The sequence below is a fragment of the Chroicocephalus ridibundus genome, chromosome 5, assembly GCF_963924245.1.
Source record: "Chroicocephalus ridibundus chromosome 5, bChrRid1.1, whole genome shotgun sequence".
Classification (NCBI taxonomy): domain Eukaryota; kingdom Metazoa; phylum Chordata; class Aves; order Charadriiformes; family Laridae; genus Chroicocephalus; species Chroicocephalus ridibundus.
Genome location: NC_086288.1, coordinates 82,390,954 through 82,460,640, shown reverse-complemented (window position 1 = coordinate 82,460,640; position 69,687 = coordinate 82,390,954). Strand labels below are relative to the sequence as shown.

General features: G+C 50.0%; 2 protein-coding genes and 3 long non-coding RNA genes across 5 annotated transcripts; 1 reads left to right on the top strand and 4 right to left on the bottom strand.

Annotated features, from left to right (window-relative positions):
• Positions 1-22,476: 22,476 nt before the first annotated feature.
• On the bottom strand, positions 22,477-41,850 carry LOC134516238 (uncharacterized). Its single transcript, XR_010071260.1, has 2 exons — positions 41,354-41,850; positions 22,477-23,911 (listed from the first exon to the last, which is right to left on the bottom strand). It is a non-coding gene; the product is annotated as an uncharacterized LOC134516238 (long non-coding RNA).
• LOC134516103 (potassium/sodium hyperpolarization-activated cyclic nucleotide-gated channel 4-like) lies at positions 24,852-34,100 on the bottom strand. Its single transcript, XM_063336000.1, has 2 exons — positions 32,215-34,100; positions 24,852-29,145 (listed from the first exon to the last, which is right to left on the bottom strand). Exon 1 carries the CDS (start codon positions 33,543-33,545, stop codon positions 32,547-32,549), a length of 999 nt encoding a protein of 332 aa, XP_063192070.1. The 5' UTR covers positions 33,546-34,100; the 3' UTR covers positions 24,852-29,145; positions 32,215-32,546.
• Positions 41,851-45,926: 4,076 nt separating the features above from the next.
• HAND2 (heart and neural crest derivatives expressed 2) lies at positions 45,927-47,941 on the bottom strand. The gene is made up of 2 exons (XM_063337017.1): positions 47,317-47,941; positions 45,927-46,771 (listed from the first exon to the last, which is right to left on the bottom strand). The coding sequence occupies exons 1-2, from the start codon at positions 47,869-47,871 to the stop codon at positions 46,673-46,675; spliced, it is 654 nt and encodes a 217-aa protein (XP_063193087.1). The 5' UTR covers positions 47,872-47,941; the 3' UTR covers positions 45,927-46,672.
• A 708-nt stretch (positions 47,942-48,649) lies between these two features.
• Positions 48,650-54,683, top strand: LOC134516626 (uncharacterized). Its single transcript, XR_010071382.1, has 3 exons — positions 48,650-48,918; positions 49,323-49,416; positions 54,548-54,683. It is a non-coding gene; the product is annotated as an uncharacterized LOC134516626 (long non-coding RNA).
• LOC134516627 (uncharacterized) lies at positions 53,137-55,756 on the bottom strand. The gene is made up of 3 exons (XR_010071383.1): positions 55,608-55,756; positions 54,697-54,941; positions 53,137-53,758 (listed from the first exon to the last, which is right to left on the bottom strand). It is a non-coding gene; the product is annotated as an uncharacterized LOC134516627 (long non-coding RNA).
• Between the last annotated feature and the right edge of the window lie 13,931 nt (positions 55,757-69,687).

Genomic DNA, 69,687 nt, shown 5'->3' with positions numbered 1-69,687 from the left:
GTGCAGGTTCTTCAGAAATAGTCTCAATGTTGATTCGGAAATGTGGCCTAAAAATAACCTAGCCCCATGATTTATTGTTTTGGTGCTTGTCTCCAAACAGTACATCTAAAATGAAGGATGGGATACCATGTATACCCCAGATAAGGCAACGGAATGGAAACCATCCGTAAGAGGAGCTGGAGACCGAGGTCTAAAATGGAAAAGTTCCCAGGGTGAGCGAGCGAGACACATGATGGGAATCGACCTGCGTTGCTGGTGTTTGGGAACGCTGCAACTTACTTCATTGCTAGGCAAGGGAGCGCACGGTGCTGTGTAATGAGAAAGAGCAGCAGTCGTGACTGCTTGTAATGGAGTATAAATCAGGGCAATTTACTCTGTCATTCCGTTCAGGGCATCATAAAAGTAACGCCTGTCGTCTGGAAAAAATCTAAACTCCGAGAATAATATAATGCATTTCGCATACGCCCTATTGAACGGATGAAATCCTACAGCACCAGAAAATAAAACACTTAGAAAGCAAGGCTCTTTATGCTGAGGGGTGACATCTGCAAATATATTCTACAATCAATACTATGTGACTTGATTTATGTCTTAAACAATTCCATGAGAAAAAAAAAAAAGCAGTATAGATTCTATTATAGCTCTAAAAAATAACTTTTTAGGCCACGATACTAATCCCTTTGATCCACACCACTTAATGTATTGGATAGCAAAAGAACTTCCCTTATTTCTCCTTTGGCTGCAAAATGGAATAAAAATAGCCTTCAGGGAATTGTAGATTCAGTTACATCCTCAACCAGAGAACCTAACGGGCAGTGTTTAAAGACTGATTGATAGGCATCATCTCTTGATGATCATAGCAGAACTTCTCAGGCTGCTGATTGCAAGCACAGACATGCTGGAAAGCAAAATTTATGCCTGTCAGGCTTTCTGCCGTGCTTTGTCTCCTCTTTTCTTCCCTTCCCCTCCCCTCAAACCAGATTTCAGCAGCCTGACATGGAAATCCAGAACAATGGCCAAACAAACCTGAGCCAAAGACTAATATCAGACCCATAAGTTTCAAGTATTTTTCTTCTGTAAACAGTGTAAAAGAGAGAAATTCAAAATGAAATTGAGGGTAAGTTTGCCTTAATCCTCTAGAAAAATGATGGAACTTTAGCACGTCAGAAGCTGTAGGAGCCATAAGGACTTTAGAAGGTAGGTGTAGCATCATTTATTCATGATGATTCAATTCTTTCATCCATCACTGTCACAAAATTTCCATGTGCTCTGGGCAGGCACAACATGGAGAATGAACTGCTTTCAGGAGGTCATGAAATTTCTGTTACCTTGTTATGAAGGGCTGTGAAGCATGGATTTACTTCTTATCCAGCATCAGTGCTGGCAAGAGCTGATGAAATCGAAACGTCGGTGGGATTTCCCTTTTTTCTCCTTGCTTTTTGAGGAGGCAGCTTGGTGCTACCTGTGAGGGGGTGGTGGAGCCCTGCAGCCGCCCTACCCGTGGTGTCAGCGTAAGGGAGCTCAGAACAAGGTGCAAAATCCAGAGCACCTCGAGTTACGGAACCAGAGAATCATAGAACGTGTTGGGTTGGAAGGGACCTCCAAAGGCCACCTAGTCCAACCCCCCTGCAGTAGCGGGGACATCTGTAACTAGATCAGGTTGCTCAGAGCCTCATCCAGCCTGGCCTTGAATGTCTCCAGGGATGGGGCCTCCACCCCCTCTCTGTGCCAGTGTCTCACCACCCTCAGTGTAAAGAACTTCTTCCTAATGTCTCATCTAATCCTGCCCTGATCTAGTTTAAACCATTGCCCCTCATCCTGTCGCTACATGCCCTTGCAAACAGCCCCTCCCCAGCTTTCCTGTAGGCCCCCTTCAGGTACTGGAAGGCCACTATAAGGTCTCCCTGAAGCCTTCTCTTCTCCAGGCTGAACACCACCAGCTCTCTCAGCCTGTCTTCATAGGAGAGGTGCTCCAGCCCTCGGATCATCTTCATGGCCTCCTCTGGACCCGCTCCAACAGGCCCATGTCCTACTTGTGCTGAAGGCTCCAGAGCTGGACACAGCACTCCAGTCTTCTGCTTTAAATAAACTGAGCTAATATACTACCACTCACCGTTAAAGCAGAAAGCGGTACTATCAGCGATCTCTGTGAAGAACGTGTTGGACAACGTTGCCTTCTTGCCTTATACAACCTCAGCCCTCAATGCGGAAAAATAAGAAGGCGCAGGTACTAACGTTGGGTACACGTGGCATGCACTGCGGCAGCTGGGTCATGCGTTTATGAGGTGGTGGGCAGTATGCTGCAGAGATCACCCGGGCCATCTAATCTAACTCCCACTTTTATATGGGACTTCTTGGTCCTGTTCATCATTCCCACTGCGGTGGTACAAATCACGAGTCTGGTCTGTGCTGTTTTTCTACCTTCTACTTTGTTGCAATAACAGTTTTGAGGGTTTTTTAGGCACACGTTGTGCTTTGGAGAGTAGAGCTTTTGTTTAAGTCAATAAGGAGGGAAATTAATATTGATATAAATAACAGAAGACATAATTGCCTTGGTAGATTGATCTTCTGTTGCTAATTCTTGTACCTTTTAGTTGGACAATCATAGCATAAGACATTTTATTCAACACTTTTTTTTTTTTTTAGTGAACACGTTTTTATGTTGACATTGTCCTGAATTATTTCATTTTAATGTTAAAGTACAGAGGGAATTGTTGGGTGTGTTCTCTGTGCATCGCTTCACTGCTTCACAGGCCCAGCACAACGGGCACAACAATAATCGGTTTACCGAGGCTGCAGCTACAGCCCCCTGTCTTCCATTAGCTGATTAAATCTTTATGACTGATACAGAACGCAATATTTTTTAAGCAAACTTATCACTGGGCCAACATCACAGATCCTCCAAGGACGACATCTTCCTCTTCAAGAGCAAAAGTCATGTACCGCAGGCTGAGGAACTAGTCAAGAAACAAGTCCCAGAAACCACCTTTAAACCTGAACAGGACAAAGGTTTTGGTTTCTGGGATTCCAGGTTTACAGCATGGGCGGTACTGACACCCCGATAACCTGTTGGTAACCAAATAATGCCCTTATTTAGTAATAAACTTTCTACATTCTAGGAATTTAAAAATTCCTAGAATAAATATGTTATTTTGGTCTTTTAACTGCATTTTATAGTATCTGTGATAACAAGAGGAGGAAGAAATAAAAGTTTTAGGTAGGTCCTGCAGAACCACAGGAGGTTTCCATCTGGCACTATTGCAAACTGGGGTTAATTGTATCACATGGACAGGAGTCAGCCACAGCCGGTTTGTGTCCAAACACAAGTCACAATTAACAAGCGTTTGGAAGCCCCTTGGCCCCCACCACGGGGAGAGGGGTAGGTGTGAGGAGAGCAAGTTAAAAGACTGAATTTGATTTGAGGGTGGGACACTTGCCTGGGATGTTGTAGGACTCCTTCAGACACCCGAGGGTGGACACCCGAGGGTCTGATTGCACACCCAAGAGCATGGCGTTCGTGCGTGGCGTGAAAGGGGGGCCGTGTCCAGTCCTGCTCCTCCGCCTCTGTGTCCCGGTGTCTTTGTCTCCCCCTCCAGCCCAGGAGCGCCATCACAGCCCACCACGGGCCGGCCTGCGGTAAGGAGCAGGTATAGCCTAGAAAGTGCTGCAAAAGTCAATCCTGCAAAGGAACTCAGTCTTGGGTAGCCGTTCTTAAGCAAAATTTTTTGGAGACGAGCTAGTGATCTCTCTGCTTCAGTCTTCACAGAGACTGTCTTGCTGCTATTGAAGAGGGACACGCTTTTGACCGTGATTCCAAAGCTTGTCACATACTTGGCTTTGATTTCAACACCTTTCACCAATCTGAATGAACTGGATTAATTAAGGGGAATGTATGTCTTAACATGCTAAAATATTTTGAAAAATCTCCCTCTTCGGCCTTTCAAACTAAAAAAAATAAAAATCTATTGAATGCAAACCAGCACAACAAAAATGTTAATTCTTGTGCAGAAGTGAGAAAAATCAAATATTCATGGCTCGGGAGGGTGTTAATGTTATAATTCGTGCCAGAGCAGATTTCTGGCAATTTTCATTAGGAGGAATCTGAGGGTGCCGGAGGCAAATAGCAATATCCTGACCTTGAGAGAATTTGGAAAATGCAGCCATTGCTGGAGGGATGCTGCCGTGGCCACCCAGGGATGTCAGACACAGGTCAGTGGAGGCAGATGCTCGAATCCCGCCTGCCAACGGGATGTGTGATCTAGAAAGTGATGGAGAAAACCTCTAGGCCAGGTATCAGCTTCGGAAAGGCCATATCCTCAGATGTTAGGACTAGGAAAAAGCTGTATTTTTGGCAGTAAATATTGGTAGCCTTAAATTTTTTAAGATCAAATATTTTTAAGAAGGAAAGGACAAATATATGTAATCCCTGCTGGGCAGAGTATCACCTCCTCGACCCGGAGAAAACGCCTTTACCCTCTAACGGCTGGGTCACCAAGTACTTCTGAGTAAAGGTGTGCAACGTTTTTAATGAAGAAACATAAAACTGGGCAAAACCTCACCCGGGTTCAGCTTTTTTTTTTTTAATCAGCCTGAAATTCGGGTTCGGGTTTACCGACGATTGCCGATTACTGGAGAGAAATTTGCGGTTCAGGTTTGAAACATAATTCTCTGCTTGCCAAAACTCAACTGCATGACAGATATAAACGGAGTGTCACAGAAAAACCCTGCCACTGCTATTCAAGCAGGAAACTTGAAATGCTGTGGGATTTATTTTTCTAGGACAAATGCCTCCATAACCTAATTCTTCATTTTCTGTACAACTGTACAGAAATTGTACACGAAATTTCTATGGAATTACGGTAACTAGAAATAAACTAAACGACTCCCCTCCAAAAGTCCTCCCCCAAGTGTGTTCAAAAGGTCAGGTTAGAAGCTTCTCAGCTTTGCATGGTCCACATTAGTCCTGGAAAAGAACCCTACATTAATCAAAACGAATGAAAATTGTCCTTTAGCTCAAGTGGTAAGAGGCCTGTGGTTTGCGAGCAGAAGGTTGTGATTACTGCTCGTCAGGCTGTACCCAGACCAACTTCTGCTCTGTTACACTGGTGTAAATCAGCAATAACTCAGTGTGAGGTATTGGGATTCATGTCACAATGCATTGGAAGTCAGAAACTGATCCACCTCCAAAAGCACTCTCGGAAACACTCTCGAAAACTTTCACTGATCATTTTAACATCTGTATTATTATTGCAATTATTAACTAATTTAGACACCCAATTTGGTAGGCATACTGGACAAATATATGCTGGTCCATCCAAGGCACTCAAGTTTGGACCCTTCCATGCACTCTCCCAACTCCAGAAGAACAACCTCTGAAAGTCCCACTGTCCCTTCTCCTACTGCAGGCCTTTCCACCGTGCCTGTGACGCCACCCTTTTGGACCTGCTTCCCAGAATGGGAAGATAACTCACCCAGTAAGGCTTCCATGGGAAAACCTGTGATGCTGGCGCCGGGCTCCAGCACTGCAGCCCCAAAGCCATAGAAACCTTGATGGATTGGAGCTTGGTCGCACAGCTGCCACCACATGGTCCTGAGACACCGTCGATGAGTTATGACCTACTGAGTTGGGTAGCAATGTTGCATTACAAAATAATTTTGTTTATCAACACTGTGTTTAAGTTAATCAATAACTATCTTAAAAATTAAGGCTCTTTTTAACACCTGATGCTCAGCGGTTTTAGATGGATATGCTTGATCGCTGTCAGGGAGCATGAAAGCGGTCGTCTTGAACTACATTTTGGGAAAGAAAAGTCTTTGGAGAGCTGCTGTGTTGGGGTCAGTGGTGCAGTAAGGAGATGTGTCTGCACTGGAACATGCTTTGGTTCCTCAGAAGCACAGGCCTTCAGCCAGGGCAGATTTTGTTACAGTTGGCCAAAGCTTGAGACCGGTTATCATCAGAAAAGTTTGCACTTACTCATTTTGGTGTAAAGGTCAGCACTTCCCACCCCTTCTCCAACCCTCCTTTTGTTTCTCCCCAGGTTCTCCCTGCAGGAGAGAGCCAGCCACCAGCCACCACCTCGGTGGGGACTGGCCATGTCCTTCCCCAGCAGGGACTGGCGATGTCCTTCCCCAGCCCAGCTCCAGAGCACGTCCTGGCCTACGGACCTCCAGCTGGAACGTCGTTCTGCTGGAGAGCGGCGGTATCTAAAACAGGGACAGCAAAAGCAAATTTGGACAAATTCTGTTAGCTCATTTGTTAGTTTGCTGTGTCTTGAGTACCATACGTGTGAGCCAGAAAAGTACAGTGTGTTTTGCAGGGAGACATTCATGCGGGACTGACATAATTACTGAACGTGGCCTTTAATAACAATCAACAAATTGTATATGAGAAAGATGTTTAATGAATATAACATAACTCCTTTCTTAAATGTTGCTATAAAATATGTTGACTTAGCTACAGACAAATCATACATATATATAATTTATTAAGTTTATACATATATAAAAAATGAAGACAAACAAGATATAGTCATTCAGATAAATTTGAACTTTCCCTTTTCTATGTTTTTGCCCTCGTTAGACTCCACGAACCCAGACATTCCTTTCCCTTTATTTCTGTGAAAGCTTATAAAAATGGAGGTCAGTACTCCAGCAATCCTGGATTTAAATTCCTGCTTAAGCAGATTAATTCTTTATTCTTAAAACAAACAATAAAAAAAAATAGCCGAGATGTAAGAATTGCAAATAGTGGCAGTATTATTCGAGTATTGGCAGTTGCGCTTTTCCCGAGAGCCTTGTGATACCGAGTGCTTCTCAATGGGACTCCTGTAACCTGCTCAGGGGTTTCGTTCTGAGCCTGAGCTTCCCAGCTCTTTTGTCTCCGGAGTTAGGCTGGCAGGGATTGCTGATGGTAGTGCGAGGTGTGGGTCCCTTCCTAGGCTGCTCTGGGACTCGTGTGTGATGGTTGATGGAATAAAAAAATTCAGAATATTCTCTTCCTCTAGCGTCTTGTAGTTGCTGATGTTGGTTTTACACTGTTGACTGTAGAATCACAGAATCACAGACCGGTTTGGGTGGGAAGGGACCTTAAAGCCCCCCCAGTGCCACCCCCTGCCCTGGGCAGGGACACCTCCCACCAGCCCAGGTTGCTCCAAGCCCCGTCCAACCTGGCCTTGAACCCCTCCAGGGATGGGGCAGCCACAGCTTTGTTACGGTTGTTACAGAGGAGAGGAAAGGGTTTTGCAGGTGTGAGAAGGAAACATCTTGTGCCTCCTGCCCAAAGGCCTGGTCGCACATGGGTTAACCAGGATGGGTTAACCCAGGGTGACGCTGCTGTGGCTGTGGGGCTTCCTCTGTCCTCTGGCTAGCTGGCTTCCTTCTCCCACAACCCAGCAATCCTTTCCCCTTTTTTTTTTTTTATAGATAGCGCTAAACTTTGCTCTACGTTCCACGAAATAATCTCCATCTTCCGGACACGTCAACAACTTTCCACTCTCCATCCCTCTTACTTCGTTGTGGCCAAATGCCTTGCAAGAGATGAATAATGCGTTTATTCTTCCTTCGAGTATGTACCTTTATGTTATCTCTTGGAATATTTTTGCTTCGCAGGCTGGCACCAAAACAAAATGAAAAACATTAATGGAACTTCAAAACAAGCCACCTACCCTTGGAAACCTCACTAGTAACTTTGTCTGCTTTATTTTGATCATAATGTATTTTAAGATGTTTATCTTGGAAATGCGAACAGTGGCCGATTCCAGCTTTCGTGCCTCTCATTAGTTTATTGCATCTAAAAATGGCTGCGGAAACTCAAATCTATTTCTAAGTACAATATTATGGTTCTACATATCTGCTTGGAAGGAGGAGGGAGGCATGGCTTCCAAGCGAGCTGGCTCTTTGGTTTGGTCCATTACACGGGTGGAAACGCGGCGTGTCCTTGGGCAAGCTCAGGTTGCCGTTGGCTTTGGAGCAAGTGCCGGCCCAACCTGCCTCAGGGACATGAATAGTAGGAGCACAAATCTGAGCACGGACTTTCTCCCAGCAGCAAATCCCTCCATTAACCAGGGTTTGAGGGAGCCAGCCCACGTTATTTGTGCCCTTCCAGAAAGGGAGACCAAGTCACAGGGCTGTGTTTGGAGGTGGGGACAGAGCTGGGCACCGGCCACCACGTGTGCTCCACGTGCCACCATCTCTTGGCCACGAAAAGGTGCCTCATGGGCATCCATGTCCCGAGAGCCAAGGAGAAGGAAGCTGGATCCCCTCTGCGAGGTTTTATGTTGTTCCTGCTGTTACTATGATAATTTTCATATCTTGAACATATTCCAAGAACATTTTGCATCTTCCTTTTCACTGCAGATACGAACAGCTGTTTTAAAAGAAACTGATAAATAGATGAAATCCTGTGTGTCTTCCAAGTATTCGCTTAACTACAATGACTGCATTGGGAAAAAGCAGTTTCTGGACTGAGGCTTGACTTGTAAATAGCCAAATTATGCAAACACTTGATTTATGATCCAGTGGGTAGTAATTTATTCAGTACCATGGGACCAGACTGCTAGTCTCATATTCATTATTGATACACATAGTTAAATGAAAATTAAGAGAATTCTCTTCAGGAAATTCTCTGTTCAAAGAGAAATCTCAAGCTTGATTTCCACCACTGATAATTTAGAATTCCCCCTAGAAAGCGTAATTTTCACTTTGGATTAATTCTCAGCCCTTTGACGTTGGCAACCGGAATTCCCACTGATCTCTCCGGAGACAAAATTTCATCCGTGTATATAACCGAATTTGAGACCACAGGTATAGAAGAAATCTATTTAATTCCTTAATGAGAACTAAGAGCTCCTTTGCTCTTTGTTGCCAAAGAGGTTGTTTCTCCTTCGCTTTGCACAAAAACTAGTCCAGAATGATGTAGTCTTTAAATAAAGGTTCCAGCAGGGGTATTCAAGTCTGGAGTTATTTGTCAAATTAGTCATGATACTTATTTGTAAGGAATAACAACTGGAAAACTTCACGTTACATGCTAGGAGGAAAATTAGGCTAAATAATTCTTGAGCAATGTTCAGATGTCAGGCAGGAAATCCTGCTCACATGGGACCACATCACGTTGCACACCTTTTTGGGGCTCTTCACCGAGAAAGGATTTCTGTTTCCTTTTAAAGCAGTGGAAGGGGCGTAGTAGAGTGGTGAGGGGGTGCCTTAACCTGCCAAGGAAGATCTGGTGTCTGCTGAGGGCAAACTCAGGAGAGGCTCAGGTTCCCAAGTATGGCGCGACTTGGGAAGGCCTGACCTGAGCGAGTTTGGGGTGTACCACCACTGGAAGTGGACCACCCAAGCCTGATGGACCCCAAGGGACTTCTGGCCTGCCCTGCAGCCACGATAGCTGTGGCATGGGTGCACCAACCCGCCCACGAGCGTTGCCAGGAAGTTTTGCTCAGGACCGAGAGCAGGTTTTTGAAACCTACAATGCAGGTCAGGAGATGAGGAAGGGTGTGATACACAAGAGCAATCACAGTGTGTACTGTAGTGCCAGTAGAGCCAGTAGTGGCTGTATGTGCCACCACTGGCTCTCTACAACTCCCTGGAAGGAGGCTGTAGCGAGGAGGGGTTCAGTCTCTTCTCCCAAGGAACAGGCCATGGGACAAGGGGAAACGGCCTCAAGTTGCACCAGGGGAGGTTTAGGATGGATATTAGGAAAAGCTTCTTCTCGGAAAGGGTTGTCAAGCGTTGGAAGAGGCTGCCCAGGGCGGTGGTGGAGTCGCCATCCCTGGAGGGATTTCAAAGCCGGGCAGACGTGGTGCTGAGGGACACGGGGTAGTGGGGGTTTGAGCAGTGTTGGGTGGATGGTTGGACTTGATGGTCTTAAAGATCCCTTCCAACCTAGACGATTCTCTGATTCTGTGAAGACGGTGCTGGCTCTGGAAGCAGAAGTTGCCGGGGTGGGGATGGCTGGGTCCCTGGGGATGGCTGGGCACTTGCAAGTGTGGCCCCACAGGGCTGCTGCCTCCCTGGCCAGCGAAGGGCAGGTTGGGTGCTGGAGCTCTCTGCCCCTCCACAGCCCAAAGCCTGCAGGCGTGTCCCAAAATGCACGCCATGGGGATTATTTTTGTTTAAGCATATTTGAGCTTAATTTTGCAGTCCAGCTGTGGGTTGAGGAAGGCTGGGAACTTCCCCCTTCCCTCTGTGACAGCGGGTATGGATTCGTTTTACACTGGATAGGCACCTGATGGAGGAAGAGGGACCCCTCTGTTCCCCCTTGGCCACCACCAGGCGGCTGATGCCAGCACACTCCTGTCAATTTGGGGAAGCAGTTTTGTGTCCCCAAGTGCAGAACGGCTGAGCCTCGGCTGAGACATGGGTAGGAATGTCCCGTTAGCCTGGTGGTTTGGGTGTCCTTGTAAGAGGACCAGCCCCCTCAGGCTGCGGGAGGACCTGGCACTGCATTGCCCAGGTCCAGGCCAAGCGCTCTGATGGGGACCTTAGGAAAAAACAAGCCACGGTGACCATTCCCAGCAGTCTCTGAGCCGAGCTCACTGCTGTCAGTGGATGATTAACATGCTTAGGGCAAGCTTAAGGAGCCAGGACCTTCAAGACGCTAGCATCTCTTCAGCTTAGTGAAGAAAGAGTATTATCAGCCCAACCTTTGGTACCTATGTTTAAATTGTGATCCAGCTATAGACATCTATAATGTAAACTTCTACATGTGATATAGTTTTAGAGTCCCTTTAGAGCAACTGGAAAGAAATAAGCCCTTTTAAGGAGTGATTGATTTCACCCAAAAGCAGCCATACAAAACAGATCACATGGATTTGCACAAGGACCCTTAATTGCTTACCTCATATTTATATATGATTTTTTTCCTGGCTGACCGTGCTGAACATAAATGCTTGTGATAACTCTGAAAGGCACGGAGTCCTGGGGGAATCTGAACCCGAGATGGTTGCTCAGACTGACCAGGGCTGCCTCAGCTGAAGACTCTTTCCAATGCGTGCTCGCAAAACTCCAGGTGACCAGGTGCTGGTCCATCGAGCAGCGTGGTTATTCAGAGCAAGGCTGGATGCGGACTGAGAACGCAAGACTGAATGCCCAACCACAGCGGGACAGCCAGGTAGCCCAAAGGTGCTTTTCCCTAGCCTTCCCGTTTCAAACACAGCCTTCCTGGGGCCCGTTTCCGCAGGCGCGTGCGGGGAGCTGCGCACCCCCTCTGCCCGTGCTTGGAGATGCTGGACGAGGGTCAGCTCTGGAAGCCATTTAACACCGCAGCAAATTCACATTCCTCAGGCCTTTAGATCTCTGCTGCGGTGCCTAGAAAGCCGGGCCTTTGATCAGACTTAGGGGGTAACCTTTAACTACTCCCTCCTTCCCTCCCTCCCTCCCTTCTCCTTCCGTCCCCCTTCCCCTTTCCTCCCTTCCCACCTTCCTCCCTTCTTCTCTCCCACCTGCCTGCCTCTATGCAACCCCAATAATTTAAAACAGTATCTTGTTTTTTCATTACAAATAAATAAAGAATGGTTCCGGTTCTTCTCCCTGTGCTTCTATGTGTTATCTATGTGGTCCATCCCTTCCGTCTGACTTCTGGCTCTTTTTAGGTCAAGCAGGCCACCAAATGTCCATGCATTTATGCAGCAACCATTGCAACCACCACAACCATCTTTATAGGCAACTTCAGTGAAATGAAAACATTTTTAGTATAGTGGTTAATGAAACTACTTTAGAATAATAATTTATCGGGCGGAGGAGCAGGTGAATGTTCTCACTTCTAAACATCGGCACCATGAAAAGGAAAAGAGAAAGTACACACCTATTCCCCAGGAGGATGTTTAGATCCGCAGTATACTGGTAGGGACGTAAACAGAAATAACGTGCAGGAAGGAACGGAGACAAAGCAAAAAGTAATCGTTTGGTCGAGTCGCACACAGCATCGCTGCAGCGCTTTTTTTCTTGTTTGAGGAAATCCATATTGAGCTGGCATTTCTTCCACATTTCGTAAGATGCGTGGGCTAAAGAAATGGCTTTGTGAGGGATTTCAACTCCTTCCACGTTGTCAGCCAGCCTAAAAAGGTGTTGGGCACAGCAGCTTCGCTGGGTTTCCGTCGAAGCACTACTGTGCTGAGCCCCCAAAGCCGTAGGTGCCCTCCCTGCCTCGCCACCGCTCCGGAGCCTTCCCGCTCCAGCCTCGCCGGGCTGCCTTCTCCCCATCTACGGAATGGGGATGGCAAAATCGCCCGCTTTCTATAAAGGTAATAAAAATAAATAAATTTGGCAAAAAAACCCCCACTATGTATTATCTTTTGGAGTTTACCAAAAAAAAAAAAAAGAACAAGCTTTCAGATTATTACAGCTAATAGAAGCAAATCGTTTCCAGGAGCAAAATACACCTTGGTGAGGCTGAAGAGTCAACGTTTGTAGCTTTTTGGGGAGGCGCAAGTTCGCACGCGGACGGTGCTTGAACTTTGCCTTTTCACTTACAAAACACTTTGGCGTCATTCAGAAATTCAGGAAGTGAAGCAAGTACAAAGGTGTCAGAGAACAAATTTCACGGAGGAAGCGACACTAAGGTCCTAAAAATAACCAAGCCAAAATTCTTCAAACCAAGTTTTTTTTTCCATGGAGAAGATAATGTACGAGGACTGATTTCTTAGTCATGGGGGTTTTTTTGCAGGGGTGTGTTTGTTTTAGTTTCCTTCCCCAAATTTGCGCAGACATGGTGAAAAATTAAAATTGAGCCTTAATTTCCAGCTGTGAATTGCCAGCTACTGTCAAGTAGGCGTATACAAAAATAACCTGATTTGTTCTTGTAGCTCCATTTTGCAGCCTGATCCGGAACCCAACCCACAGCCACAAAGGAGAGGTTTCGCCCCTTCAGAAAACATGCCCAAGGATAATTAACACGACAACAGTTAGCAATTACTTCGCTCTTCATCTTCAAAGTGCTTATCGAACCTCCGCTGCTGGTACACTTAGATTTGTGACAGCTTTTTCTGCAGGCAAAATCGTTCCTTTGTAGTTCGTTCGTGTCACAAACTGGCCTCTGAGAGCTGGGTTTGCGCTGTTAGAAAATACAAAGCACTCGGAGCGTATGGGCAATTCTGGACCTTGCTCGGTACCTTAGGATGCTTTTATTTATTCAAACGACCCCTCTGCGAGGCTCACCTGAATTTAAATCCCCGAATAAACGCAGGGAGTTAAAGTGCTGCTTTGTAAATGGCCACAAACGACTTTATTCAGTGAGGTGCAGAGATTTCTGACCTCTGTTGGCTGGAGGGGGCGGTCAGAGCTGACAGCACCGAAGCAATCGTGGTCTTGGTTGATGGTGGTACTGGTCGCATCTGCCCTGGCGCTGAGGACTGACCTGGCCCGGCAAAGGGAGCTGGATCCAACTGGAAGTGGGTGGGGTGGAGTACCTTGGAAGCCGCTTCAAGAGAAAATGATTCTTTAATGGGAAAAGTGTGATTTTTCCAAGTAATTTGACCCGAGTGGAAACAAAGCTTGTCAGAGACTGTATTACGTGAAAATGTTTGCGGAATGATGTCAGTGTGTTCGCACTCTTAGCAGACAGTTGGGGCTTTATTCACAAAAAGGCCACATTTTCGCTGCCTGTAGCAGATTCATAAATGAGACTTTCTGTGAGCGAGTGAGCGCCGTGAAAGTACAGCCTTTCCGTTTGGAGGAAAAACATGGGGGCTTTTGCGTAGATGGGCCAACCTGGTTTCTGGCTCTCTCAACGCAGGTTATCAAAGGGGCTTCAAAGGTCTGTACGTGGCCGTGCGTCCCCCTAAGCAAAGGGAAGGAGACGGGGACACAGGGTCCGAGGGGCTTCCCAAGCATCAGGTGGCTCAGGTCAAAGATCCACCTACCTCTGCCTCCTCCCTCCCTGGCTCTTGTTTAGGGAAATGTGTTAAGAAGCAAGGAATGTATGAAGTGAGCCGTTCTCAGATATACTGCCGCGGCTCCGGCAGTCTCCACAGCAACGGCATCGCACAGCCCCGCTCCCTAAGACAATTGGAAAAAATACGGTTTGCTTGGGCGCTAACAGCCCTTCCAGCTGGGTGACGTTTTCTGCTGGAGATGATAAACCCGAGGACGGCGCGGACGAGCAGCGAACGCGGGGCGAGGGAGTCGGAGGGATGTTTTGCAGAACCTGGGAAGCCTGGAGCCGGTCCCGAGCCGGGAGGCAGGCAGCCAGGTCTCAGGAATATTTTGGGGATGCTCAGCCACCCGTTTCCACATGGACGGGAGTCTACGAGTGCTAACGAAAGGATGGGATTCACAGTGGCAGGGCAAGGGGCTACTTGGGCAGCTACCATACGGGTCACCTTTTTCCGTGCACCTTTTTCTGCCGTCCTTTGCCTGGAAACCGGCAGTGGAGGAATTCATCCAGCAAAGTCTTCAGTAAAGCCTTCTAATTTTCTGTAGCTGGCCCTTGCTCCCCTCTTTGGGAGCGAGGAATGAATATTGCCTGTATCATTTACAGCTTGCTGCCATCAGTTTCTGTGGAATAAAATAATCCCCTTTCCCCTCTGCGCCAGCTTTTCTGAAAAGAAATAATATATAATCTGCAGGTGGTCTGTGGGATGGTCCCTTGCCGGTGATTTCATTTTCGTTGCGGTGCAATATATTGCTATCGTTATTTGCACATCTTCAGTAGTAACATGCTGGGGGAAATGCAGACGCTTTGATGAGAACAGGCTGAAGCATCTCAGCATTTGGGAATGATTTGGCTTTACGGTGCCGCAGGTTCAGCGCACACTCGCGCAGGCGCATCCGTAAGGGGAGGTCAGACGTACTTGCCCGGCGTCACTTGCGATGCCCTCCCATCGGGGCTCCTGCCCCGCGCCAGGGATGTGACTAACATCTGTCACGCATTGCCCTCCGAAGGAAAGTGTGTGCAGCAGATTTAAACCCCTCCTTAGCCCCAATGCACATGTATTTCATTTAAAAGTCTGACACACACACACACACAAAAAAAAAAAAAGGGAAATAAATCAACATGGTCTTACCCTCACTGTTTAATTAGTTCGTATTGTATTCATAGCCCATTTTCACTTCATTATTCATAACTGTCAGTTCACTTTTTTCCCCCCCCTTGTTTAATTAAAATTATTTAAGAGAAATCAGAGCTAGGCGAGGGTGCCTGACTTCCAGGCTTGGGGACCAAATTCTTCCTTTCCGCATAGGTCAAGTGCAGTATCGGCAGCTGCAATGAAAGCTGATCTCTGCTAATCTGCCACAAGCCACGATTAAGGGAAAAGACGAGGTAAAACTGCCTCCCCATTAATTTCTCCAGCCTGGTTTCTTCTTCCGCCCTTGGTCTGCCTTGTGCCTGTTGATAGCTAACTCCAGAGCACCAAGGAGGTGGAGGTGAGCCTGGGCCCTCCAGCCATCCGCTCTCCCCAGCTCTTCCTGACCCGCAGCAGAAAGCGAGCCCGAGGTCAGAGAGAGACCTCCACAGCAAGCTGCTGGCAGAAATCATGAGCCGACAGGCTTCCAACAGAAGCCAAATCTCTGTATTTGTAGCTCTGCACTCGTTGACCTGTGGCACAGCAGTCACGAAGGCTGGAAGTCTTCCCTGGGAAGAGGACCCTGAAGATGGCGGTGATGACTGCTCATCAGCCCCAGGAGCGAGCTCGGCTTCACTTGTTTTCTTTGCTTGACAGGCGCTTTGGAGACCATGTCAACAACACCCAGATGAGACCTCTGCCTCCCTCATTAAAAGCAGCTGGTGCAGACGCTGGGCTTGTGCCATGCCACGGGGAGTGCAGGTGGCAATAGACATGGGGACCAAAGGGGACAGCCAGTGGCAGGGCTGTGGGAACAGCGATGGTGGCTCCTTGGGATGGGGCAGGTCACCCACCCTTCCTTCACATTGGAGCACTGGAAGGTGTTTCCAGGCAGGACAGCCTGCAAAGTGCTTTTGGTCATTGATGGCAAGGTGAGAAGCTGCAACCATGGCCAGTCGGGGACAGCCGAGCTCCTTGGGGTGGCCTCTGGAGAAGTGAGGCCCAAAGAGATCCCCACCATCTCCCTGCCTTCCATCTTGGCAGAGGAACAGCGACAACAGGGTCTGCTGAGGAGGAGTTAAGGGCAGGGAGAGACCGTATGTGGGTGCCGGGAGGGAGAGAGCAGGAGAAAATAAAGTGTGAAAACCCCCGTTGAGATGTACAGCCATTGCACGGTGTGAGGCTCCTCTGGTCCTCCCAGGGACCACCTCACCCAGGTCTACGGTGCATGCCCAGGCATGGCTGATGGACCCGCAAAATTGTCTATTCTGTACCTCCTTTCTCCGTGGCGTTGCAGCAGCCAAGGCAAACATCTGATCTCAACATCTGCTGGGAACCATCCTCAGAGAGGAATCCCTAGCCATTTTCTTTTTCTCCTCCCTAAAATCCGAATGTGCCCACTCAGGTAACGCTGTCTATTGAAGGCTAAGGGCTGCAGGGGTTTACCCACGGAGGAAGAGCTTGGAGGATTCGGGGCGACCAGGCTTCAGATATTTGCTTTTGGTTGTGATCGCCCTGATACTAACAAGACTCTAGAGTCAGCACATTGCTTTGACCTTAAAAATCAGCAAAACTGCGACCATTGTAAAGAGCTAAACCGGGGCATTACTCGGCCTGTGTATTTTACGGTGAACGCTCGTTTTTGTGCTTTCTGCACTGGCATAATTGGGCCACTGTTCAGGTGCGTATTGCTCTTCAGGAAGGACACATAAGCATGTGTTTAAGACCTATGAAATCACCAGCCTTTTTTGCCTTTCCTAAATCAACAGGACTTAAGCATGTGCTTAAAGTGCTTTTTCCGAACTGGGGCCTTAAAGAGCTGAGTTAGCTTATCCACCTTCCTCTTTAAAAGATGGATGTGGAAAATTTCCCAGATTATACATCTGCTCTTCCAATTTACATCGCGGAGGGCAAGGCTGAGTATGGAGGGAGCAGAAAAGGGGGAAGAAAAGTAAAAACAATCCTGAGCTGGCAGCCTGGCAAAAAAGAAAAAAAAGAAAGAAAGAAAAAAAAAAGAGAGAAGGCGAAGCAGCTGCCTGCCAGATTGGGAGGGCTACGAGCCCCACGGCCGGGCCATCTGCACGCCAGGCTCCCACCAGGTGCTGGGGAGGGGAAGGGGAGCCTGTTGAGAGACAGCAAAACGCGCGTACGGCCAAGAGGTGGCTTCTTTTGCGGTCTCCTCCGGCCCTTCCGTCCCCCACCTGATGCGCTCCCTGCTCTCGGGGCGGGTACCACCCGAGGAGGGGAGTGATGGGTTTGGGGAAGCCTCTGCCTTGGGTTTGAGTTTTCTCGCCATCGTTGTGTGTTCCTGGCGCAAGGAGACACAAAGACACCTACGGCCAGTTGAGATGTGGCATTTTGGGTGCCCCATGGACAAAGGAAGGATTATTCCCCTACAAAGCCAAGACACTATAGATACAACCTTTGATCCTCCAGCTTTGACCCTGGCGTACGTCTCACCCCAAGACCGTTCCAGCAAATGCCTTTTTGTTTGTTTGTTTTTGGTTTACTTTCACTGTATTTCTGCCCCCATCCCATTGCAGCGGGCCTTTGGTCCATCTGACGCTGAGCCTGTGATAAAATACGGCGGAGCGCTGGGCTCTCGGTGCTGCAATCGGCCTCAGTCTGTGGCAGGGCTGACCGGGGGGAATGTAGTGGCCCACCATAGGTGCGGGGTTGACCCTCTGACAACTCCTCTGCCCTCAAACCCGGGGAATTTATGAGTCTTATCTTGGCCGCTAGACCTTCCTTCTCTTCCTCTACTTGTTCTTTACTTCCTCTCTTATAGTTTTAAAACTTTATCTGGACCTAGGCTGTTCTTTACATCACATACTCTCTCTTTGATTTCAAAGGCGGAAGGGAAGTTATTTAAAAATAGGCTCCATCGTAGACAGCGTTCTGGTAATTAGGCACGGAGCTAGGCCTCGTAAGTACATCTGTGGCTCTGAGGGAGGTCAGCGTGCTCCAACTTTTGAGGAAGAGAAGAAAATCAAACTGTTTCCACCATTTGCCTGGTGAGAGCCATACAACCCCCTTTGTATGGATTTCTTCGTGTTCTTGCGTAGGTTTGGCTGTTTTATTCGGCTTTCCATTTGCCTTGACGAGGCAGCAGGTAAAGAATGAGCTCCAGTAAGAGCGCGGGGTGGCAGTGGGGCTGGGCTACCATCCCACGCTCGGTACATGGCTCCCAAAGAGGGGCCAGATTATCGCTCTGGAGACACTCGTGGGTTTGAAGCAGGGATGAAACTGCCGAGCTGATCTCTTCTTAAATACCCATGAAGTGATGATCTCTCACTGCTCTTTTTTAATCACGCCGATGATGCGCTGGGGCTGACTTTCTTCTCCATCAGGTATAAACCACTGAAGTCAGTGGGCAAAATTTGGATGAGATGTGAGGCAGAAATTCTTGGCTGTGAGTGCGGTGAGCCCCTGGCCCAGGGTGCCCAGAGAAGCTGTGGCTGCCCCATCCCTGGAGGGGTTCAAGGCCAGGTTGGACGGGGCTTGGAGCAACCTGGTCTGGTGGGAGGTGTCCCTGCCCAGGGCAGGGGGTGCCACTGGGGGGGCTTTGAGGTCCCTTCCCACCCAAACCGGTCTGTGATTCTGTGATTCTACGTCTTTCTCTGTTCTTTGAGTCCACTGTAGCAAAGGGCCGCAGAGGTGGCAGCAATTTCAGAAGCATCCTACACCCAGCGCGGGTCACTTGGGAGGGTGCTGCTTGGGGACAAGCTTTGCCACTAACCTGCAGTGTCACCCCAAGGGGCAAATCAAGCCATCTCCTCTGCCTCCCTTTCCCATCTGCAGCATAAACATCATCAAAGATTGAAAAAATCCATAAAAGAGACGCAGATTATGACTACTTTGCATACGGCACAAGCAGTGAAGAATCAGTCCCAGGGAAAACCGCGGAGGTGAGAGGAACATCTGGCTATCTGTATGTCATTAGCAATCCCCAGAGCCTCCTGTCCTCCCAAAGCTCATAAACGGTTAGATGAATGTTTTAAAAGTATCCTTTTTTTAAAAATGTAAGAGGCTACTTTAATTAAATGAACATATCTTCTCTCTTAGATCATAACCTTGGATCCCAACAGCTATGTTGGGAATTCAGGAGCATTTCAAATAATTAAAAAAGAAAAAAAAAAAAAAAGAAACAGTGATGTTCTTTTATAGTTGGCAATTTTTCAGGCTTCGTATATTAAACCAGCTTTTCCTTTTGTTAAAAGCAAGCTGAAAAGCTTTGTAATAAGATATTAAAAATTGTTTAGCGTCCTGGATCATTAATAGGAATGCTTGAATGTAGACTTTAAGACTTTAAAAGGGCGGTGCAAATCTATATATAAAATTGATTCCTTTATCTGCCCCTTTTTTGTTTGACAGAACAGGATCTTACAAAAATAAAAGTGTTGTGTGCCAAAGCGTGACTTTCATTCCGAGTAATAAATAGAACAAATAATCTTACTTTTTCATCGTTTAATCTGCTGCCATCCCCAGTGCAGAGGAGATGAGAGCTTGGCTTGTGGTTTGGGCTGCGTCTGAGAGGACACGGTGGTGTGCAGCGAGCCAGGGAGGGCAGAGTGGCTACTGCGGGCCATGGGGCAGTGGCCATGGGTTTGTAGAGCCAGCGGTGGTGACCTTCTGGGGCTGGGGCAGCACCGCCCGGCACACGGCAGGCCTTGTGTGGAAAATCCTCTTGGGAAACAGAGAAACTCCACTTTCTCACCACCCCAGAGCTCCTTTTCTCCCAGACCTAGAAGGTCTGATGCTGCCAGTCCCTTAAAAATAATGATGGACAGAAGGTATTTGTGTCTCTCTCTCCCAGTGGGACAATATGGTAGCCCTTTCTGTCCTTCAAGATCACAGGTCCCCATGTTGCAGAGAGAGGACTGTCATCCGCATTGGCATTCCTATTTTTTACTGGTTTTGAGCTATCAAACTGCATCATTTGTTGTGGAAACCTGTGGGGTATGTGTGGACGCTGAATACGACATTTCTATGTGCTTTCTAAACCCATCAGGCTTCTGGTCTTCACAACATACAGACAGGAATGTCAAATTAATAATATTAAAAATACTATTGATATTTCTCAGGTGTCCAGTAGAAATAAGAAACTTGTCAAGGTGGGTCCAATTTCCAGGTTACTTTTGGCTGAGCACTCTTCTCATGCGTTCGGGATGCTCTGAACTATGTGTGGAAGTTGAATTTATCATTGTTTTAATGCTTGTCGTGACCTGGCAAAATTTTCTGATTATGTAGCCCAATTTTAATGGCTTATTAAATACCTACAGCTAAGATGGCTACAGACACCAAGAAATTAAAATCAGTGTTGGACTATCGTGATGGGTCTTGTTCCCCAGGCCATTGCCCCACCAAGGCGTCTTCCCCATCTGGAACCTCCCATCCATCATCAAAAGGGGCTTACATGAAGCGTGACGCCTGGGACCACTTTGCACCTTGAGGATCAGTTTGGTGGGAATTGGCGCCTCTCTGCCGCTGGGAATCTGCTGCTCAGGGCTCAGAACTTTTTGGCCACCTTCAGCCGTCAACGCTTTTTGGTCGTTGCCCATCTCATCGCCGCAGCAGCGGCTCGGTTCAGTAGAGCAGTGACACTGCCGCGACGGAGATACATCTGCGTTACGTGTTGGCTGAGCGGCTCTGAAGGAACTCATTTGTAAAAGTCAGCATGTTGGTAAATGGTAGCTAGTTCATGAACAACAACAAAAAGAAGTTGGATCTACAAGTCACTACAAATTATTTGCTGTGTCCGGATTCATTTGCAACACTGGGCTTGGGTGCAAGAAAATCTTGAACTTCGGCCAGAAATCCCTTCTTTTGTTGTTAGCAGTTACATCTGCTGCTTCTTTCCTCTAGTGCTACGCAGATCTCTTTAATCCCTAGAATGTGTTCCCAATTTGATTGTATTTACATATATGTCTATAGCTTCACTGAAAATACCAGCCCTACTCTTCATCACATTTCCATGCTGCGTTAAGGTTTGGTTTGGATAATGTCACTTTTCTTGTGCCTGGAGAATTTGGCTTCCTGTGAGCTTTTGGAATTTGACTTCTTCCTTTAAATACCCGGAGGTTTTTTTTTCTTTCTCTCTTTTTCTTTTTTTTTTTCCCTTTTTTTTTTTTCCCCCCTTTGTAGTTCTCTTTGCAGTCTACTAAGGGAACCAAGGACGTGTACAGCATCCCCTCTGGCCTGCCACGTTTAATTTAGATGAAGCCTCAGTATGAAAAATATACAGGAGAATTTGCATTGTGTTTGAAGTGGGTGCTCGGCGGCTGAGGGTCCTGCCGGACCCGTGGTGGAGACGCAGGAAGTGGCAGTGAGTCATGTCTGAAGCAAATCCAATCGGACCAACCAAAATGAAACCAAAAAGAAACCAAAAATCGGAGTTAATAGATTTTAGTGCTCGACTCCTGTAATCAGAGCTAATATCACCTCGTGCGGAGACTCTTGGCCAGCGTAATCCCTAAAATAAGTGCCGCTGGTTGCGAGCTCGTGCTGGAGCGATGCGATGATTCACCGTCCCCCGAGGAGGGCCTGCGCCTCATTACAAGATAAACTCCAGAAGCCTAAAACTCGTGTCAAACACTGCGCCGTGCGCTGATAGCTGGCACGGTCAGAGCAACGAAATACCTCCCAGGGACCCCGCGCCCACAGCCTCCTTGAGTGCTGGCAGCCCCCCAAAGGGCAGAGATGCCCACCCCATGCTCCCCCCTGGGCTCTTGCCTGGAAAAGGAGGGGAGACAAGCTCAGAGGGTGGGCAGCAGAGCGGGATTCTCCGAATCCTGCCCCAAGGAGAGATGCTTGGGATGAGAAGAGGTGGGTTCCCATTGAATCCTGCCCCAAGGAGAGATGCTCGGGATGAGAAGAGGTGGGTTCCCATTGAATCCTGCCCCAAGGAGAGATGCTCGGGATGAGAAGAGGTGGGTTCTGATTGAATCCTGCCCCAAGGAGAGATGCTCAGGTTGAGAGGAGGTGGGTTCCCACCGAATCCCACCCTAAGGAGAGATGCTCGGGATGAGAAGAGGTGGGTTCCCACAGTCCCCATGGCTGCTCCCCCCCAGGAGTTCGCTCCTAGTTTTTCAGGGAGGGAGGGAGGGATAGATGGATGTATGGCAGGAAGGAAGGAAGGAAGGAAGGAAGGAAGGAAGGAAGGAAGGAAGGAAGGAAGGAAGGAAGGAAGGAAGGAAGGAAGGAAGGAAGGAAGGAAGGAAGGAAGGAAGGAAGGAAGGAAGGAAGGGAGGGAGGGAGGGAGGGAGGGAGGGAGGGAGGGAGGGAGGGAGGATGCTGAAGGTGCTGTGGTGGCCCACACCAAACCTTCTCGGCATGGCAGGGCTTTTTCCACACCATGAGCTGCACCACGGCACGCTTTTTCCACACCTGGGAGCAGCTTTTCTAAGGGTCCAAAGTCTTCACAGTCCACCTTTTTAGAAGTCAAATGTATATCATGACAATCACAAGCGCAGAATGTTTCTTAATATATATTTTTTCCTGTTGGTACAGAAAATGCGAAATATTTTTGTCTTTATATGCTTAAAATTGTACACTTAAAAGAACTCTGTTTCAGAAAAGATACCCCAAGATCACTCCAGGAAAACATTGACTAATCACGGCTGGTAGTGAAAAAAAGCCAAGCCAGTTGTGTGAAAAACTGCTAACTCAAGGTTCACACAGCAGATATATGTAACTTTAAAAAGTTTTTATGGGATTTTTTTTCCCGTGTTTTACCACTGAGCTTATAAGGGAAAGGTAGATTAATTTAAAAAGAGATATTATCAACATTTTTCACATTAAAACCAACATACTGTACTGCATCTCATTCCCTTGAAGTTTAAGTAGAAACTCCGAGCTTTCCCAACTCCAAAGAAGCCATCCCGCCTCTCTGGTTCAACAGATCTGTTGCATTAATTTACCAAGAACATCCACTTGATTTAGTTGAAATAACACTTATAAAGTAATAAATGTTTACTTTAAGAGGAGGTTAATGAGCAAAGTTTATTACTTACTGGAAAATCGTTGAAATTGAAAGCCACATATATTTACATAAAGTATGCGGCGTCTGAAATAAATCCAAAGAATTTAGTTATTAATTTCCTGTGTTGTTTACATGTGTTAGAGCTATGTTTATTCCAGAAGAATCACTCACCAGGAGTGATAGAAATCAAAGTGCAAACTGGTTTATTTTTCTCAGTAACTTATTAATAACAGCATCAGTTTTTAGTGTTAGGTAGATGATATGCAACAGACATTTTTCTTCAAATATATACACGATAAGTGAGAAAATAAAGCAAAGGACTGTGCAGGCAAGTGAGTTTTTTATTAAATGAAACGAAATAAAAATTAATACCATTTTTGCAATCTTGTCATTTTTTCTATTAATTCCAAAACATATTAATAAGTCGCAACAGACTTTACAGCGCAATATTTAGTGCATGTTTCAATAACCAAATACTTATACAATGAAGCGCTAATCGACATCATAAAAACATCAAGGGTTTCATTATGTTTTCTCACAAACTTATGAATTAAAAAAAGAAACATGAAGTTGCCTTAACAAATCAAAGACGGTAGAGTTTATAAAGTCTCCTTTTAAAGCTGGAAGGGAACACGTATCGCATTTTTATGGCGAGCTCCTATATGTTAAAGCAATTTCTCGTTTTTCACATTTGGTATGAAAATTATCCCACGTGTTTCTTAACCTCAGACCATCTCCTCTTAGTTTTGGCACGGCTGGAGAAAGCAGCTGGCTTTTTCTGAACCAGCTATGAAGGAAATTATTCACGTCCTCTCCTCAGCTCCCGGGCCTGACCCCGCAGCCCTTGGGGCTGCAGAATCCTCCTGGACGGGAGTTTTGCTGTAGAGTAAATCCGTCGGCGCAGGGCTCCTTCGATCCACTTGCAGGCCTGGGGAAAAAAAAAAAAAAAAAAAAAAAAAAGAGGGTAAGGAGTGTGTGGCTTTTCCAAGAGTGCGTATTGTAGCCCTGGAGCCAGCCCTGGCTTGTTTTAATAGAGACAGACACAGCCAGGACTGAGTCCTTCAAGAGACAAGGTGGTTATATTTGTGTTTTACTGTGCAATATGTGGAACCACTCCTTCCTTCATCATCCGCTGAATGTTCCTGGGTTTGGAGTTTGTCTTGCAACAGCCAGCCAAAATACACTAACAACTTAAGGATCGAGTCCTCACACCCCCAGTGTAGGTCCCTCTGCTACCAAGGGACTGGCCAAGTGCTCCAGGCTCATGCAAGTGAGGGATGGGGGGATGACGAGCCCACCTGCTCCAGAGGGATCCTGAGCGTGGCACTTTGCTCCCAGTGAGAATCATAGAATGGTTTGGGTGGGAAGGGACCTTAAAGCCCCCCCAGCGCCACCCCCTGCCCTGGGCAGGGACACCTCCCACCAGCCCAGGTTGCTCCAAGCCCCGTCCAACCTGGCCTTGAACCCCTCCAGGGATGGGGCAGCCACAGCTTCTCTGGGCACCCTGGGCCAGGGGCTCACCGCCCTCACAGCCAAGAATTTCTGCCTCAGATCTCATCTCAGTCTCCCCTCTGTCAGTGGAAAACCCTTCCCCCTCGTCCCACGGCTCCCCTCCCTGCTCCAGAGTCCCTCCCCAGCTTTCCTGGAGCCCCTTGAGGGACTGGAAGGGGCTGGAAGGTCTCCCTGGAGCCTTCTCTTCTCCAGGCTGAACCCCCCCAGCTCTCTCAGTGTGTCCTCACAGCAGAGGGGCTCCAGCCCTCCCGGCATCTCCAGGGCCCTCCTCGAAGGGAGGAGGAGGGATTCCAGCCCTGCCTGGGACACCCAGGTCAGAGGAACCTTCACCCCCGGGGCGGGGGGGCTGCGTGTGCCCCCCAGAGCGGTCTCTGCCATGCCCCTCTGCAGAGGGAACAGACGTCCCCTCTTCAGCCCCATCGCCCTCCGAACCCAACTCTGCTGTGGGAGGTTTAACACTTACTTAATGAGGACTATGTGTGTGCATACATATGGATGTGTGTATATCTGTCTACACATACACACAATATAAATTAACTAAATATGTTACTAGGATACATCAGGAAAACCACATCCAAACAAAGACTCCAATATGGAAAAAGCTATTAAAAGACCCCAGCGTTTGAGCTTGTTGTGTACAGGAATAAATATGATTACAGGATACCCATGTTACATTTTGTTCTGGTCCCGCTGGCATTTATAAGAGGTGCTGCCCTTCTGGGGGTAAAGGGAAGGCTGCAAACGATAAAGCAAATTTGGTCTTCACCAATAACCTAATGCTCATAATTAAATTGCCCAGCTTGGAAAAACTTGGGAGTGAGCTACATGGCTAAAATGAAGTGTATCAGCCCTTGTTTAATGTTACAGAAGATCCAAGAGGCCTCAACGGCCCCTGAGCTCTGCCCTTAGGGCTTTGAAGAGAAATGCAGGCAAGAAGGTCCTTTGTGCTGCAGGTGCCTGGAGGATAGAGTGCCCTCACATGAGCTCGGTACCGAAAGATGACGATAGGCTTGAACTTTACTATCTCCTTTTCATCACAACCTTCTTTTAGGCCGCCTCGTTAGCCTAAAGAGTTTTCCTCCTTCATCTCAAGAGCAAAGACGCCTGGTCAGAGGAGGCACCGGCCCGAGGCAGCGCTCAGGCTCCCGGGAGGAGGAGCGCCTGGAGATGCTCTTGCTTCCTCAGGTGACGATGGCCCCATTTTGCTTTAAGCAGCTCGCCTTGGACCAGGATGCGGCAAATCAGATGGCAAATACTCCTTTGCTGAGTCGAGGGATTGAGGCTGATAAGCTTTCCCTGTCACAGCTGCCTGTTTCTCAGAATCACAGAATTACACAGCCGTAGGGTTGGACGGGACCTCTGGAGATCATCTAGTCCAAACCCCCTGCCACAGCAGGGGAGCCTGGAGAAGGTCTTGTAATGCTCAACGTAGCCATGGGCTGGTTTTTGAACACCCTCCCTGCCTCCCCCCGAGCTCTGCGCCCTAGACACAACGCTGTAAAGGCAGAGAATCATCCAGGGTACCAGCGCTCAGCCCTGCCAGTCAGGTTTGGAGAGTGAGAACAGGGATCTGGGAGTAAAATTAACAATAAAAAGGTATCTCAAAGGTAGAGTCTTAGAGGGATATGCCACAGGCCTGCGGCTCCCCTGGGAGCGGCAGCTGGTCCACCTTCAGCTGACGTGATGGCGTAGGAGTTGGCATCTCCATCGCGTTCAAGCTGCTAATGTGCAACTCCTCTGGGCAAAGACAAACGTCCCGGCCCCAGACACTTTCCAAAGCGTCAGGGTGTGTAACGAAATGATCGTTTAAATGGCACTAGTCATGTGACTAAAAGGCCGAGATATTTTCCTAGTCATAATTTCCCAAACTGGAATTCCTCTTGGAATTGACTTTGAAGTCAATAACTGACCTCCCATAGGGTTTAATGCAAACACAATCAGCCCTCACTGGAGATTTTAGTAGAGCAGAGAAAAACGTTTTTCCTCTTAAAAGATTTTCCTATTAGTACAGACACATAAAAGCCTTCTCAAAGCTATAATGTTAAATATTTTAATGTCCTGCCAAACCTCATCAATTCTCATTGTTTAGCAAAAATGGCACAGACATTCTGAGTTGCCAGCTATGGCATTTTCTGCATATTAAGATCAATAATATGCTTTACAAGGAATAAAGAGTTGCCTAATGAGAAAAGTCTTTTAAAAGTCAAGGCAATTCCAACTGTTATGAATGATTACAAATTATGTGGTTAATTTTACGGGGGCGGGGTAAGGAGAGATTAAGGCCTTGGGCGCACGAACCATATTTCCACACTTCCCTTTTTTCACCAGGAATTGTACCTCCCCCAAACCCCCCTATTGATCAGCCGTGTCGATCCTAGGAAACGTCAGTTTGACTGCCGGCCTACGGAGCGAGTTGTCCCATTTCAGCACCGTCCCTGGGCTCTTAAAATATTTAGGGCACTAAATGTCTTTGACGCGTTGTATTGACATGTGCAGAGGGAAGACTTGGCTCGGATCTCTCAGAAGTTGGGCTTTTTTGGACCCTGTGCTCCACTCCTTGCTGAAGCAGCCTCAGCAACTCCTCAGTGCGTGGCTCCGGGTCTCTGGGTTCTTTTACACCGAGCAACGCAGATTAACGTGGGAAGGTCCCTCACCCGTGGTGGGTTCAGCCCGGCTCCCCAGAGGCTGTGCGTGAGGTCAGGTTGACTTCAAGGACTTTGTTTTCCAGGTGCTAAGGGCGAAGTGAGCTCTGAGGCGCAGTTAGCTCACGCCAGCGATGTCCCACGTGGGCGGCACCTTGTGCTGGTGCCTCTGAGGACACACACTCGGTGCTTTCCAGCACAGCCACTCACCGCCTGTACCCAGTGTCTAACGGCCCATCACCGCGTCACACATCCTCCACAGCGCAGTCTGGTTTGGAGCTTTCCCAAAGCCCCGTCTCTGACTGCTTCGGGACAGACATCCCTGTCAGAGGCTTAAAAAACCTCCCACCCTTTTTCCCAAGGGAACGAAATCTCCCGTCATTCCCCACAAGCAGCTCAGCACTTACTGAGGTCCGCCAGGGACCTGGCTGCCCAGCCCGACGGCTTCTAGTCCTTTCCTGCATTGCCGGGGTGGAGAATAAATATTTTCACTCAGAAACTGAAAAAAAACATTATTTTTTATAGAAAAATATATCACTGGCCTGACGGTTAATAGGATGTTCACCAAGGCTCTGGGGACCTCATTTCAGTTCCTCGGGGAGGTGAAACTTCTGCTTCCCACCCTCTAATAGGACGCTGGTGTCCGGGTAGGAACTGTTCCCGTGTCGGCACGGGCAAGGGAGGAGGGAAGAGGGACGGAATCGTTAATTGTGCCACGCAGATTAACGCAGCTTCAGAGGAAAGAGGGCAATTTCTTCCCCCTGTCCTGATATTCTGTAAGCGACGCGCTGCAGTGATGGGAGATAATTCCCTCATGTGGAGGAAGGAGCCGGACCTGGCTCACTTTGCCAAGGGGGGGGTGACAGCACTGTGTCACCGTCGTCCTTTCCCCGGTGCCACCGCAGAACCCGTCCGTGGGGTGCCAGAGCCGGCTCCTGCGGGCAGCAGGAATGAACGCCATGCCTGCGGATCCAGGTGGGATGAGGTGCGAGAGACGCACTCGGCCCTGTCCGGAGCAAAAGGACCCGGGGCATCAGCGTAGCAGAAAATTCAGGCATCTGCGAGGCTTCCCCGGCGCCCGGGCAGTCACTTGGCAAAGGCAGGACGGTATGAAAAAGCCACTCTGCGTTTAAACACCCGATTTCCAGCTCATCCCCAGCGCTGGGGTGTTTGCCAGCTGGATTCGGGTCCCAGTTAAGCAGTAGGAGCTTCCCAGGTGCGGTGTGTTCCTAGGTATGAGGCGTTGCGGCGACTCTTTCTATACGCTGTGTCTTGGAATCTCTGCAAAAACGTGAAGTTTTTCTCTACATTTGTTACAGCAATGAGAAGTTGTCCCTGCTGACTGCAGGGGGGCTGGACTAGGTGACCTTTAAAGGTCCCTTCCAACCCGACACATTCTGTGATTCTAAATGAGCACACACGTAAATACGCGGCATTTATTGTGGCGTACGGCAGTACATTGACTGATGCACGCGCACGGATTGCTCTTTTTTTTAGCCTCCCAAAACATCACGGTGTGAATGAATGGAAAAAAAAAAACTCTAAAAAACTATAGAAGCAAATCATCATTAAAACGTGCTACAAATTCCCGGTTGCGTCCTAAATTGCAACTTTATTTAAACCATTACCTACAACGTTTCTAAGACTCTTTTCCTGAATACCGGTCTTAATTTCGCCTCCCATCCCCTCACCCCTCTGCTCCCCACCAGTCCAGAGCCTTAAAGTCCTCCTCCATTTCCCATTGCAGCCCATCTCGGACCCCGCCGTGCCTCCAGACCCTGGTGGATCCTGGGGGGGCCACACGCAGTGGCCGGGGAGGGGCAGAGGGACAACCGTCAAGCCCTTGGGCTTGAGCTGGAGACGGGCGGCCGTGTTGGGCTGAGCCAGGGCTTGGCCGGTGGGGCGGGTGCGGAGCAGGTGAGATGCTGACTGCGAGGGCAGAGTCTGAAAGCGGAAGTCGGGCTGATGCCCAGCTCGTGCAGCCGAAGTGGCAGGAGACGAGTTAAGTCTGCAAGAGGCCCAAAAAGATAATTAAAAACACCCCTGGATGACAATGGCTATTAACTTGCCGCAAGCCACTGCGTCCCAGGGAGGCAGCAAGGAAACCGGCAGCTCCCCGGGCTCGCTCGGCGGAGCTGTATGGGCGCTGTACGTACGCACAGCCCGTCTCTAGAGGTCCACAGGTCCCCGACACTCCTCCGCGCCGCTGCCAGGGTGCCGGGGGGTAGGTCTGGACGGGCAAGAAAACGCCAGGAAACACGTTTTGACAGAAAAGGCTTTGCGAGCCTCCCATGTGCGCTCCACATTGCCTATCGCGTGCCCTTTGATGTCGGGTTTGGTTCGTGGGAAGGCGTGAGGCCGGATCCTCACCCCGGGACGGACGGTGCCAGCCCCAGGCGGCACAGCTCGGTGTGCGGGGATGGCCCCGTCTGTCCTGGGTGAGGATCTGGCCCCAGCCCCCGTGCTGCTCCTGCAGCCCCAATTGCACATGACAGTTTTAGCCTTTTTTTAAACCTGTATTTTTCCTTTTCTTTTTTTTATCCTTACCCTCTTACACTTTTTCTCACTCTCTTTCTTTTTCCTTTTTTTTTTTCTTTTTTCTTTTTTCTTTTTTTTTCTTCTTTTTTCTTTTTTGTCTTTTGGTTTTTTTCTTTTTCCTTTTTTTCTCTTTTTATTTTTTCTTCATTCTTTTCCTTTTTTCTTTTTCTTTCTTGCCTTTTCCTTTTTCATTTTTCCTTTTCCCTTTTTCTTTTCTTTTTTCATATATTCTTTTTTATTTTTCCTTTTTCTTTTCCTTTTTTCTTTTTTTTCATATTTTGTTTTTTCTTTTGCCTTTTTTCTCTTTTCTTTTTTCCTTTTTTTCCTCTTCCTCTTTTTTCTTTTCTTTTTTTTTTTTTCCTTTATTCTTTTTTTCTTTTTAAAATTTATTTTCTTTGTAATTTTTTTTTATTATTTTTTCCGCTCCTGCAGGGAGCCGGCCTGGCCGCGTACCTGCACTGGAAGGCAATGCCCCCCCTGCTCCCGCGGGAGGGGAGAGGGCTCAACCCGCCCCATCCCGGCTGGGAGCCCGCGGCTCCGCGGCTCAGGGGCTCGGCGGCTTCCGCTGCCCCGCGCTGCGCCGCTCCCGCTCCGCCGGCCACCGGCATGACCGAAACGCTGGCAGCTTAGCGCTCTTTCTTTTCTTTTCTTTTTTCTTTTCTTTTCTTTTCTTTTCTTTTCTTTTCTTTTCTTTTCTTTTCTTTTCTTTTCTTTTCTTTTCTTTTCTTTTCTTTTCTTTTCTTTTCTTTTCTTTTCTTTTCTTTTTTTTCTTTTCTTTTCTTTTCTTTTCTTTTCTTTTCTTTTCTTTTCTTTTCTTTTCTTTTCTTTTCTTTTCTTTTCTTTTCTTTTCTTTTCTTTTCTTTTCTTTCTTTTCTTTTTTCTTCTCTCTTCTCTTCTCTTCTCTTCTCTTCTCTTCTCTTCTCTTCTCTTCTCTTCTCTTCTTTTATCTCCTTTTCTTTTATCTCTTTTTCTTTTATCTCCTTTTCTTTTCTTTTCTTTTCTTTTCTTTTCTTTTCTTTTCTTTTCTTTTATTTTATTTTATTTTATTTTATTTTATTTTATTTTATTTTCTCCTTTCTTTTCTTTTCTTTTCTTTTCTTTTCTTTTCTTTTCTTTTCTTTTCTTTTCTTTTCTTTTCTTTTCTTTTCTTATCCCCTTTTCTTTTCTTTGCCTTTCTTTGCTTTGCTTTGCTTTTGTCTTCTTTGCTTTTCTCCTCTTCTCCTCTTTTCTCTTCGTTTTTCTATTATTTCTCTTTTTTCCTTTTTTCTCTTCCTTTTTCTTCCTTTCTTTTCTGCTATTATTAATAGCGGTGGGGGTTTTTTCTTTCTTTTTTCTTTTAGCAAAGTGACGGATTCAGGTTTGAAATCGCTGGAATGTTACGCGGTGACTTGGGAGGAGATTATTAAAGGAGAGATCGATGGATGCGTTTATTCATGTCTTTTGTACCCCGCAGCTGCGGTTACAGGAGCAAAAAACGACGAAAAAAAAGGGGGCAATGCCTGTTCTTTCCCGAGGAGGCGTCCGAAAGCCCTGCTCCGTGCCACGCCAGTGTCGCCAAGGGCAGTTTGGGGCTGGCATCGCCCGGCTTGAAGCACCGGGGAGAGATTTGCGAAAAGAAGCAGGAAGGAAAAGCAGCCAGAGCTGCGAGAGGGGCTGCGCCGTCCCCACCGCTCGCTGCCCGCAGCCATCTCCCGCTCAGTTTTTTTTTCTTTTCTTTTTTCTTTTTTGTTTTTTTTTTTTTTTTTGCGGGGGTGGAGGGGGCGGTGGCGGCTGGGGACGGTCAAGAGCTGTCCGTAGGTCGGGGCGCCCCTTGCCTCCCCTGATCCATCGGGCCGGTTCCCGCGGGGAAGAGCCGTCGGTGGCACCGCGCTGTCGGACAGGGCGCTCCCGTCCCCCCGCGGCGGCGGCCAAAGCCCGCCCGTTCCCCGGCGCCGCCGCGTAACAACGTAATGCGTAGAATAATATAACAGGTATATAATCGATTGTATTAATTTCACATACACTAACGGCCCGTGTTGCACCCATTTATACACACAGACCTATAGATATTTACCCCCGGGGGCTGTGCGCGCCGCGCTGAGCCCCGCGGACCCGCCGCGCATCCGCGGGAGCAGCCGCGCCGCTCCGCCGCCCGCGGAAGCACCGGGTCGGAGGGGTGGGAAAGGGGTGAGGGTGTGTGGGGGTGTGTGTGTGCTCCCCCCGCTGCTGCTCCCAGACCTGCGGGGAGGGCGCGATATTCGGCTGTAAACCGAGCATCCCCTCGGGCAGCGCGGTACGGGCGGCAGCGCACCCAAAAACCCCCCGTTTCCCGGGAAGGGAAGGGAAGGGAAGGGAAGGGAAGGGAAGGGAAGGGAAGGGAAGGGAAGGGAAGGGAAGGGAAGGGAAGGGAAGGGAAGGGAAGGGAAGGGAAGGGAAGGGAAGGGAAGGGAAGGGAAGGGAAGGGAAGGGAAGGGAAGGGAATCTCTCAAGGGCCACCTTGGCTGCGGTGGCCGCTGCCGCGGAGCCTTCTGATGCTCGGGTCCCCATGTCTCACCCTCACCTGGCGAGAGCATCCTTTTCCCGAGGATCCTCCTAGCTCTGGGCTTCAGAGCCTATATGCTTATATGAATCACTGGTATCACCAAGCTGAAATGCGCTCCGTGTGGGGCAGGGTGCAGTTTACACCCCCCTCGGGGCTCCAGCCGGCAGCAGGGTGGGAGAAGGGACCCTCTGTAGTCACACCTGAGCAGTGGGCACATGTCCCTGGTTTATGTAGCACCCCCGCCGCAGGTCCCTCCGCTCGGACAGGCTCTAGGGTCCTGCTGAGGACCCTGTCGATATGTTCGTGCCCAGACACGACCGAAGTGTCCCCCTCCCCGGTCGTGCCCAGAGTCACCCCCGTGTCACTTGCCGAGCACAGCCCGTGGGATGTGACCCGGGGCGGGGTGGTGGTGGGGGGGGCTGTGTGTGCCTCGGGCAGGGACAGGGACAGGGCAGACGGGGGCATCTCAGTGTCCCCCGGGTGTCCGCTGGGATCCAGCCTCTCCCCGCAGCCCCATCCGCGGTCCCCCCCCGCCCCCGTGCGGGGCACCCACCGCAGCATTTCCCGACGGGGATGGGGAAAATAAACAAACCAGGGCAATAAAAGTGTCCCGCCAAGTGCATATATTCCTGACGGATTTCCCTCTCCCGCCGCAAGGTTTTGGAGGGTTTGAACAGGTTTAAAGAGAGCAAAGGCGGAGCTGAGGGATGCTGAGGCGCTCGCTGCGGGGGGGGGGAGAGGGGGGAGGAGCACCCAAAGGTGCAGCCCGCACAACTAGTGCCCACCCCGCGGTGTTTCGGCCTTCTAGTGCAAGAGAAGGGCTGCGGGAGAGCCGAGGGGTGCAGGGAGAGGGGGTCCCTCCCCGCGCCTGGAGGGCGGGGGGGAAGCGCCGCAGGGATGCGCTCCGGAGATGCGCTCGCTTTGCGCCGGGGACGAGTCCCTTGGGGTTTTTTTTGGGGGGGGCGGCAAACCCGCCGAACAAACCCCTTGAGGCTCTGAATGCCAACCTGCAGGTCCCACGGCCCCCAGGGCTGGGCACGGCCGGCCTCGGCCGTCGGACACCGCAGCATCAGGCCTTCCGCGGGGGCGGGGGATTTGTGCCTCTCGGAGGCGGGCGCTCCTGGGCAGAGCCCCGTCGGGAGGGTTTGCTGGGGACGGTGCTGGCAGGTTTGGAAAGGAGGGACAAGAAACGTCACCTGGAATTTCCCAGAGATTATTTTCGTGGGGGAAAAGACAAAAAAAAAAAAAAAAAAAAAAAGGGAAACGCTCGCCCGACCGGCTCTTCCCTGCGGTTGTCGCCCACCCCCCGGCCCGGTCCCATTCCCCAAGGAGAGGCTCCCGCAGCTCATTCCCAGCAGGTATCCCGGGAATCCTTCCCTTCCCTGCCCTCCGAAGCGAGCAGGCCCGGCGGCCCAGCCGGAGCACCAAGCATCCGAGGAATTTCCCGCAGGGAAGCGAGCCCTTTCCGCGGGGGGGGGGGGGCTGGGGGTGGTGGGCGCAACCCCCGCCGGGCCCTACCTCCAGCCATGGGAGCGTTTTAGCGGTTTCGGCGGCGCTAAATCCTAACAGGGTGTGAAAAGTGTTGGGGATTGAAAAAGCTGTGGGAAAGCGGAGGCTTTCCAAGGGCGGCGGGATGGAGCCCTCCTCCCCTCCGCACCGACACCTTGCGCCGCTCCCCCGTCCCCCGCCGGCACCCCCTCCTCTCCCCCCTTCCCTTCTTCCCGGCTTTTTGTCCCCAATACCCCCGCTTCGGGGCTTTGGGAGGGTTTGGGCCTTTTTTGTGGTTTTTTTTGGGTTTGGTTTTTTTTTTTTTTTTTGAGTGTGAACGGTCCGAAAAATGAAGAGGGGGCAAGTATTTCCTATGTGATGGAATTTAATCAGCCGGTAACGCTTGTTCTCATCAAAGCAGAGATTCTCACCGCTGGCACCGGGGGGGGCACCAGGGTCTGTAACCTGTGCCCGCGGTCAGACGCTGCCTTGACCCTACGGGGGGGGGGGGCGGGGCGCAAAACAACCGGGGTTGCAAAAAAAAAAAAAAAAAAAAACCAAAAATCCTTCGTGGAGTAATGTTAAATCCCAGGGACAAAAAGAAAAAAAAAACGGGGGGGGTGGGAGGGGAAAAAAATAAGAGAGAGGAAAATAAAGGAGAAAAAAAAAAAAAAGAAAAATAAATAGTTTTGGTTTCTCCCCGCCGGAGAAGACGGTGGATGGCGCAAGAGCTCGCTCCTGCCAACCTCTCCAAGCCGGGAGAGCGCGCAGGCGGCAGGCAGACCCCCCCCGCCCCCGGCCCGCTGTCGGTACCCGGGGTCGGTACCGGGGTGCGGGACGGGGGGGCCGGGAAAGGGCGAGCCCCTGGGGAGGGAACCGAGCGTCGCATCACTTACCTGGTTTGGGCAAAAGGCAGAAAGAGAAAAAAATTCCGCTGGGGAAAAATACAACAAGAAATCAGAAATCCTCCTGGAGCCGTGCCGGTGGCCGGCGGCGGGGGAACGGGGGAAGGCACCGGCACCGGCGGCTGCTGCGCTCCATCGGCCGGGCCGGGGGTGGGGGGGGTGGGCGGTGGGCAGCCGCGGTGTCCGGCTCGCCCGAGGAACCCCGAGGTAAAAAAAGACAGGCTCCTCCTGTGAATAAATCCATTTCTGAGCATCAGAGAGAGGGTCGAAACAAATAAGAAAGGAATAAAAAGAAAAAAAGCCCCCCCCCTCTGCGCCCCGTGATTGAGGGACAGTTAAAAATAATTGCCCGTGTTAAGAGGCAGAAGACCAGGTTACAGGGAAAACTACTTTCTTTCAAAGCCCGCTAATGGCCATGCGATTCATTAGGTTACTTAATCCTAATAACCTCGCCAGCATCAGTCCCGGTGACCCAGCCCATTAAGCACCACCGGCGAGACCCCATAAAACAGGGAAGGGGAATGTCCAACATATGAGCCCGTTTATCAGCGTTATGCCCCCGAGATAACGTGGCCCCGGCTCCCCCGCAGCAGGTCGGGGACAGAGGAGCGGGAGAGGGGTGGCGGGTCCTACCGTCACTGTCACCCGCGGCCTCCCGTCCCGTCCCGTCCCGTCCCGTCCCGTCCCGTCCCCCCCGCTCGCCTCCTCCAGCCCAACAATAGCTACATTTGCGGCGAGCATTTTTCCCCGCTGATTAAAGCCAGGCCGGCCGACGGCAGCCAGAACGGAGCGGAACGCGCGGGGTAACATTTCCATCATAAACGGGAGTTAACAGCTTAAAATGAGAAGAGAAATAAAATAAAAAAAAAAATAAATAAAAGGGGGGCGGCGGGGAAGGAAGACAAAAAGCCTCCCTTCCACCGAAGGGATTCCTGGCTAATCCCCCCCCCACCAGGCCCCCGGGACGGTGGGTGCTGGCCGCAGGGTGGGAGATGCTGGCCCGGGGGTAACGGGGGCTCCCGGCAGAGCCGGGCCCCGGCACCACTGAGGGGGCGGGCGGGCAGCAGCATCCCCGGGGCCAGGCTCCCTCCCGGGGCCAAGCCGCCGCCAGCACCCCCGGGGCTCTTTTCGGGGTGGTTTTCACGGGCTGGAGCGGTGAAGGGAAGCGGGGAGGGAAAGGCAGTGCCGGGCCAGCTGCCCGCTCCCGGGGCTACCGGAGGCTGGCCGGTGGCGAGCCCGCTCCTGCTCCCGCAAGTCCCCCGTCCCTCCCGGGGTGTCCTGCGGCACGGACAGCCCTTCTGCTCTTCCAGCCTTTTGCTTTCTTTTCTTTGTCCTCAAGGGTTTGTTTTTTTTTTTCTTTTAAACTCGTAAAAATGTTGCTCCGGCTTGGAGCTTGTCATAACAGGAGCCTGCTTCATTTATTGGGTTATTTATTTCTTTTACGCGCAACAACAATATCCCGAACACAGTGCGCTTGAAAGGGGTTTCCAAAAAACAAGAAAGAAAGGGACGATGGGTGGGTGGGGGGCAAGGAAGAGAGAAAGAAGAAAGCAAGCAAGCAAGCAAGAAAGACAGAGAAACAGAGAAGAAAGAGAAGGAAGAATGAAGAAATAAGAGAGAACGAGAGAAAGAGAAAGAGAGAAGAGAGAAAGAGAGAAAGTGAGAAAGAGAGAAAGAGAGAGAAGAGAGAAAGAAAGAAAGAAAGAAAGAAAGAAAGAAAGAAAGAAAGAAAGAAAGAAAGAAAGAGAGGGAGAAAGAGAGAGAGAAAGAGAGAGAGAAAGGGAGAAAGGGAGAAAGAAAGAGAGAAAGAAAGAGAGAAAGAGAGAAAGAGAGAGAGAAAGAGAGAAAGAGAGAGAGAAAGAGATGAGAAGAGAGAGAGAAAGAGAGAAAGAAAGAGAGAAAGAAAGAAAGAAAGAAAGAAAGAAAGAAAGAAAGAAAGAAAGAAAGAAAGAAAGAAAGAAAGAAAGAAGAAAGAAAAAGAAAGAAAGAGAAAAAGGAGGGAAGGAAAGAAAGGAAGGAAGGAAGGAAGGAAGGAAGGAAGGAAGGAAGGAAGGAAGGAAGGAAGGAAGGAAGGAAGGAAGGAAGGAACCACACATGCCAGCCCTTCAAAATTAAAACAAGAAGCCCCGAAGAATTCTTTTTGGTATTAATATTATTTAACATTTAAAACTCCGGGAACTTCAAACAAACTTTTTTTTTTTTTTTCAGGGAAAAGAAAGAGAAAAGAGCTATTCTCTGGAAACCATTTGTTCACAACTCGAACTGTGCCATTTTGGCTCAGAAACAAAACTCGAGACGCCCAACCCTGTCCCCCCTCCCCCCGGCATATATCTTTTCAGCACACATTTTAAAATAAATATCCTTACGAGTCTTTCCAGAATGCCTCCTTGTTATGAATTGATAGGATACAACATACCCCAGCTGCGTGCCTGGAAGTTGGGGTTTAGTCCTTTAAATACCAGGACAACATCTGCAGGGAAAACCATTACGGGGCTCCGATCCCCCCCCACCCCCCGATTCCGCGCTGCCGACAGCGGGGGGGCGGCCTGGGGATGCGCGGGGGCTCCGCGGGGTCGGCCACGCGTGTCGGGGCAGCGGGTGGATGCGGATAATCCGCGGAAAGAGCCCCCAAAGGGTCTTCGTTTCGCCCAAGGAGAAAATCGTATTTTATTTTTTTTCCTGACCCTCCCCACAATCCCTTTTAATTCTACCAGGCTTTTCCTCCCGCTCCTCGTCAGGCAAAAATAAACCCGAGCAAATCCAGCAAACTAATCTCTACAGAATTTAATTAAAGAGCGAAAAGGTTGCCAGAGGTCTGCTCGGAGGTGTCCGGCTTGGGAAACGCGGGGCGAAACCACACCGTTTTCGTCCCAACCCGAGATTAATTCAACCGGGAGGATATTTTCGTAGGACGTTTGCTCAGCAAAGCTGCCCTGTAGCTATTTCGGCTGAGAATTGTGTCTACCATTAAAAAGAAATGCAGGAAGCATTTACAGTGAGATCTCCTGGTTTGGGGCTTCCAGCAGGTGTCAGAGCTCTCTTCGGGGGGAGTTTTATATCTGTATCTATATCATCTATACCTATCTATATCTATCTCTACATCTATCTCTCCATCTGTATCTATATCTATTTCTACATCTATTTCTACATCTATGTATTTATTTCTACATCTGTCTATATCTATATCTGTATCTATAGCTATCTATATATCATCTATATCATCTATATATCTATATCGCTAGCTATATCTACCCATATCATCTATATCTATATCTATATCTATATCTATATCTATATCTATATCTATATCTATATCTATATCTATATCTATATCTATATCTATATCTATCTGTCTGTCTGTGTGTGTCTCTCTCTATATGGGCAATTAAATAAAATAACCACTTTGTTTTAAACCACACGTGTGCAGAAGAAATACCAGAGGAATGTTAAAGTTTCAAACACTTTCTCTGCTTCTCCAGCTGAGGCTCAGTCGGAATACGGTGCATGACCATAAGATCACGCTTCAGCCTCTTTTTTCTTGTCGCTTTTGGTGGGACGCTGCAGTGGGGACTGTCGCTGCCCCATTTTTATTCAGTTGTGCGCTTAACCTGAGGTGAGGGTATGCCTTCCTGGGGCGGGGCAGGACGAAAACACCGTTATTTTCGAAAATAAGCAAGGCGGGAGCGATGGCGTTTGCAAAGGACGGAGCGAACGGAACAGTATTGACACCTCTTAGGGCGATCAGAAGCGAAGAGTCCGGCTAAAGCGGTGACTGACCTCCCGAAAAGGAGTGGCGATTAGTTTAGGTGCCCCCTCGCCTCCGTGTGTGCGGGGGGACAGTCCCTTCCCTCGGCCAAGGCGGGGAATAAATAAATCTCCGTCGTCGCGGGCGGGGGGGGGGAACATCACTTCTCACCGCTCTTCTAGAGTGGGAGCGGGCGACAGACCCCCTCCCCCTGCCCACGGCGATGCGGAGCACACGCGGATGCTGCGCGGCCGCGGGAGGACGCCGAGGCGGCCCCGACGGGGCGGATTTAAGGAGAAGGAGCAATAAAACACCGAAAGTATTTCGTGCCCAGGGTCGCCTAAGGAGAAGGTAAACCGCGCTGTACATCCCGGGGGTCCCGGCTGATCCCGCCCCCCCCCGCCTCCCCACCGGCGCACGTGCGGTGATAGAAAATGGGGTTAAATGACGAGGGGTCACGTCGAGCCATCCCCATCGTTTAGTAAAAATAACAGGGCTATTACGGAGCCGAAGGAAGGAGCCGGGGAGTCCGTCCGCACACACAGGCACATAGACACAGATAGGTACAGATATACGCATCTCTGCCCCTGCGAGCCCCAGGACCCCCCCGCCAGGCCTGGCACAGAGGAGGGTGCGCTCCCCGGTGTGTCGGGGACACACACACACACACACACCCCCCCCGGGGCTGCCCCTTCTCCGGGAGGGAGCGCGGAGAGCTCGGGAGACGGCACTTCCCGCACCGACCTACGTTTTTCCCTTGGTTGTTTTTTTTTTTTTTTTTTTTCATCTCTATTGCCGAAAACTGGAAATAATTAAATTCTTTAAAGGTTTACTTTTGAAACCGTGGCTGGAGTAAACTATGATTCAGGTGTAAATAATTACCAAAGTCATGAAAGCGGCAACTGCTACATGTGGTTTATCCATCGCTTTTTTTTTCCTTTTTTTTTTTTTTTAATCGTTTGATCATGTTAATGCGTAACTGTTTGCCAAATTCACATATTTGTAATTTACTAAAGTTTATCGTCTCTGCCGGGGAACGGGGATGTTGTACATGAGATTCCAGAGCCGCCCTGCCCCGCTGGAGCAGCCTGGCTGGAACAAACTGGATGCTCCTCAAAAAGCGGTAACGCCGTCACCCCCGTGTTTGGAAAAATCCACATCAGATTAGAGAAATTAGAACTGAATAAAAGTTGCTTCCCCTTTCATAAACGCTCCCAGACCTACTCGATTTTACACTCCGGAGAAGAAATGAATTAGTGAAGAAAAGAAATTGTTTAAACACAATAGATCCGTGCCCAAATGAAAGCGTTCCCCGGGGCAGGACAAGCAGGATTTGGCCCGAGAGCATGAAAACAGAAGTATCCATTAAGCGAAAGCCTTGGACAAATAAGAGAAACGTGGACATACAATATACACCGTATAAACACAAGCCCGGGATTGATTTCTTCCCCGTTTTCTTCAGGTTGAATCTACTTTTTTTTGTGTTTTGGTTTTCTTTTGCCTACGCTGCAATTTCAACCCATTTGTCTCCTCGGAAAGCCAGGGTGGAAAAAGGCAGAGAAACGCACTTTTTTTTTTTTTGTTTCTGTCTTGCGTGTGTCCTCTTTTAAAATCTTTTTTTTTTTTTTTTTTCATAGTAAGACACCACTGGAACATGTTCCGCTGTTGTAAAAGTGTTTTTTATCAGGCTGTAAATTACTGCCCCTCTGACAGAGGGGCCGGAAATGTAAATCACACCGTCGAGCTAAAGTTATGAAAAAGTTTGTTGCCTTTTTCTGCGTCCCAGGAAGATGCCGGGGCTTGGGAAGGGAGCGGGGCGGGGGGGGAGGGGGGGGGGGAAGCCTTGTTTACTATTTTCCTGCTCCACCAAACTGTTGGCTCCACGGCGCCTGGGACTTTGATGGGAAAGAATGGACAATGTGCAGAGTCCCTTCCTATGACACCCAGGCCACCGCCACTTGGGAGGTCCCTTGGCCTAATGCAACCACAGCTAACTGCTCCCAACAGGAGGCTCCGCGGATCAGGCAGGGTCACAATTATACTTCTGCTACAGGCAAGAGCTTTTTTTTTTTTTTTTTTTTTTTTTTTTTTTTTTTTTTAAAAGGAAAAAAAATGGAGAGAGCAAAAGAGAGCGAGAAGGGAGGGGGCTGGGCGAGCGGTTGAGTTAAAGCTTTTCAGTTCCCCTGGGGAAGGAAAAACCGAGAGCGGGGTGAGCAGGAGCCCTTTCCAAGAGGCAGGACCGAAATCAGGTTGTTTCCACCCAGAGGACGGTGCCGGGGGACGCGGCGCGGGGGGCACCCCGACCCCCCCCCCCCCCCCACCCCGGGGCTCTCACGCCGAATGGCCCGCGGGGAGCAGCAGCCCCCCCAGCCCACCCCAGGTTTTGGGGGGGTTCATCCCCCCGGCGGGGAGACCTCGCTGGTGGCGGGCAGATGAGATGTGCGGGGAGGTGGGGGGGGACCCCGGCCCCCGCCAGCCCTTCAGCATCCCCGCCGGAGCGGAGGGGGAGACCCCCGGCCCCTCGGCCTCCCATCCCGGCTCGGGGCGCGGGGGGGCGAATATTGTCCAGGGGTGGCGGGGGAAGGACGGGGGGGGGGTCGGTACACACTGTATGTCTCGAAGGGGAGGCAAGGGTAGTTTCCCCACGCTGCTAAACCCCCTGCTTCTTACGGCGGGGAGGAAAAGCTAGGTGGGGGGGAAGACGGGGGGGCTCCCGACCTCCGCCCGGTGCCGGTGATGGCTCCGCACCGGCCCGTCCCCCCCCCGGCTCCCGGCGGCCCCCAAACCCCCCCCCCCCCCGCTCAGTCCCCCCCCCCTCCGGGCTCCCACCTCGTCCCCCGACCCCCCCCCCGCGTCTTCCCTGGGGCAGGAGGACCCCCCTCTCCGCCCTATTCTGGGCAACCACCACCACACCCCCCCGGTCGCCCCCGCCAGGCAGCGAGACCCGACTGCGGGAGGGGGGGACGGGCTGCGGGGACCACCCCAACCCCGGCCCCGCTCGCCACCCCCCCTCGCTTACCTGGACCAGGCTCCCTGCTCGGCGGCGTGCTCGCAGCGGGACGGGGGCGAGAGGGGAGGCCCGACCCAGCCCCCCCCCGAGTGGGGAAGGGCCCGACTGTGCCCCCCCACCCCGGAGAGATCCGGCGGGAGGAAGGCAGAGGGAAGGGGGGGAGCGGGAAAGCCTCTTTTTTTTTCGCCCCCCTTTCTCTCCCCGTTTGAGCCGAAGTGACCCGCAGTATCTGGAGAAGGTTTTTGAAGACGCTGGGGAGGGAGGGGAGAGAGTTTTCTGCTGAGAAACTCAATCTGCCGTACAGTAGCGGCCGCGCCTGGGATCCGTCACGGCTGACAGCACCGCAGGGCACAGACACCATCCTCCCGCAACTCCCCAAAATACCCCCTCCTCCCCCCCCCCCACCCCCCGCTCCCGAGGTGGCCGCCGGGCTGCGCCGCGCTCCGCCGCCGGGGGGGGGCGGGCAACGCGCCCCCGGGCCCCCGCCGCCGCCGCCGCCGCCCCGGGGGGCGAGAGGAGGGATGGGAGAGCCCCCCCCCCCGCTCCCCGACATCCCCTTCCCCTCCCCGACCCCGCACCCCCCAGCCCCGATGTCCCGGCTCGGATGGCGCAAAGGCCGTAAATGTGAGCGCCAGCGCCGCCGGATTCCCGGGAATGACTTTAATGAATAATTTGGGAGACAGTTATGGCTTTAGGTAATTACTGCACGGCTCTATGAAAACCAGATTTGGGAGGGAGGGAGGGAGGGAGGGACGGAGGGAGGGAGGCGGTCAAGGCCGGGCCGTGCGCTTCGGTTCCCCCCCCCCCACCGCGTCCCCGGGACCCCCCCCCGGCTGCGGGGTCCTCCTTCGGGCAAACCTGCCCAGGCCTGGGGGGGAGGGAGCCAATATTATCATCATCATTATTATTATTACTATTATTATTATTAATAGTATTATTTTTAATCTCTTCCGCCTCCTGTATTTTCTGGCAGGACATTTCCTTGTCTTTTTAGGCCAGTTTTAGAAAGCTGCTGGGTTTTGTTTTGTTTTTTGTTGTTTTTTTTTTTTTTTTACATTTATTTATCTTTTGTAAAAGTTCGTGATACGCAGCTGTTGCAGCCTATGGCCGCATATGGCATGCGAATAGGGACCCCTATAGGAGAATCGTCCTCTCCATTATCCCCACGTTTGGTCGATATACGTGGCCGGGAAAAAACGGCTCTACTGCTGTACATTGACATATAATTTCGCATTTTTCTCTCGAGAGAGCGTTGGGCAGCGCCGGGGCCGGGTTCCTGCTTCGAACCGCCCTCACGGGTGGCAAATCCACGGCCCTGCGAGGGGGCAGCGACGATCGCCATTGTCCCTTCGCTGCTGGCCCCAGCCCCGCTCCCCCCGCCGAGCGGCCCGGGGGGGGCTGCAGACCCCGCGCTCCCCCCGCGCCGGGGGACAGCATCAACCCCGCACAAGAGCCCTCACCACCCAGCGCCCTCCCCAGCCACGGGATTTTTTCGGTTCGGGTTTGTTTCACCAGTTTTGGTGGTTTTTTTTTTCATTATTATTATTTTTTCCTTTACTTTTACTTTCCTTTTTCTCCCCCCCCCCCTTTCCCCCCTCCCCGGGGTCGGTGGCTGTGGTGGGAAGCCGGGCGCAGAGCATACCGTCTGCGCTGATTCAGAAAGGAAATGTTCCTTTTCCTTTCCAGATTACAGAGAGACACAGCGGAGCGTTGCGGTATCTTAGGGGGTTTATTTTATTTTATTCTGCTGGAACAAAGAAATGGAAGCGTATTTTTTTGTCTATTTTTAGGGTCACGCGGGGCTTTTTCTTTTTTTTTTTTCCTCTCCTCCTGGCAAGCGTATTTTACCCCGAGAATTTAATCTTTCAGACAAATAGTCTAACGTTATCTCTTTCCTCTGGAGACGGGATCAACTGCTTTCTCATTCCCCCCCCTCCTTCCTGGTAGTAGCGCTGATTGTAGCCTACAGCTGGACAAGTGTCAGCCGCCCAACGGCCGGCGGAGGCTCAAGTTGTATTTATTCAATTACTATTTTTTTGCCTCCTTGGGAAAAGGAAAAAAAAAAATAAAATCGGTACGAAACGTACAAAATCACGAAGTAAATAGTTGGTGAGAATAAGCCGCTGAGCCGGGGCTACCAGGCTGGCTGTGCGGCCAAGTCCAAGCTCGCAATTAGCGGCGATTCATTAGGATTTAATAGCAGGTGCAAAAGCCACCCCCCTCGCCGGCAGCGCTGCCCGGCGGGGCGGGATCCCGCGGCTTTCCCGCAGCCCCCGGCCCCGCGTAGCCCCGACCCCGGCTTCGGGCGGGGGCTGGGGGGGCGGCCGGTCCCCACCGCGCTTCCCTCGCCTTTTTTCTCCCTGCGGAGCCGTGCCTGGCTGGGGATTCACTTTGGAAAAGCCAATCGCGCTGAGATAAAGGAGTTGGAGGGGGTGGTTGGGGGGGGCGGCACCGCCGCTGCTTTCTCCGAGTCCCAAAAAGACAAATAGATAACTAGCCCCGGAGGTAAGCTCCGGAGGAGCCGGGGGGGGGGGTTATCTGCCGAGGGGGTGCTCCTCCCGGGGGGACTTGTCCCCCGCGTCCCGGCGGTCCCGGGGCTTGGCCCCCGGCGGCGCGGTGACACCCAAGCGCGGGGCAGGATGGCTCCGAGCCGTCTGATGTGACGTCAGCGAGATAGAGAGGGAGCGGGGCCCTAATCACTCCCAGATGTCCCTAATAAAGGATAGAGAGGCTTAGAGCGCGTCCGAGAATTAATTTGTAATCAATGCCCTCCAATCGCATCATCAAAGCGGCGACAATTCTGGAGGAAAACGGGGGAACTGGGGAGGGGGGGGCACACACACGCATATATACACGCACACATAGACATATATACACACACCCCCCACGCCGGTTTGGAAGGGGGAGAGGGGGCCACAGCGATGCTCCAAGCTGGAATTTCTGTGAATCTCTGTAATTCAGATAACGCCGCCGCTGTGACACTCCCCCCCCCCGCCACCCCCCCGCTCCCCGCGCGGGGCGACCTGGAAAGGGCTGAGCAGGAATCGGCCCAAATGGAAATGGAAAAGAGCGGAGCTCGTTTGCAAAAGGCGCATATTTCATGGCCCGCAAAATATATATATATATATAAAAAAAAAAGTAATAAAAAATCCCAAATTAAAAAAATATAAAACACCGATAAGGCCCTCGTCGCAGCAGAGGGGATTATGCCATGCGTTTTCTTCCCATGGCTGCTCGGGGCTTTCCTCGGCGTGTATTTGCGAGTCGCTGGGCGAGAAAAAAGGAGGATTAAGGTTAGGTTTTCCAGCGAAAAAGGAGGATTTTTTTTTTTTTGCCTAGAGGCGATGCTCCAGGCGGCGGGGCCGGGAGGGGGGAGTCGGCGAGCGGCTCCGCACCCCGCCGCGCATCCCCCGTGGGATCTACATCCCTCTCCCCCCTTATTTTATTTTATTTTTTAATAATAAAAAATAAAAGAGGTATGAGGGGAGGACAAGACGCACCTTTATCAACTGGGCAAGGGAAAGCAAACAAGGCGCGGGGGAGATTCTTCTCTCCGAGTGTGATAAAGAAAAAGACGGTTTTGGGGGGTTGTAACCCCGCTGCCAGCGGGGGCGGCCCCAGTTGTTTTTTTTTGGTGGGGGAGGACACAATGGGACAGGACATCTACCTGCGCTGCGGCGGGGTCTCCGCGGGAGGCATTTCCTTGGGAAGGCGGGCAGGGATGCGGCCCTGGACCTGGAGAGAGAGCCAGCTTGGGTTAAATTGGCACTATTTAAGTGAAGGTTTAAAATACGAACCCGGATTTTATCCTGGAGAAAAATGGGGAAACCTTTGCGCTTAAGCGGGAATGGCCGAAAATACCTAGAGCAGCTTCTTTATGGAAAAAAATAAGGGTTTTTTTTCCCCTCGCCTGCCGGCAGTACGGAGGGATGTCAGGGTATTTCCCAGCGCGGGGTGTCCCCGCCTCGCCGGGGGGAGCAGAGGCGCCCCCGGCCCGGCACCGGGACCCCGGGGAAGGGGTCGGCAGACGGGGCGGGGGGGAACTGCGGGGACTGAAGCGGGGGGAAAAGAGAGATCGCACCGGGAAAGCGGCCGAACGCGCTTAAAAGGAGCCGGAGGGCGGGCTGCGGCAGTTCGCACTCCGAAAAAAAATTTTTAAAAATTAAAAAAAATTTAAAATATTCGCTAGAAACGTGCAACCCAGGAGAGTTTTGGGAACCACAAAGTTAATATTAAGTTCACCGTCGCTCATGGTAAATTTTACATCTATCCCCCCCGCGGTAAATCCCTCGCCTTTTTGGCTTTTTTTCTTCCCTGGCGTAAAATTACCTGCTGCACCATCGCTCCCAGCAAAGCCCCCCCGTCCGCCCGTTCCCCCCCCAGCTCCCGGCTGCCCCGCAGGACCCCCGCACCCCCGGCCGCGTCCGCTCCCCCGCCTGCACGGAGAACACCACCGCAAGGAATTCCTGCCTTTCCAGCCCCGCTCCCGGCTCCTGCTCGACACTCAGGGGCTGGCGAGATCCCTCCCTCCCTCCACCCCTCCTTTCACTCAGCCGCTCGGTTAAAAATAAACTTAGGAGCCATCTTTATAATTTAGTTTACTTCCGAATATTTTAAATATTATGAAAAAAAAAAGCCATAAACAACGCTGTTATTCAAAACATTTTGAGGTATAAAACATAAAAAGATTTGGGTTTTCTTTTTTTTTCCTTTTTCTTTTTTTTTTTTTTTTTGGTTTTGTAAAAAACACACACAGTGGTTTATTGAGTACTTACAACGTTTACACCTTCAATATTAATTAGATTCCACTTTTTCCCTTACGGACGGAAGTGCACATAACCAATAACTGTTGAAAACATCTTCAAATACTGAACGACCACAACAAAATTACAACACTAAATACCGAGTCAACCGAAACGTCGGTGCAACTGCTTCTGTTGAAATATAACTTTATAATCCCATGAATATTTATATCCAAAAGGCCAAGTATTAAAGATACACTTCACATACACACTAATGCCAGGGAGGGATATTTTTTTTTGTTGTTTTGTTTTCCTTTTCTATGGTTCTGTTTTCCCCGTGTGTTTTATACAGAGCAAATAACATTCACGAAACTATTAGAGACAATACCCCTTACCAAGCCGGAGTTTCCTCTTCATCTATGGAATGCTTTTTCCCTCTCCTTCAAATATCCACATTTTGGGGTGGGGTGGGGGGGAGAAATTGCACATAAATAAACCGGACGATTCCAAATACCGAGAGTCCTCAGAGGGGAGCTGGCTGCCGGGGGGGGGGGGGAAGCAGGGGGCTCCCCCCGTCCCGCCGCCCTCACTGCTTGAGCTCCAGCGCCCAGACGTGCTGCGGCCAGCCCGTCCGCCCTTTGGTTTTCTTATCGTTGCTGCTAACTGTGCTTTTCAAGATTTCGTTCTGGGGAGAGAGAGAGAGAGAGAGAGAGAAAGAGGAGAAAAATATTTTAAAAAATCCAGGTTGGAGATATTTCTCCCCTCTCTGGGTCGCCTCTGCCCCTGGAACGGGCCGGGGGAGGCGGGGACGGGCTGGGGGATGCCGGGCACCGGCGAGGATTTGGGGCGAAACACCGAAATCTGCGGCAGCATCGCGCCCGGCGGGGGAGGGGGCGGGGGGGGGAAGAATGTTGCGAGGCTCGCAACAGCTCGCACAGCCGCGAAAAGTCAGAAAAAAAAAAATAAATAATGAAATGAAAATAAAATAAAATAGAAGCGAAGCGCAGGAGAGCCGCGGGCCGCCGAGCCGCGGCCTGCCGCCGCTAACGGCCCGGTGCTGGGGACACCGGAGGCTTCTCTGCGGCGGGACGGGGTGCGGGACAAGCCCAAGCCCCGCAGCGCACCCCCCCCCCCCGCCTCGGCCGCCGTGCCCGCTGCCCGGCCGGGGACCGCGCTGTCCCCACCGACACCCCCCCGCCTCCATCCTCCCGCCGCCCCCCCAGCACTGACCAGCTCTTTCTTCCTCTTCTCCTCCTTCACGTCTGTCTTCTTGATCTCTGCCTTGAAGGCCTCCGCCTCCCCGTTCTGGTCGTCCTTGGCCAGCAGGTCCATGAGGTAGGCGATGTAGCTGGTGGCCAGGCGGAGGGTCTTGATCTTGGAGAGCTTGGTGTCGGCGGGGACGTTGGGGATGCACTCGCGGAGCTCGGCGAAGGCGCTGTTGATGCTCTGAGTCCTGCGCCGTTCCTTACGGTTGGCCGTACCCCGCCGCTTCACCGGCCGGGGCCCCCCCAACCCGGGCGGGCCGTTCCCGGGCGGCACCCCCCCGTAATGGGAGTGGTCCATGCCCGGCGCCCCGTTGGCGTACTCGGGGCTGTAGGACAGAGCCATGCTGTAGTCGGGGGGGGACATCTCCGGGTGGCTGCTGATGAGCCAGCCGTGGAAATAGGGGTTCTCCTCGTGGCCGCAGCGGCTGGCGGCGGCGGCGGCGGCGGCGGCGGCGGCGGCGAAGGGGTAGCCCTCATGGTGCACCACCGGGTGGTGGGGGAAGCCGCCCACCAGACTCATCCCCGCTGCCTACCGCACCCCACCCCGCCCCCCCGGCCCCCAAAACAAAGAGTTTCCCCCCACCCCCCCCACCCCTCCCGCCCGCCCGCCCCCCGCCCGCCCCCACCGGGGCGATGCTCGCCGCCGCTCGTCCCTAGCGCTGCCCCGCCGCCCGCCGCCCCGCCATCGGGCGCTGCCGCAGAGTCCCCGCCGGTCACCGAGCGATACCCCCTCCCCAGGCGCCGCCGCCGCCGCTCATGCGTTGTGCCTCCTCCTCCTCCTCCTTTCTCCTCCTCGCCCGGGGCCGGGCGCGCAGAGAGAGAGAGAGGGAAAAAAAAATAAATAATAATAAAAAAAAAAGAAAAAAGAAAAAAATCACCAAAAAAAAATAAAAATAAAACGAAGCTACGGAGAGAAGTCGACCAAAACAAGATGGCTTGGCTTCCCAGCCCGGGCTCTTCCTCGCCTCCGCTCTCGCCAAGTCCGCCGCGGCCCGGCCGGCTGGTACTTACAGGCGGCCCCCCCGCTCCATGCGCCCCCGGCCCGGGGCTGCGCTCTGCCCGCCGGCGGGGGCCGTCAGGGCATCATCCCTGCCCGCCGCTGCGGGGGGGTCCTCCGCGCCCCGGCGCTGCTGCGGGGCATCGGCGGGGCTCGGGGCGCTGGCGGGGCTCCCCCGCACCACCTCCATGTACAGCTACATCTTTAGGGCCGCTCGGGTTAATATATGTCGTCAGAAGCGGCGGCCGCCAATGGCGGCGGCGGGGGCGGGGCCCGCCGCCCTCCGCAATAAAACTTTTTTGATGTTCGCCCTGCTAATTGCCGAGCTCCTCTTTTAGGATTGGCTGCCCCTCCGCATCCATAATGTAATTAAAACAAGGGGGAAAAAATTATCATGGAGGCAGAGGTTAATGCAAGTGTTTAGCAGATGCCTTACTGTAAAATCTGCATTAAAAAAAAAAAAACAAAAAACAAAAAAAACCCAAAAAACCAAACCAAAACAAAAAAACCAACCCAACCAAAAACCCAACAAAGTCATTAAAACTTAAATATCGGATAATCTCAAAGCAGGTACAGTATGGATCCAAGGAATTTCTTGGCAAAAATCTATGTGAGGGCTCGGGACGCTCCGAGGTTGCTTCTCCGAAGCGCTTTGTGCCGCTCGGGTGGAGGAACGAATAAAACCGGCCTCGGAGAGGACCGCACCGACGGCCCGGTGTGGAAATGCCCCAGCAGCGCGAACCGGTGCTGCCGGTTCGCAGGCACGGAGAGAGCTCGTCGGCAGCTCCCCCGAGCAGGGAGACGGAGCTCCGTCTGTCACCCGGAGGCTGGCGACACAAGTCACCCAAAGGCTGGCCCCGGCTTCGGGCGGCTCCGAGGCAGCGAAGAGCTCGGGGCTGGGCCGGGGGTTTCTTCCCGAAAGAATTGCTGTGAGACACTAACAATAAACCCGACTCTAAATCCTTCTTTTCCAGCCTGCTGCCTGCGCCTCCGCACCTCGGCCAGTGCTCGCCCGGATGGCTTGCGCTCCTGAAGCCCGTGTCGCGCTTGTTTTAACTGGTCGGATCGGTAAGTCACCGAATATTTTTTGGTTTTTTTTTACAGCATGTTCAGAGCTTATTTTCTAGCTTTTACTAACCAATATATAAATATTTCGCCGCATTCCTGCTTCTGCAATAAAATAATAATAATAAAAAAAGCCCAGCGTCTGCGGAAAGCAGGTTTAGTTATCGAAGGGGAATAGTTAAATGTTTGTTTAACGGCCAGGCCAGGAGGAAATCTCCCGTAGCGATTTAGGTGTTTTGCTGTGGTAAGCTTGAAGACGTTACAGAAGGAAAATGGATCTCAAGCTGTAATTCATGGGTAACTTGGAGGCGAGGGGAATTGTTGTCATCTTCAGCTGGAGCCGAGCGTTACCAAATAGCTGCGAAATCGCAAATACCCGGCCGTACGTGTGTCGGCTGCCGGCTGGGCTGCTTCGGCGTATATTACAATGCAATCCTACAATATAGGCAGTGTGGAAAACTGTGTCAACAGGAGCTGAGAGGTCATAAATTAAAGAAAGAGAAAGATAGAGATGGAGGAGTCTGCGAAAGGAGGCGACAAGAACCGCCAGTCCCGTTTCTGCAGCAGCTCCGGGCGCTCCCCGGCCCGGCTGCAGGCGATGTTTTGGGGGGCTGGGGCGGGGGGGGGAAGAGGACGAAAAAGCCCCTCTGGGGGGAATCGGGTGGGGAGAGGAGGCGAGCTGAGCCCGGGCGACCCCGGCTGCCGTCCCGCTCGCTCCCGTAGCCGCCGCCGGGGCTGACGGGGGTTTGCGGTGGCCCGGGGGCTTGGCGGACGGGTGTGGGGGCTCCCGGCGGGGCAAGCCGTGCGGGGAGAGGGCAGGCTCGGCCCGGGGGGGGACCGCCCGGTGAGGAGCAGCCCGCTGCGGGAGCGGGAAGCGGGGAAACAACGAGGGGGAAGGCGGGCGCCGGCCCCGCGTCTGGGCAGGACGGGGAGTGCGGGGCTGGAGCCGGGCGGGGGGACCTGCGGGGAGGTGGGGGGGGGGACACACGACAGGGACCTGCGTGTGCATCAGTCCCTACACCTACCCGTGTGCGTCGGGGTGTAAACTGAGTGCGAAAGTGAAAAACCAGCCCAGCTGCAGAGCCGATGTGTGTACACACACATCTTGTACGCGCACACGCAGGCTCCTACTAAAATGATAAATATCTGTATCGGCATCTGCACACGCACACCCGTCCATTCGGGATTATCCTAAGGAAATGCCGTGTCTGCAGTGTGGGGATTTTTTTCCATTTGAGGAAGGCGGGGGGTGCGGGCAGGGCCCTGGGGCGGCCGGGCAGCCTGTCCCGCCTCCGGGGATGCGGAGGATGCGGGGGGGATGCGGGGCTCAACCCGCAAAACCCACCCAGCGGCTTCTGCAGCCGCTCCTCGGCTCAGTTTTCCTGCCATATTTCCCTCGGTGGGAAGAAGGAGCGGGCATTGTCAAGGCCGGGAAGGTATATTGGCTTTGGAAACGGGGTTGTGTTTCCCTGCGCTCTCCTTCTTTGCGCAGGAGCTTCCCAAAATCCCGCAGGCTGGGCTGCGGCGGTGACAGCCCCTGTGGCCAGCCGCGCCGGCCACCCCGATAACATCTCCAAGGATGAAGGGAACGGAAAACATGAGGCAGAGAACAAGTAATAAAAGATACAGGAGATACCGATCGGAACACCGGCCTCCAAAGCTAGCATCATTATTGCTTAATTAGCTTTGGAGAAAGAGGGTCTCTAGATAAAGCGCCCAGCAGGGTCTTTTATATAGATTCCCCCCTATCCCCCAGCAGTTGTTTACGCGTTTTATAAAAGCGAGTTTCGGAGCAAATGCAGCTCTTGTGTCCTCCCGCAGCTTCTCACTGCTCGGGCTGCAGGATGAGGGGTTTTACAGCCGTTCCCGTTTCATCGGCGCGGTGGAAACCGCCGCAGCCCGAGGTGCCTTTCCCAAGGCTCGGCTTCGAGTCCCTTAAAAACCACCAGCGTTTTGCCGATTTATTGATTTGATTGGATTTTTTTCTTTCCCCCGTGCACAAACCATTTGCTTAAAAAAAAAAAATAAAAAGAAAAAAAAAGAAAGAAAGAAAAAAAAAAAGAAAGAAGGAAAAAAAAAAGAGGCTCTAGCCTTATGTCACTTATTTCCCTGCCAAAATGGTTGCATGTTAGGCGGCGATTTATCTGGGCTCTGCTGCCAGACAGGACTTTCCTCGCTCGCTGTAATTAAGAAATTTTGGTGGCGACTGTGCCGAGGCTGGTTTTCCCTTGCCTTACTCCCCCCGCTTATTTTCAAATTTTTATTTATTTATTTGTAAACTTTGTTTCGTCGGGGGTCTGTGCGTGCGGGGGGGGCTGTACCGTCGCTTTTGCCCCGCGGTGGTCGCCGCTCCATCCCCGCCGCCCTCCGCGGCGCGGAGCGGGAGGAAGGGGCTGCCCTCGCCCCCGGTGGGTGCCCGGGGGGCGGCGTGGGGGGGGAGCTTATCGCCAGGTCACTCCTCTCCTGCGGGACACGGGGCGAGGGGGGGGGATTTGGGGCTCACAAAACAATAGAGCTGGGCACCCTCCCCAGCCCGGCCTGGGGTGAATTCAGCTATACTACAAATTAAGCTAATTTCGCCGAACCAGAGGCAAGAGTACGGGCCCGGGGAAGAGGTGAGGAGGCTGGGGGGGGGGTTGGGAAACCCGCATCTCCTGGGGACTGTCGTCTCGGGGGGGGGCCGGTTGGGCCAGCTGTAGCCAGGCCGGGCCGGGCGCTTGAATGAGCAGGCCCGGGGCAGAAAAAAGCCCGGCCGGTGCCGAAGAAGCCGTTTCCTCGTTCTTTCCTCTTTTTTTTGCATCTTCTCCCCCGGTACCGGTGGGGCGATGCTGGGGGACAGGCAGCCCCCCGGGGCAGGGCAGCGGGGCCGGTACCGAGCCCAGCCCCGCGCCGGCTCCCCCCTTTTCGGCTTTATATTTTTAATTAAATCAAATAATCAGACCCGCCACAGCACCCCAAAGACACCCCAAAGTTCCTGGCAGCTGAGGCGCAGCCCTGGCCGAATAGACGGGCCCCCCGACGGCTCCCAAAGGCCCGGGGTGCGCGGCCGGGGGTGGGGGCTGCGGGTCTGGAAAAGCCAGGACACCTTCGGATTTATGGAGAGCACGGTGTCGTTGACCTGAGACCAGAGGTATGGGGAAGGGACACCCCCCCCGGCTGCGTTTGGGGGTGCCCGAGGACCCCGTGTCGCAGGGGTGCCGCTCCCGGATCACGGCGGAGGAGTCGGCAGGAAGAAAAAAACCCGCAAGAAAACCGATTTTTGGGAAGGGGCGCAGGAGAAATATCATTTGAAGGTCAACCTGTCAGTGCGGGTTAATGGAGAGGACTTGTGCCTGCTGGGCCTGCTCCCACCGCCGCGGCCGGGGCTGGCGCAGGATCGGGCCCAGCAGGCCCGAAATAATTGCTGCCGTTGGAGGTTGGAGGAACCCTGGTTTACGTTACTATTATCGGTAACGAACGTCCACATATTTCAGGCATGATAATCTCGCAGCCGTTGTGTATACAGAAAAAAAAAAAAAAGGGAAAAAAAGAAAAAAGAAGGGGAAAAAGGAAAGAAAAAGAAAAAAGAAAAAAGGGGAAAAAGGAAAGAAAAAGAAAAAAGAAAAAAGAGGAAAAAAGGTAAAAGATAAAAGAAAAAGGATAATAAGGAAAAAAGAAAAAAGAAAAAAAAAGAAAAGAAAAAAAAAGAAAAAAAGAAAAAAAAAATCCAGGGAAGAGCAACCCCCAAGACACTGACCGCTCCGCAAGGCGCGCTGAGGGGCGGTGAGCGCGGGACGGGACGCGTTCTCCCGTCGCATGTGTAAGCAATTACTCGAGGATTGCTTATATTTGTGACCGAGGATCCAGAGCTGCATTTAGAGCCTGGGCAGGAATCACGGAAAGAAAAGAAAAACACAACGTACCCCAACCAAGACCCCTTTTTTTTTGTCTGAAGAACGGCGGTAAAGACCGCATAAAATTCTGCAGTGAGGGCACAGGGTGTCTCTATTGGTTTGTCATTTATCTATCCTGTGCACACACATGTTTAATCACGCACGTGGATGTATACAGACACGCACACGGGTTTTTTTTTTTTCCACGTAAAGTTGTTTGTATTCCTGGGAAAGAGCATCTTAAGCCGCTCTTGAGCTCGGCGTTGATGCAATAGGTCGCGAATTAATGGGTAAGTTGTCCTCCAGCATCCGCAGTTGAGGCGTCGGAGGAAGCGGAGGGCAGGCTGGCATCGCTTGGGGTCTGGGCTAACAAAAAAATATCACCAATTCTATTGTCATTCTTCATGGAAAGTCTTCATTTAACAAGGCTGGGGTTTGGGCAGCGTTCATACATCAAAGGCAACCTCGCTGGGCTTAAAAAAAAAAAAAAAAAGGGGGAAAAAAAAAAGGGAAAGATCCCTCTGGAGCAGTGACAATTAACTGCAATTTCGCCCCAAACGCGGGTGTCCTCCCGGCGGTGCCCCCCCACCACCGCACCGGGTGCTGCCACCCCCCCCCCCCCCGGCCCTCGCTGCGGGGCCGGGGCTCCCCGCACCCCCCGGCCGGGTCCCGCAAATCCCGGCCCCGCACCGCGGTTCCTACGCGGCGTGTCGCGGTGTGTAACCGATCCGGCCGAGCGAGGTCTTTCTCGTAATTTGGATACACCGAGTCTCCAGTTAATGACATATAATCAGCCCGTAGGTCACTTGGTCATTCTCTTATTACAAACCCCTCCTTGCTCTCTCTGATCTCCTTTCAAACTGAATTTCACACAAACAAATAAAGCAAGACAGGGACAAGTCCTTAAAATACAAGAGCGAAATATTGGAGGATTGCTGGTGGGGCAACTATAAACATTTTTAAAAGAAAACCCGAAAAGATAGGAAAGAACATCTTATCGAGAAAGAGAGCATTGTGTACAAAACACGGAGGGGAAAACGGTCTGGCTTCTGTTAGAAATGACATAAAATTAAAATAAAAATAATTACAAACAGGAATGGCATAACATAAACAGAAGGGAGGAGGCTTTGCTAGAAATGCGCGGCCGTACTGTAGTTTGTTCTTACAGATGCTACGACCGGTCCCTGGGTACGCAGAATGTTTATTTGCTTCACTTTAGTCGGGAAAAAAAAAATAAAATTTAAATTGTCTTTTTTCTGTAGGAAAGTAACTGAAGAAGCCGGGCACTGGAGAAGCGAGTGTCATGTCCCTCCTCGGACCTGCCGGGAAACGGGGCCGCGGCCAAAACGCTGGGTGTAAATGCGACAACAAAAATAAATATTTTAACATCGCCGCGCAGGACGTATTTTACCGAGTCAACACGTTGTTTTTCTGCTTTTCATTTTTCTTCCCTCTGGGAAGAGACGATGCTCCCTTTTTTTATTAGGTATTCCCCGGCAGATCAGTTTTGATCTCCGTCCAGGTGTGTGTCCATAGATCTGCGCGTACGCCGAGCCCTCGGGGAGCGGGGCCGGGCGTTTTTCGGGAATTCGAGTGGATTTGTCCCAGCCAGAGGAGGGGGGACATTCCCATCGGGCTCAGGCTGGAGGAAGAGACCTGGAAGAGGCGTCAGTGTGTCCCCCCCCGTAGGCGTTGTCACCTCTCAAACCATCCCCGACGTGTGTGGATCACGGCGCTCGGGAGCCGGCCGGGCTGCAGCACTAGCCCGTGGCTACCGACGGGTCGGGATGGCGCAGGCCGATGGTGGGGGGGGCTGGAAAGGGTTAACCCCCCCCCCCCAGCCCCCCTGCCCGCCGCCGCTTCCCTCTAGAGGTCTCATTAGGGAAACCCTCGCTGCTATTTCCAGCGTTTCCTCCTCAATCAGCCGCCCTCAAACGCGGCTCCACAAACAAATTGGCGGCAAAAAGCGCCGATCTGGTCACGGGCGAGGCCGAGCCAATATTTCACCCGGGTTTGCTTTGGAATTACGGCCGGGTTCGTGGCTACCTGCCCGCCACCCCCCCTCGCCCCTCCCCGCTGCCACCTTTGCCGCTGGGCGAGGGATCTGGGGGGAAAAAAAATGTCAAACTTTCACTATCAAAAGCAGAATCTCCCGGTCCAAACGCTGCCCGTGTTTGTTTTTCTTTTTTTTTTTTCGGCTGCGAAGCCAGGACCCCCCCCCTCCAGCACCAGAGGTTGCCCCCGCCCCAGCCCGCCCCCCTTTCCCTGTTAAACCGCTCTTATGATTTGTTATATATTCCTCCCCCCCCCCCAGCTGCTTACTCTTGTTTGACTGTTGTACGAAGCCGCTTTAAATCTTCGGCAGGAAGAATAAAAGTTAAAGGCGCTGGGGCGGGTTCCGCCAGACCTGCGGGTCCGCCCGGTCCCCGCACCGACCCCCCCCGGGGCTCCCTGAGCCTCCTCAGCGCCGCAGCCCCCCCGCCCGAGCCAGCCAAAATAGGAGCTAATTCCATTATGCCCGAAAGCCGGGGTGTAACAGGGGGAAACTTCGGCGCTGAGGAACTAAGCTGCTATATTTGCTTTGCCATAAACCGACGGGAATATTTTACGGTGGAGGGGAACGGTACAACACGAAAGGGAAATATGACAATAAATCTCTTTTTTATGGATTCTCGCCAGCAGCAAAAACACAAGGATTCAACGGTTTTACGACCCAACCATTTCGCAGGTACATCCGAAGATACCTAGGCAGAAAAGAACACCCCGTATCCCCCCTCCCGGCCCCCCGATCGGGGACATCCAACTCTGTCCCCCCCGAGCTCGGCCACGGAACCCCCAGTGACTGTCCTGCTGGCACAGGACACCGCTGCGGGGACAGGCTCCGGTTATTTCTGGTGCCACTGGCACTACCCTGTAATAGTTTACCGATAACGCGAAACTTTGAGTCAGAAGGAACGCTCCACCGTCCGTCCCATAACGAGCACGTGAGGCTATTTTCTTTCTAGTTACTCCAAAACGATTAGCGTTTGAGATCCTTTACCCACCCGTGGAGCCAAATCACAGCTTTAGTTTCACAGGGCCGGTTTATTTAGAGATTTTCACATGCTAAAATAAAAATGGGTACTTCGAGGTGAGGATTTCCAAGTGGCAAAGGGTCTGACGCTCCTTGGCATAGGTGCAGGTTCAGCATGGAAATCCCTTTGAGGTTTTAAACCCTGGATACTTTTGGAAACCAAATCACACAGCTCTCTGCGTCTTGATACCTTTAAAAATCTGCTTCGTGGAAAAATATATTTTTTTCCAGAGTCATGTTCCACTGTAAAACAGCATTCTTACATCCTAAAACCGTTTTATTCAGTGCAAGCATGTTTGCATCTAAGGTGCTGGGAATGTTTTGCTATCTGTCTCCATGCCTTGCTTTGGTTCTTGCGTATTATCACCTCCTGATGTTGCTCACCCTGAGCACCCGACTCCGGGTTTAGGTCACCCAGGGAGCAGGGAATAGCTGGTGGCTCCTGGGGAATTGCTGCTGGGCTGCAGGGGTTTGGAAATGCAGGGTTTGAAACAATCGCTTCCCAGATAATGTCCCAGCGCAGCGCTTTTCCCATCTCGGCACGGCTCTGGAAGCCACTGCTCCCTGGGACGTCTACCAGCCATGAAAGCAGAGGTAGCATGTGCAGTTAAACGTATTATTTCAAACATAAGTTCTTTCAGTTGAAAATTGTCTTTTATATTGCTAAATGAAAGCCACGCTGCCTTTTTCCTGTGCTTTTTTTTTTTTTTAGATAAAATAGGCAAATGATTTCAGAGCCCTAGTTTTTGTTAAGAAAGGTTGAAGAATGATCTACAGTTCGAATATCCAATCACGTATTGAACAACAACCTATAAAATACAAATCACGTATCGAACGATAAAATCCACCCACGATAAAATCCTATAAAATCCACCCACAGGAAAAAGGAAGATCACAACCCCCCCAGGCGCAGACCTCCCCAGTACAAGCTGTGCTTCTCCAGCTCGTCAGGGTGGCACCTATTTGTATGAATTCAAGATTCGCGTGTGCCTACTGCTAACAGGAATAGTTTGTACACCCCGGAGCCGGCTCATACGCCGTCGCCAGAATCGCACAGGAAGGCAGAGCACAGCGCAGGCTGATTTTACTCCATTTATTATTATTTTGCTATTGTAAAGGGCACCGCAAGCACTTTTTTTGCAGCCACTTCAGGGACGTCTACACGATGGAGGAGCGGGAAAAGCGTCAACCTGTGCTTAGCTGGGGGCCAGGGCTGTGCCCTGCGTGCCCCGCAGCCCACGAAGGGCTTCCCCCGGCTCCCATCGTGTACTAGTCATAAAGATATGTCCTACCTTGTAAAAAACAGTGCATGCCCATTTCGTATGATACGTGCGTGCACACATCTGGGCTGCATGTGTGGAAAAGTCAAGGCACACACCGCAAACAATTTTACATGTGCAATTTTCCAAGCATGGGTCAATGGGTCTATAACGCGGCATCTCTACAGTGCGGAAAACGGCATTCTTCTGCACAGGAGGGCATTTTTAAGTGACTTTCAAAGAAAAAAAAAAATAATGCGGCATTATTCTTGGTAGCACAGATAGCAGCAGCTTGTTTCTGCTGGTGGCTCCTGAAGTTTTCCGCAAACCCGCCAAGATGGAGTGTTACTCCTAAACAGCAACATGCACACAGCAATCGGAATATTTCAGATATTCACTCCTATGGGCTGATGTTATTAAAATTAAAAACATCTGCTTTAAGGAATGCAGATTTTCTGGATGTAAATGTCTTCTCCACTCCCCCAGTAAACTCGGCTACTCGGGGAAACGGAGTGTGATTCTGCACGGTCGTCGCGCTGTTTGACACGGTAGCAAACGGAGCGATGCTGCCCTAAGTGTGTTGTTGTTCAACCAACAGCGGGAATTGGATAACGGCTCTAAAGGCTCTCAGCTGGGAACACTTTCCTAATGCCTCTGTAGGTAATGGGATTCCCATCGTGTGCTGCCCAGTCTGTGTCTGCTGGGGGCTTTTTAATGCCTGTCTGTGATCAGCAGAGCTGGGGGGAGCGGAGAAGGGACCCCCAGCCGCCCCACATACCATCACCTCATCCCCGTTAGAGGCACCACTGGCCAAAGTCGAGGGGGAGAAACCTCCTCCCTTTGGCACACCCCTTAAAAAATGTCGGGAAAAACCTCAATACGTGCGTTAGCTCCTCTTACGCCAAAGCTAAGCTGCACGTGCCTGTTTAAGAACGAGGAATTATGTGCAGTGACTGATTGCCGTGCTAACGACCGAAGCACGAGCAGTATCAAAGGTGGAGTTGCACCCAAGGCTGTGGTGTGTCCATGGGACGCTTTGTTGCTCTCGCCTGTCAGGCTGACTCCAAATAGAGAGAAGAAGTCGCAAATGGGAAGTTACCGGTCCTGCTGGCGCGGGAATAAAGAAAAATGGAAGATAATCCCTAGGAGGACGTTGCACTAAACTACACGGAGGTGGTGCGTGGCTAAGAAAGCATCATGGGACAATGGGACACGGGAGTGTGTACGGTGCTACCCAGAAGTAAATAGTGGAAGTTAAAGTCTTTTTTCTATTTTACCTTCTTTTGCTATTCTTATTCTTATTCTTATTCTTATTCTTATTCTTATTCTTATTCTTATTCTTATTCTTATTCTTATTCTTATTCTTATTCTTATTCCTATTCCTATTCCTATTCCTATTCCTATTCCTATTCCTATTCTTTTTCAAATCTGCCACCGGATAAATTTAGTGGTTTCATAAACGATGTATAAATGCAAACACGGCAATAGCGTAAACTTAGTAAAAAAATACCTTGATGCCTGTCTGCCTTTCAGAAAAGAGTATAATGCATTCGAATACTTTCTGTATTGGGAAGAACTGGTCCTTCCTTTGGCTCCAAGGTAGAAGAGTTTGGAGACGGGTTCTCTCCGGCCGTTTGAGATGCCGATTGCCATCACACCTCCCCATAGCTGCTGTCAACAGGAAACCTGCTGTTTGTGGGGTGGGTGCTACGAAGTTATAAATAACACAAACCCAGGACTTTAAATTCTAATATTGTTTATATCCCATACAAGTTGATGAACACGCAGATGCACGCGCACATGCACATACACACGGGAATTTGAAAAAACAGGATTTAGTAATTTCCTCCCAGTATTTACTTCTTAACCACGTTAACCAGTGTTCTAGTTCAAAAGAAACATTGGGATCTGGCCGGATTAGTAACATTTGAGAGCTATCCAGCTCTTGGAAAAACGTCTGGTGCTGTTTCCTCGGGATTCTCATGGATCGTGGTCTTTGTGGAGGCAGGTGTCTTCATTCCAGCTGGCCACGGGGAGTTTCGCTAAGTAACGTTCACAGCGAGGGCTTCAGATCTTGGTCACTGTAGAAATGTAAACTATTTGTGCCTTCAGAACTGGGGGTTAAAATAACGAGAAAAAGAAAGTAAAATCCATTCGTTACATCTGCCTTGAAGGCGATGCTTAAAGAAGGGAAACAGCTGATTATGAGACAAATCTGTATTTCTTACGGTGGTGGCTGTGACACACGGGTTGCACCTCTCGCACGGAGCAGGGAGTGTTGCTGGTGAACCGCGAGTCGGACGCTGGGGGCAGGTGAGCCACGTCTTTGTTCCCTTGATAGATGAAGAATAGAAAGAGCGTTGCCCCTGCCGAAACGTAGAGATGGATCTGAAGGGGCGCATGAACACAAAGATTCATTGCAGCCCACAGGATGCCACCTCGGAGGATGGATACAATTAAAAGAAAAAGCTGGAAAAGGCTTTTTTTTTTTTTTTTTTCCCCCAGCAACTTAAAAATACCGCAATTAAAACTATTATTAAACTAGATAAAGCAAAGCGGAAATTTGTTTTCAGGTTTTAAAGCCAAGAATGTTCTTTGTGCCTCTATCCATTTCTGTGCTCCACGTACCCTGTGCTGTTTACACAAGGATTATCTTGTTTATTTTACAGTTATTATGCTTCATAGAAACTAATCAAGAGAATATTTCTTTTTTTATGACAAAAAGTGGATGTTGAATTGCTCGAGCTGCTTTTATACAACATTCTTGGGTTTGCGATAGTGTGATATTTAATAAAGTGTTTATAAAGGCAGATATAATAGTTTATCAGATCTCAGGCAGTCACAATAACAAAACTGCCCTTCGCCTGAGTGCTGTGTACTGGGCTTCGTAATTTACAACGCGGCACTTTCTAAATTACTTCATAAACTAAGAAAGTTACCTACCAAAGAATCAATCTTATAAGAACTGAGAAATCTTTTCCTAAATATTTTTTCTGTTACTTAGTCTCCGTACAAATCATTATTAATAGCTTGGACTCGGGCAGAAACCGCGCGCCCTCGTAGCATGCAACACGTGCGCGCTCTGAGATATTTCCATGCAGTCCAGTCTATTTAAATTTCCAGGGGAAGAGACCTTTCGGCTTAAAACACTGCGTGCCTAAAGTGGTATCCTGCACAAGCAACGGGGTAAAGCGAAGAGAAAAGACCAAAAGGACGCCGAAGTCTTCACTGTGGGAATCTAACGGAGCAATTCAAGTGGGAGTGAATAGTTTACGAGGCCATGAATAGAGAATGGAGCCTTTCATTTCTGCCTCGCTCGTCCAAGTCCCCACCAACTCAGCTCAAGTGTGCTCGGGCTTACACACACTGTGACGGCGTGTGCTCAGGCTTCTTCGGCAGGAAACAAAGCCCATGTCCGTGAGCCCAGCCTCCCTCTCTGCCGAAGGACCTGCCCTGAGGAATCCTGCCGGCAAACAGCGGCAGACCCAGGTGCGCATCCCGGGCTGATACGGCCCGTTCTTTCCCAAATGTCCCAGCCTGGCTATTCCCTGTGCACAGTCTGTCCGCTGTCGCATGGAAAAGAAAGAAATGAGGGACATTTAAAAGTGGAGAACTGCTATTTGTAATTCAAGACCAATTTTTGGTCTGCAAATAGGCAACGACCTCCTTGATAGTCTAGTGTTTACTTAATCCTCATACTGCAAGCACTTCTGCAGGTAGCCATGGCATGCACCCGTAGATACAAAACATGCCTTAGATCTTAGAATCATAGAATCCTAGAATTGCCTCGGTTGGAAGGGACCTTTCAGATCATCAACATAACACTGAGAAAAACCATCACTAAACCATATCACTAAGCGCTACATCTACCTGTCTTTGAAATCCCTCCAGGGATGGCGACTCCACCACTGCCCTGGGCAGCCTCTTCCAATGCTTGACAGCCCTTTCCGGGAAGAAATTGTTCCTAATATCCATCCTAAACCTCCCCTGGCACAACTTGAGGCCATTTCCTCTTGTCCCATGGCCTGTTCCTTGGGAGAAGAGCCCGACCCCCCCTGGCTACCCCCTCCTTTCAGGGAGCTGTAGAGAGCAAGAAGGTCTCCCCTCAGCCTCCTCTTCTCCAGCCTAAACAATCCCATCTTCTTTATTAAATCATCATCCAATTACACTTTAACCTTCTAAGTAGTTTACATTTCAACCTTCTGTACAGTAGAGGAACAAAAGTATCATTCACGTGTGTTTACATCGCTCATCTTCACATTTTTAGGCAGCATAAATAAACACCTAATTCACATCCCTCGGTAACCAGGTATATCTTCTAGCTGGCCAAAGCCTCTCCTCGAGTTTGTGACAAGCAGCCTGAATGCACAAAATTGCTGTCATTCTTTGCAAAAAGAGCTGCGGATTTAATTCTTGGTCAGGCATTGATCTGAGATAAGTACAGAGGTTGCACTCTCAGAAAAAGACCCACTTATAGTTGTGCAAGGAGCAGCCGCCTTCTTTCACGTCTCAGAATTTCTCATCAGATTGCAAGAAGTGTAGGAAAGATGAGCAATTTGTGTCCTTATTGCTAGTTTTAGAGGAGGTGTATGGCAGTCCCAGGTGATTATTTGATAGCAGAAGAGAAGCAGCATAAAAGGGGAAAGATTTCGTGATTGAAAGTGATCCAGGTGGATAACCAATTTTCACCTAAGGGACATGGTAAGACATGTTCTTAAAGGGTTTTGAGGGGGGGCCATCAAACACATCTGATCTACTGAATGTTTTTTTAAAAGTAAGGATTGCAATCAGGACTCTATCAGGATGCGGATGAGCTGCTTGTGTTCTTGCAACGTCTCCATGGATTCACGCCACATGGTCACCGGTAGAGAGACTGAAGGATAAGAATCAACACTTTACATGACTTCATTGAGGGATGGACTCCAGAACACGAGGTGGATGACCAGGTGTTTTTCTTGTCCAAAGTATGCGCAGCTGAAAAGCTGCAGACTTGGCGTATGTTCATAGACCATTTCTTGCGAGCAGATTCATTCTCCAAAGTTGCGTTTTCACAAGTTTATGTAATTTGGTCAGAATAGTATTGATATTTCCCTGTTCCGTAACTAGAGTTAAGAGGGTGACTTACCCCAGGGTGAGGATAGAAGTGCAGGTGCCAACACCCAAAAGAAGACCGTGAGCTTCAGGGACACCTTTGTAAACTTAGGCTCCGTAAACTTAAGGCTACCAAACAGCTGGATTTCCTGAACACATTCTCTTTTTCAGCCCAGAAGCATAGTTTGGGCAGCTGTTGAAAAATTTATACATTTGTTAGGATCTCAAGCTGTTTGGGAGCTGTGGCAGGTCAGATGCTCTGCCCAAGCAGGTTGTACACAGCCTGGTGGTAACCACAAGACTGCATGAGCCCTTATAGTCAGGCCAACACTTTGAGAGAGCATCATATTTATTGTGCACATGTGACAAAGTCACCGCCTGCCTGCACAGCCAGGCTTTCGCTTCTGGGGGCTGTCTGACGGACCTACTGCCCATGTGCTGCCCAGTCACCGGGAACACGCGCGGTGAAGGCTCTGCGAGTCAGATTTACTGTGAAAACGCAGAGCAATGAAACGCTGCATGTGCAGCAGGACGTGTTGCTTCCTGAAGCACGGGATGGAGCGCACATACGCTGCGCAGATTTCCCAGCCTGGAATACGGGCAGCTCTGTACCAGCCAAACGCTGCAAGCTTGAGGAGGGGCAACGTTTTAAGATGTGTTGGGCATGAGGGCCACGAGAAATGCTCGGCGCGGTGATTCTGCCGACCTCATTGCAAGGTGCCTGATACCCGTTGAGAAAAAGATGCTCAGAGCCTGGCTCACCCTGCCGGGTTCCACTATCGGGCAGGCGTCGCAACTCGTGGCGGTGCAGAGCTCGTCTTGCTCTGTGGCATCAGCCCGTCTATGCCCTCCTCTCCCATCAGAATAAGAATACATAAAGCCGCGGTAACAAGGATGCCCCATAAAGATGCTATCAACATAAATAAAGATTATGAGTCATTCAGGCTTTATACGGAGTAGGTGTTATGTAAATAATTTTTATTCCAAGAACAGTAAGAACCCCTGAAAAGCTGGGGACACCTTTATGGTAATCCTCAATCCCTCGTAAGATAGGGCATTTGGTTACAATTAAAGATGAAGGCTCAAACTACTTATTCATACCTCCCTGGCCTTCAGACAAAAAGAGATCCCGATCTGAGCCACTTCAGGGTACTGGCTTTGCAAAAGCAAAACAAAATTAATGGAATTTTTTAAAACCCAAACCTTCCTGTGCTTCGGTCCCTTTCGGTTTCAATGCCACTCACTATTCCTATTTTATTCATTTTGTCCTCACACGAGAAAAATGTGAACAGACTAGAAGTTAGGTTGGTTTTGTGAGGTTGAGCTGAGGTCAGCGAAAAATTGATAGCAACTTTTGAGATGAAAAAAAATCATCAAAGCTAAAGGAAGCTTCTCAAAGTGGGATTTAATAGCAGCTATCATATTGCCTTCAATGGCTTGACCATTTCTTCTGCAGCTGTTTTATTTTAAAAGATTTCACCCCCATCCCACATGTATAGACCCATACACTGACCTAAGTACACACATCCAAGTACTTTGGTCACTCATGATAACTATAAACCCTTCAGTGAACTACCAGAAAGGTAGTTCAAATGGAAACGGTGAAATTCAATATAGCGTTTAACTAAGTCACTGTCTAAGGTTAAGCCCGAGGAACAATCAGTAACACTGAGAGGAAAGGCAAATATATTAATTGGTACGTGGACACCAGATACATGTGGCTTTCCTGAAAGCTGTCAAATAACCACGGTGGTATTTCAATGGGAGTGAAGAAAATGAGTCTATTCAAATATAGACGTTAATCCATTTCTACATATAAGTGTGTGGATGTGAAAATACCTAGACACAGATTTAGGCGCAAAAGTAAAATTTAAAGACAAGAGGGTCGTTTTATCTGGTAGTCCTGCTGCCTTTCCATCTGTCTAATCATGGGCAGAGAAGTTCTCAGAAAACCCTTAGTGTGCCAGGCACGCCCAAGTCCCATTGACTCCCAGGACAGACGGATTTCTGACGTATTAAGGGCTTTTTGAAAACTCTGCTGTTGTGTGCTATGCCAGCCGTAACTGAAAGCCTTATCTGTGCCTCATAGCAAGAGATCACCTTTTATCACGGTAAGACACAGGCAAATAACCAAGACGATGATAAAATGATGAATAAACCTTCATTTGGACAGTGTGTTTATGTACACGCCCATGTGCGGGCGCACAAGCAGGCAATAATGGGTCCACATACGTTTCCATTATAGTACATTTCCATGGCTCTCTCTTTGATGTTTAATTTGAGCTTCCTCCAAAGACGGTCAAGAAGCATCCCTTCATTTCAGTGGAGGTTGAACAAAATTAAAAATCCACATTTGATTAACTAAAGAAATATTTCTATTTACTCATTCCCCCCCCCCCCAACACTGATATGAAAAACATACCAACAATTTTCAGGCAGTCTTGTATATGGAAATAGTATGACACGATGCCAACCATAAAGCTGAGGATAAAAGAAAAACAGAGAAATAACTTCACTACACATTGACGGATCCAAATAATTTTCCCTTCTCTGAGATTTTTCCTTCCTGAGGTACCTCCTTTTGTAACATTTACCAACAGCAACAATAAAAATGAATTGCTGACTGGTCTTCTCTCATCCCTTGCTTATTCTCCACCCCAAAATCAAACAACACTTCTACAAAGGCGGTCTTTAGTTTATAGTTTAAAAAATGGGCACTTCAGTGTCCTACCATGGTGTGAAAGGGAAACAAACTGTAGGCTGATGGCTCATAGTAAGCCGACAGACAGACAGATACTTGCAAACCTATTTTTCCCCGAGCTTCCTGGCCTCTTCCTGCACATGCAAGTGCACTGCTGGCATGAGACGGAAAATCTGTGAAACAGCTCACCTGCCTCACAGCTTTCCACGCAAGAGAACCATCCATACACTTAATTTCAAAATTGTCTGAAACAACTTGAAATTTGTTCACGATCGCTGTAAATCTGAGATGCCACTGATTGCTACGATCTGCAGCCATCTGCAATCATTGAATAATCCAGGCTGAAGGAACTTCCCGAGGTCTCTAGCCCAAACTCTGTCTCAAGGCAGGGTGCGCTATGGGGCCAGAACAGGATGCTCGGGGCTTTGTCCAGTTGAGTTCTGAAATCTCTTGAGAATGGAGCCTGTGCAGCCTCTTTGCACAATGTGTCCCTATCTTCAAATGATCTTTTTTCCACGATATCCAGAACATCCCATGTTTCAATATAAGAAACAGTCTTGGCGGCCTTCTGCTGGACTCGCTCAGGTTCGTCGGCTGTGGTCCCTGTCTGCGTGCTGCTTTCATAGAATCATAGAATTGCCTAGGTTGGAAGGGACCTTTCAGATCATTGAGCCCAACCTTTAACCTAACAATGCCAAAACTGCCACTAAACCATGTCCCTCAGCACCACAGCTGCCCACCTCCAAGGGTGGTGACTCCACCACTGCCCTGGGCAGCCTCTTCCAATGCTTGACAGCCCTTTCAGTGAAGAAATTTTTCCTAATATCCATCCTAAACCTCCCCTGGCGCAACTTGAAGCTGTTTCCTCTTGTCCCATGGCCTGTTCCTTGGGAGAAGAGACCGACCCCCAACTCTCTACAGCCTCCCATTCGTTTCTGCATGACCACCAGTAAGGTTTAGTCGTTGAGCTTGAATACATTGACCGGGCCAAGCTAACGTAACTTGAGAGATGTTTTTTCCTCGGTCTTTCCCTTGCCTTGTGCTTCTGCCAGTTACCCAGCTGTTGGTCCGACCAGTTTACTCTCACTCAGACCCTGCAGCGTAACAACGTAGAGGGTACCAGGAAACACCATTGCCATCCAGTTTGTCAAAGGAGGATTGGGAATGAGGTGAACTAAGGTGCTCATTTCCACCGTACCAGCTCTGCGATCCTTACAACACAAGAAAATGAGTAACTCACCACGTGTTGGGAGACAAGTCTATATGTTCACGTTTTGTCCTGCCTTACTGCAAGTAGAAAGATAACTTATCACAGCGGAACATTTCCTTCACCGTGAAAGGAAGCAGTGAATTATTCCCAGCTCAACTTGCTGGTTGTTATTTTGTGGAGGATCAGATATTGTGGAAGAGACCATTGGGTCTTCACTCGTGGTGCCAGAGAGGACTCCCAGACCTAGTGAGTGTAGGCATCTCTCATACTCTGTAAGCGTATCTGAATTTTACACCGTAGATATATTCCCCAAACTAAGCCGTCACCTCAGACGACTTATATCAGAATAGATATATTTGGCCCTCTTAAAAAAGAAAGAATTACTGGAAGAGATGATCTCTAACTAGTCACACAGTATTTTTGGTCACTTGCAACTGGAGGAATGATTGATGATGCTAGAGAAAATCTCAGAAAACAGAAAATCTTAGAAAATCTTAGAAAAAGCTCAGAAGAAAAGATTGTAACTGGTAAAATAATAAACTGTCTTTTTGCGTACCATGGAGTGTTTTTAAAATATACGGAAGAACATATTCAATATACATTTTTAGTGTAGGGCATTGAACGTGTGGAACCCCCATTCAGCAAAATCTTCCCAACTGTAATTTAGCACCTACCCTTTGATTCAGCTTCCTTTTTGAATTCTTAGGCATTCATCGAGTACATTAATGTCAGAAAAACTTAATTTTTTTAGGTAAAGCCACTAACACTCCCCCTGAGTGTGAAATCCTGTCTCTTCAGAAGTCTGTAATACTAAGTCCACTGGCGCTTCATCTTCACTCAATAGTTTACTCGTAACCTCTCTAACTTGGCTTCTATAAAGTATTCAAGTCTGCTAATGCTTCATTATTTTAAAATTACCATGTTGTATATTAGTTCTCCTACTCAGATTTTTGTTACTGCCTGTAAAGAGATTTACAAGTCAAAATGTTTTTAGAAGTAATATGTGTAAAGACTGGAGGAACCTAATTCGTCACTAAAAGTCTGACTAATAAAACCTGAGATTTGAACGCACAAGAAACGCAGAATTATTTAATAGCTGAGACCTTATGAAGTCATGGTATCTTCTTTGATATCCGTTTTTGAAATAGTAAAAGATAAGAGATGTCTCGCATTAGTTTATAAGCTTTTTTTACAATCACAGTGATAGCCACTAGTATTATCCTTTAAGTGGCTTCAGCTATTTGCAGGGCTTTTATGAAGATTTAAAAATAGTATCTTGTGGTTGTTCACAACTGAACGGCAAACTGAATGTGCGATAGTTATCTGTGTTGCTAAAGATAAAACTGCGAAGTTATTAGGCTACGTTTATCTAAACGGCCCAAGGAAGATGACACAGATTTAAAGTTACAGCCCAAGATCAAAGAAAGCAATAAATGATCCAGGAAACAACAATTTAAAAAGGAAAATTTCTGTGGAGCAAAAACTCATTTGTTAATATGAAGGCTGGTTTTAAGGTGGGGAGAGACATCATTTGTAATAGGAGTTTTTATTTTTATTTTTTTCCATAAAGGATATTCTTAATTAGATGTAGATTTGTAGAAGTATCATAGCTTTTCACCTCAATTTCTTAGGTGTTGTGAGCCTGCTCCAGCAGCCCCTGATAACCAGAAGGTGACTTGCACTAAGCCTTTTGAACGGGGTCCCCTGGAAATTCAAGGCTGGTTTCCCCTTGCTTTACTAAAAGCTTGGGATCTGCCCTGTTTTCTGCTCTCTTGGCTACTGGTTCCTCGGGAGAGGACCACGCAAGCAGGACTGAGGGCAGTCCGAAGGGCTGGTAGCACCAGAATGACCAGTATCTTTCTGCTAGAAAAACCGCGTCATCCAGGGAGGAAGAAAAAAAACATCCACATCTATGGTATGGTACAGGATTAGCCTGTTCCTGGGCCAGCTGACCCACCATCCCTTCTCTGAAAGAGAAATGAGCACTGCTCGCGCTGCAGAGGCCAAGTCTTTCCTTCAAGATACTTTAAGGTCTTGGAGAACCTGCACTGTCTGTTTCAGGCAGCCTGATGAAAAAGCCTTCGCTTCGTCAGCTTTTAGAAACGCGATGTATTTGCACCTGTACAGATTTCCCATTTTTGCCGTATATAGGTGGTGTTCCAGGTAGGTGTCGAGAACGGAGTGCACAGGGACATATGCAAACGCATATGCTTACTTCCCCTGGGCGAGTTGTGGACTTGGCTGCTCTCCTCTCTCCTTCACCTCTTGTGCACCCAATGGTGAATACCCAATGCCAGCATACAGCAACCAGAAACTTCGGTTATTTTCTTTTCCTCAGCTTTAATCACTGTCTGAATTGCCCTGCTTTGTTGTAGATGTTGCTGAGGTCCTCAACAACCTCAAAGAACCTCTTTGCAGTCTGTTTTCCAGCATCAATCTTAGCTCAGGATTTGCTAGTCCGTTGCTGAATCTGTTGCCACTTTTGTGTCTTCCATTATGCCGTCATCAGGCCTGAGTCTGTTTCTTTTCTTCCCCAGGAAAAGATGTTTCTCCACTTCTCTACAGCTTCATATCCAGTCGTGTTGGAACAGTTTTGGGACATTAACTGTTGTTTTTTTTTTCCTCATATATCTGTTAAATGCGATGGGGATTTGGTGCCGGCTGTAAGAAGTGTATGACCAGCAGTTCCCCTGGCAAGAGATGGGATGATTTTTCCTGGAACCACTATTCTCATATTACAGGTCGAAGGTACCGGGGCTCTTCAATGTCTTTGAACCTGCCATTCTGACGGATATCAGGGCCAGTTGGGAACTCTTTATCTCTGTTAGTAATGGTTTAACATTTCGCCGAGCAAGACTTACAGTGTTCTAATATCTGAAGACAGTAAAAATGCTTGCAGAAATACATAGGCAATTCTGTTGGAATCCGGACGGTTCATCAGTCCAGCTGGGTGAAGGCACGGCAACTCAGTAGGAAAGGGCACAGACAGGATTGCTGTACGTGGTACGGTGTCCTTCAGCGTTTGACTCAATGATCCATCTTGATGATCAAGAATCAATTTATACGTG

Bases quoted from the DNA above. Each gene is read 5' to 3' on its own strand.
- LOC134516103 (XM_063336000.1), bottom strand. From the start codon at position 33,545: ATGAGCTGCGGGAGCCTCTCCTTGGGGAATGGGACCGGGCCGGGGGGT.
- HAND2 (XM_063337017.1), bottom strand. From the start codon at position 47,871: ATGAGTCTGGTGGGCGGCTTCCCCCACCACCCGGTGGTGCACCATGAG. The intron at 46,772-47,316 runs GTCAGTGCTGGG...CTCTCTCCCCAG, and splicing joins AGAAGAGGAAGAAAGAGCTG to AACGAAATCTTGAAAAGCAC.